The 60,948-nt window shown below is 38.1% G+C and overlaps 2 protein-coding genes across 3 annotated transcripts; one reads left to right on the top strand and one right to left on the bottom strand.

Annotated features, from left to right (window-relative positions):
* The first annotated feature begins 1,021 nt into the window (after positions 1 to 1,021).
* Positions 1,022 to 46,057, top strand: gfm1 (G elongation factor, mitochondrial 1). Of its 2 annotated transcripts, XM_072572739.1 has the most exons (18): positions 1,022 to 1,158; positions 3,738 to 3,890; positions 7,556 to 7,688; positions 11,264 to 11,468; positions 12,710 to 12,826; positions 14,594 to 14,744; positions 15,094 to 15,248; positions 15,928 to 16,012; positions 17,601 to 17,738; positions 19,071 to 19,172; positions 22,951 to 23,007; positions 23,762 to 23,899; positions 25,571 to 25,653; positions 36,248 to 36,410; positions 38,603 to 38,747; positions 39,777 to 39,937; positions 43,531 to 43,584; positions 43,852 to 46,057. In XM_072572739.1, the coding sequence occupies exons 1-18, from the start codon at positions 1,096 to 1,098 to the stop codon at positions 43,981 to 43,983; spliced, it is 2,235 nt and encodes a 744-aa protein (XP_072428840.1). In that variant the 5' UTR covers positions 1,022 to 1,095; the 3' UTR covers positions 43,984 to 46,057. The 2 variants fall into 2 exon arrangements, with proteins under 2 accessions (XP_072428840.1, XP_072428841.1); XM_072572740.1 differs by lacking the exon at positions 22,951 to 23,007.
* lxn (latexin) lies at positions 24,888 to 32,324 on the bottom strand. Its single transcript, XM_072572741.1, has 6 exons — positions 32,030 to 32,324; positions 29,275 to 29,343; positions 28,840 to 29,005; positions 28,565 to 28,701; positions 28,429 to 28,491; positions 24,888 to 28,304 (listed from the first exon to the last, which is right to left on the bottom strand). Exons 1-6 carry the CDS (start codon positions 32,249 to 32,251, stop codon positions 27,660 to 27,662), a joined length of 1,302 nt encoding a protein of 433 aa, XP_072428842.1. The 5' UTR covers positions 32,252 to 32,324; the 3' UTR covers positions 24,888 to 27,659.
* Positions 46,058 to 60,948: the final 14,891 nt, after the last annotated feature.

Here is a 60,948-nt window from a genome sequence, read left to right as displayed (position 1 = left end):
GTAAGAGAGTAGAGATTTAAAAAAGACATGAGTTTTTTTTATACAGAGGGTGGTTTCCATGTGGAATGTACCTCCTGAGGAAGTTGTGGATGCCGGTACAATTACAACATTTAAAAAATATTTCAATAGATACATAAATAGGAAAGGTTTGGTGGGATATGGGCCAGGACCAGGGAGGTGGGACTAGTTGGTTTGAGATTATGTTGGGCATGGACTAGTTGGATTGAAGGATCTGTTTCCATGCTGTATGACTCCATGACTGAATGTCATAAACACAGTTATGGAAAGTTGTATTGTCAGAACAAATGTTATTAAGATGGAAAAACTGGGAGAATGGAATTGAGGGCCGAAAGTAACCAAAATGGTCGAAGAAATAGTGAATTTTGATTAATTTGCAATCAAACTAGAAATTGTAACAGAGAAGATCAGGGAAGGGAAACTAAGAATCGGTAAAGGTGAGAGAAAGTTCAAAATTGGAAGCAAAGTTGGCGTCAATCTCTCGGTTCTGGATTAGTGGTGCTGGAAGAGCACAGCAGTTCAGGCAGCATCCAAGTAGTTTCGAAATCGACGTTTCGGGCAAAAGTCCTCTTGGTTGCAGTAAAGGAAGAAACAGTCATCAGGGCTGTGGAAGAAATGATGAGAAAAGGGGTGCTCTGTATACAAACGGCTTTTGCCCGAAACGTCGATTTTCCTGCTCCTCAGATGCTGCCTGACCTGCTGTGCTATTCCAGCACCACTCTAATCTAGACTCTGATTTCCAGCATCTGCAGTCCTCACTTTTGCCTATACAAACAGGACAGTCGTCTGGTCACCAGGGGGCGTGCACGGGCAGAGAATTGAGTAGGGAGAGAGTAGTCCTCCGGACACCAGGCGGCGGTCAGTGCGGTCAGGGAGGTTAGTCCTCCGGCCGCTAGGAGGCGGACAGGGGGGAGTTTTCCGGCCACTAGAAGGTGGGTAGTGCGGAGAGTGAAATTAGTCCTCCGGTCAGTAGAGGGCGGATAGTGGGGAGTCTCTGGGCGTTCGGACCCGGTGGTGGTCGATCTTCACGGTGTCGCTGTCCTTTTCCCCGGGAGCCGGCGAGTGTGAGCGCGAGCGATGTCCCTGATCCAGGCGGCTGTGAGACTACGGCGGAGGCCGGGATCCTGTGGTGTCCGGCAGGTGAGCCGTACTTCCCGGAGCACGGAGGCGGTCAGAGTGGGGAGATATGAGCTGTCCTTCACCGAGAGGTTCATCAATAAATCACCTACGCCCCCCCCCCCCCCCCCGGCTCCTAACTCCAACCTTCGATCTTGGCCAGTTTTATTCCTTGTGCTTGCAGCATCCCACCCTTGCTCAGGATAAGCTGATTCTTTCCGATACAGCTTGTCTTCGTATTGTTACGGTGCAAAAAAAGTTGCCCTTCGGCCCATCGCGTCGCTGCCAGCTCTCCAAAACAGCATCTTTGTTTAGTGTCATTCTCCTCCCCACCCATTTCCCTCCCCCAATCCCCCTTCCAGCAAGTCCCCCCCCCCCAACTTCCTCCAAGCCCCTTCCCTCCCCCAAGTCCCCTCCTCCCCAATCCCCCCTTCCACCAAGCTTCCCCTCCACTTCCCCCCGCCCCCCCCCCCCCCAGGCTCACCCCCACTCTGCACTTTGTGTTTCTATTTAAGTAATCACCCTCTTGAATGCCCCAACCCAAAAAAGCACTTACGTCACCCACGGACTGGTGAGTCTGTGGAATTCTCTGCCACAGAAAACCGTTCAGGCCAAAACCTTGAATGCTTTCAAAAAGGAGTTGGACACAATTCTTAGGGATAAGAGAATTAAACACTGTGGGATGAAAGTGGGAACAGGGTACTGAGCAAACAGATCAATGATTATGTTGAATGATGGAGCAGGCTTGATGGACTGAAATACTTATTCTGACCCCCATTTTCAATGATCTTGCGTCAATGCTTCCAAGTCGTGTATCTAAACCATAACTACTTGCTGTGTATGAATAAGTTTGTTTTTTTCTCACTTTACGTTTGCTGCTTTTGCAAAACAAAACTGTTCCTTCCTGGTTCTCGATTCTTTTACATACAGGAACAGTTTCTCTCTATCAACTCTATCTTGGCCCACCTTGATTTAGAAAACAAATCAAGTTTTAACTTAGCCTTCTATGCTTCAAGAAGAACAGTCCCATGTTCTCCAATCTATCTTCATAACTGATGTTTCTCATCCCCAGAACCACTGTTGTAAAGTGCACTTTTGCCAATGCACTCTCATCCTTCCAAAAGTGTGACACCCAGAAACGTACACAACGGTCCAGCTGAGGTTGGACTATTAGGTGAATTCATCATAGCTATCAAATTTCCTCCCTAAACTTCACTACTGCTCCATTAGTTTGAGGTGCTCCTTAAAAATTTTGATCACGTCCCTGAATATCATATCTGTTGTGATGCCCAGAGCTGCTCACAGTAAGTGTTATAAATTTAATGATGTTCTTTGGTGCAGACTATTTTATGCATGTATATTTTTTGAGAATACTTTTTGTTGATAAGTTCGATTGGTGAAATCACTGCTGGCCTGCAGTTTGATCGTTGCACTGGTCATAATTTGAGGATCATTGATCCATCTCAAGAAGACCCACTTGGTTCAGGCACTTTTTGAAAATAATCTTGAGAAGTATCAGTTTGTTGTGTATGGTTGTTTTTATGTTAACTAGCTTTTAGTCAAATAATACTTTGTTTCTCTTGACATTTCTTTTGGCTTTCTCAATTCAAAATGGGATTGCATAACCTTAACTTTTTTGAAACAGAAGTGAATGGTACAAACTCCATGGGTACTGCCTGACTCTGCTGGAATCATAATGGTTGTCCTGTGCAATGGTTTGTAGAATAACTGGCATTCACTTTCAACTTCAATTTCACTAAGTACTACTTTGGGTAACAAAATGAGATCTGTACATCAATGTTCAAATGAAAAGATCCTGGAGGATGTATTTTAACAGTTAAATCTCAGGTGCTTAACATAAATTATTTAGATTGGATTCCCTACAGTGTGGAACAGGCCCTTCAGCCCAACTAGTCCAATAGAAATCTGACTAATGCACCTAACTCTATGGGCAATTTAGCATGGCCAATCCACCTGACCCGCACACCTTTGGGCTGTGGGAGGAAACCAGAGCACCCAAAGGAAACCTATGCAGACATGGGGAGAACATGCCAGCTCCACACAGACAGTCAGCCGAGGCTGGAATCGAACCTGGGACCCTGGTGCTGTGAGGCAGCAGTGCTAACCACTGGGCCACCTTGCCCTAGAGACTTACAGCCCGGAAGTAGGTCCTTCGGCTCCACTTATCCCACGCCAACTACATTTCCTAAACTGAGGCTCATCCCATTCGCCTATGTTTGGGCCATATCCCTTTACATCTTTTCTATCCATGTATCTGTACCTCTTCTAAATGTTATAATTGTCCTTGCTTTTACCATTTCCTCTGGCAGAATGTTCCATATGTGCACCACCTTCTGTGTGAAAAAGTTGCCCCTCTAGTCTCTCAAATCTTTCCCCTCTCACCTTAAACCTATCCCTGCTAGTTATGGCGAATGTTTTAATTGCGAAGTTGGACTTGCCTATTGATCTATGAATTCCAAACTGTATTATCAGCTCATAAGGCAAAAACACTTGAACAGGGAAAAACAGAATCATTGAAAGAAAATGCAACATCAATCTTGCTGTTCAATAACAATCAATATTTCTCTAATATTTCCTTGCAGCTTATTATATACATCTGTCGACGATGTTCATCTGGAATATTACCGAACAAAATGATTCGGAATATAGGAATTTCTGCGCACATTGACTCTGGAAAAACAACACTAACGGAAAGAGTTCTATATTATACAGGAAGAATAGCAGAAATGCATGAGGTACTGTTAATTTTATTTGGAAGTTTTATGTAATAATAATCTGGTTCCAGAGATTTCAAGAATAAAGTTGCAATTAATTTGGCATGAATGTGAATATAGTGTATATGGAAGGTATTTTTAGAATTGCATATCTCCAGAAACAATATTACAAGCTTCACTTCAAACAAGCTGTAAGTTACAGATGTTTACTTAATTATAAAACCATAAATAAATACTGAAGTTTGCAACCTTTCCCTTCTGTGATCTGATTTTAGATATTTTTAACCAACCTGTTAAGAGATGATGTGAAACATCTCTGGGGCAGATGGGGTACGGACATCTGATCCATGATATCATGTCATTACTCTGTCCAAGATTACTGAATCTGTAATTCTCACAGCACCATTCAAATTTATCAATTAGAAGTGTTGACCTGAACCACCTCATTTTAAAAAAGACTTTAGATTATCATAAATGAAAAGAGAAAATGCTGGAAATATTTAGCAGACAGGCAGAATCTACAGAGCGAGAAACAAATTAAGATTTCAGGTTGATGACCTTTCCTCAAAACCAAAAAAAAGTTAGAGGGTAAGAACATTGACCTGAAATGCCAACTCTGTATCTCTCCTAACCTGCAGAGTATTTCAGCATTGTGTTTTTGTGTAATACTTTCCGGATCTACTGTGTTTTTCTCTTTAATTTTTTTAAATAATTGCTAACAAGCTGTCAAGTGCAAGAGGTCAGAAACATGGTATGAACTGAATAAAAAGATGTCAGGTTTTGCTGTATAATGTACAGAAAAGTTTTAAACTGACTGGGAGATCATGGTCATATGCATTTGTTACGAAGTGGTCAGTGACAAACAGTAACAGGTGATTTTGTAGTGGTTGAGTCGGTTTCCAAACAATATTATTCATTGTGAAGCAAACTGTAAAATTGCAGATTATCGTTCTTCAGAAGTTTCTTAGGTGCTAGCCTGATGTTTGACCAAAGAACCAAATTTACTCCACATCCATTTTTATAATAATCCACATGAGAAGGGTACCAGGATAACAGTAGTTCACACTCCATTTGGAAACCAACCAAATGCCTGATTTTATCCTGCTTCAACTCCATTTACAAGGGCTGTTGTGGTGTCGTGGTAGTATCCTTGCTACACAGTCATGACATATAGGCTTGGTGCAGGAAAAAGAAAATGCTGTTGTTATGGCCTTGTCATTATTTAGATTTGTTTCTGTTTACTAAATTCCCTGTTATAGTACCCTTCGTATGTAGCCACAGTCTATTAATTTGCCATAGGAACAAAGACGATGAGAGAAAAAGTCTTTTCATATAGCAAGTAGTTAGGCTATGGAATGCACCACTTAAAATTATGTTGGAGGCAGTGTAATTGAAGAGAGTTTCTTGGTCAGATTGTCCGATGGGCTGAGAAGTGGCAGATGGAGTTTAATTTAGATAAATGAGAGGTGCTGCATTTTGGGAAAGCAAATCTTAGCAGGACTTATACACTTAATGGTAAGGTCCTGGGAGTGTTGCTGAACATAGACCTTGGAATGCAGGTTCATAGCTCCTTGAAAGTGGAGTCGCAGGTAGATAGGATAGTGAAGAAGGCGTTTGGTATGCTTTCCTTTATTGGTCAGAGTATTGAGTATAGGAGTTGGGAGGTGATGTTGCGGCTGTACAAGACATTGGTTAGGCTACTTTTGGAATATAGTGTGCAAATCTGGTCTCCTTCCTGTCGGAAAGATGTTGTGAAACTTGAAAGGGTTCAGAAAAGGTTTACAAGGATTTTGCCAGGGTTGGAGGATTTAAGCTATAGGAAAAGGTTGAATTGGCTGGGCTGTTTTCCCATGGAGCGTCGGACTAGACAAAGTCTCTTCCCTGGGGTGGGGAAGTCCAGAACTAGACAGCATAGGTTTAGGGTGAGAGGGGAAAGATATAAAAGAGACCTGAGGGGCAATTTTTTCATGCAGAGAGTGGTACGTGTATGGAATGAGCTGCCAGAGGAAGTGATGGAGGCCAGTACGATTGCAACATTTAAAAGGCATATGGATGGGTATATGAATAGGAAAGGTTTGGAAGGATATGGGCCAGGTGCTAGCAGGTGGGACTAGATTGGTTTGAGATGTCTGGTCGGCATGGATGAAGGGTCTGTTTCCATGCTGTACATCTCTACGACTCTATTAGATGAATATCTGGATAGAAATAATACACGAGGTAAAAGTACGAAATTGTTACTAGTAATGATGTTCACTAGTAATGATGTTCTTCGAAGAGCCAGCATAGACATGATGTGCCAAATAGCCTCCTTCTGCATCCTTCTGTATAAAATGATCAGGAATGCATATTTTTTCCAGTGTAACGCAAACTTCACAAGTACCTTGGATAAAGTCACTAACTTATAATTGACACAGTAGTACCTAATCTTTTTTTTGGAAACAGTAAGACAATTAAACCAGAAAGTAGCTTTGCCCCAAGTGTGTAAGATTTGTGAATAGCTTTATTTTTGCTCCTTGGAATTTTTGCTTTCTGCCCAATCTGTTCTGGATAATGAGAAAAAATTGGTAGTTCAATTCAAGACTTCTTTTTTTGGAGAAGCAAAACTGCAGATTAATCCCCATTTATTTACAGGTGCACAAATCTCTGTTACATAACTGCTCAACCTCTAGCGAGTTTTGAGAAGATTTGTAGCTCAGGTTGATGTAGGTTTGCTCGCTGAGCTAGAAGGTTCATTTTCAGACGTTTCATCACCATACTAGGTAACATTATCAGTGAGCATCCAGTTGAAGCACTGGTGGCATGGCCCGCTTTCTATTTATGTGCTTAGGTTTCCTTGGGTTGGTGACATCATTTCCTGTTATTTTTCTCAGGGGGTGCTAAATGGGATCCAAGTCAATGTGTTTGTTGATAGAGTTCTAGTTGGAATGCCATACTTCTAGGAATTCTTGTGTGTCTCTCTGTTTGGCTTGTCCTAGGATGGATGTGTTGTCCCAGTTGTAGTGGTGCCCTTCCTAATCTGCATGTATGGATAATAATGAGAGTGGGTCGTCTCTTTTTGTGGCTAGTTGGTGTTATGTATCCTGGTGGCTAGTTTTCTGCCTGTTTGTCCAATGTAGTGTTTGTTACAGTTCTTGCACGGTATTTTGTAAATGACATTAGTTTTGCTCGTTGTCTGTATAGGGTCTTGCAAATTCATTAGCTGCTGTTTTAGTATGTTGGTGGGTTTGTGGGCTACCACAATGCCAAGGGGTCTGCGTAGTCTGGCAGTCATTTCCGAGATGTCTTTGATGTCCAACCACTGCCTCACAACAAATCGACTCAAGTGGTCAGGAGAATGCTGTACATAGGCTTGCCTTAGTGAAAAGTTCCCTGTCAGCTGGTGAATTGTGATTACCTTGATGTGGAAGAGTACACCTACTTTCTTGAAACATTTAATGAGCGCTGCACGAGTTTTTTTTAAAATAAGTATCCATGATAACTAATCAATCTCTTTGCTTGCTAAAACCACACTTCATTCTGAGGAAATCTCAGGAGTTCAGTGTCAGAGTGGAACTGAACTTAAATCATTAGGTTGTTGGTGCAGCCAAAATCTAATCATTAGTTTGGAATGAAGATCATTTAGGTTGCATTCTTTAATTCACTAACTTTTCTTCGTGAAAAAGATGTATGCTACTTTTAATTGACAGGTGAAAGGAAAAGACGGTGTGGGTGCCATAATGGATTCTATGGAATTAGAACGACAGCGAGGAATCACTATCCAGTCAGCAGCTACGTACACTGTATGGAATAAAAGGAATATCAATATAATTGATACACCAGGTAACGTGTGAGGCAAAGATTGATAGCCTTCAAATGATGAAATTGGAGCAGATTTGAATAAATTGGAAAGAGGGACAAAAAGCAGTTGTTAACAGGTGGCACATTGGTTAGCACTGCTCCCTTCCAGTACCAGAGACCCATGTTCAAATCCAATCTTGGGTGACTGTCTGTGTAGAGTTTGCACGTTCTTCCCGTGTCGGTGTCCACTGAGTGCTCTGGTTTCCTCCCACAGTCCAAAGATGTGCAGACTAGATGGATTGACCATGCTAAATTTGCCCCATAGTGTCCAGGGATGTGTTGGCTAGGTGGATTAGCCATAGTAAGCACAGGGTCAAGTTTGCTGAAGCTTTAGGCTTTAAGTCTATTTCATAAAATGTTTCCTATTATCCTTCCATGTTATTGTTGTTTCTCCCTCAGAGTGTATATGTGGAGAAATCCAGGGAGCGAAGACTGTTGGCAGGGAGGAACAGACAAGAGAATGATTGGACCTTAGTGAACGAGGGGATAGTAGGATGAAAGGGGAAGGTGAGTGGGGGTTGAGCGAAGAGATAATGTGGGTGAGTGTAGTAGGGGAGTAGTTGGGAAGATGATTACGTATTTTGGGGAGAAACGTGCTGCTTATACTGTATATGTTTGGATGAAGGGGAGTAGATTTCTCCGTCTTTATCATGATAATATGCTGATAGTTTAGCTGAGAACTACCAGTCTACATAAAATCAGACATATTTACAAAGTACTTTAAAATACAGTTTCTATATTTATGGTGGCTTATTTTATGTTGATATATAATATGCAAGGTTTAATAATATACCAATTATTCCTATACTGTTGCAGATGGATTTTAGTTTAGATAAATGCAAAGTTGTGCATTTTGTTAAAACAAACAAGGGCAAGACTAATACAGTTTATGGTCAGGTCCTGGACATGTTGTCAAACAAAAATACCGAAAGGTTCAAGTACATAGTTCCTTGAAAATTATGTCACAGTTAGACAGTGATGAAGAAGGCATTTGGTACACATGTCTTCATTGGTCAGACCATTGAGTATAGGAGTTGAGATGTCATGTTGCAACTGTACTGGGTGTTGCTGAGGCCACTTTTGGAGTCCTGTGTACAGTTCTGCTCACCCTGAAATAGGAAGGATATTACTAAATTGGAGGGGGTGCATAAAAGATTTACAAGGATGTTACCACATCTGGAGAGTTTGACTTGTATGGAGAGGCTGGAACATTTTTACTTGGAGGATAGGAGATTGAGGACTCACTTAATCGAGGTTTATAAAATCATGAGGGGCATAGATGAGGTGAAGAGTAAAGTCCTTTTCCCAAGCATAGGGGGAGTTCAAAACTAGAGGGTATAATTTCAAGGTAAGAGCAGGAAGATTTAAAAGGGACAGGAGGGGCAACTTTTTCACACAGGTTGGTTCATATGTGGAATGAACTGTCAGAGAAAGTGGCATTTGCAGGTCCAGTCACAACATTTTAAACACAGATTTTGGAGAAGATTTGTTGCTCATGTTATTGATCAGGATGTAAGTTTGATGTCTGAGCTGGTAGATTTGTTCTCAGATGTTTCATCACCATGCGAGGTAACATCATCAGTGAGTCTCCGGTGAAACGTTGGTGTTCTGCACCATTGTTATTTATCTGTTTTGGTTTGTTGTAGTTGATATCATTTCCAGTTCTGTTTCTGAGAGGTTAGTAAATGGAATCCAAATCTAAATGTTTGTTAATGGAGTCCAGGTTTAAATGCCAGGTCTCTAGGAATTCCTGTCCGTGTCTTTGTTTAGCCTGTCCCAGGATGGATGTATTGTCCCAGTCGAACTGGTGTCCTCCTTAGTCTATGTGTGAGAATACTTGTCTCTTTTGGTAGCTAGTTTCCTGCCTCTCTGTCCCCAGTGTAATGTTTGTTGCAGTGAAGAAACATTGCATTGGACAAACGGGCAGGAAACAAGACACCAGGATATATGAGCACCAACTATCACTGGTATCCTTGCACACAGATGAAGAGGGACACCAGTTCGACTGGGACAGCACATCCATCCTGGGACAGGCTAAACAAAGACATGCATTGGAATTCCTAAAGACCTGGCATTTGGGTCTCCATTAACAAACATTTAGATTTGGACCCCATTCACCAACCTCTCAGAAACAGAACTGGGAATGATATCACCTACAACAAACAGAGACAGATAAATAGCAAGTGGTGCAGAACACCAACATTTCACCTGAAACTCTCTGATGATGTTACCTAGCACGGTGATGAACAAATCTACCAGATCAGCGAGCACATTTACAACCTGATTTAAAAGACCTTTGAACAGGTACATGAATAGGAAAGATTTAGAGGAATATTGGCCAAATGCAGACAAATAGATCTAGTTTGGCTTGGGAAACCCGGTCGGTATGGATGAGTCGGACCGAAAAGTCTGATTCCGTGCTGTATGATTCTATGAGTTTCTCTTCCACATTCCCCCAATCTAAACTGGAGCATCATTCATGGTATTGTCCACTAGAATGTCAGTGGTGCATTCTGGAAATAGTGCTCTGCAATCTTACTGAAGTCCTCTTGTTAGCCATATCAACAATGCATGCCCTGAAATACTGCAGGGTTGAATCCCAGGTTATAAGGAGCCAGGCTAGGAGAAGAGAAGAATTGGAGAAATTTCAAGCTCATGGTTGCTTGTCGATTATATCAAGTGGTAATGTTAGAGATCATTGCTTTTAGTTTTGTATATTTGTATTACTAAGAACATAGCTGCTCTATTTCCATTTGTTTCAAGAAATAGAAAATGTTCTCAAAATATGATTAGTTTTTTTTGTGGATACAAGCCAGTCAAAAAGGTGTGTGGGGTCATTGTGATGTATGTTTTGCACATATGATATGTGTGGATGTGCACTAGATGACAGATTTATTTTATGGATGTATTATTATATGAAGAAAAGTAAGTGATGTACTTTTAAATCTATGCACACATTATGTAAATATATGCCTGAATTTTATGTATGAGCCTATATATTGCTGTGTGAAATTAGTTATCATATCACCATGCTTCCTGTAATTGATTGTTGAAGCAGTCAGTTCTTAGTTTGCGACTGCATTAACGAGAGGACTTTTGTTCCTTAAAGTTATATGATTTTGTTTTGTCTGCAGTACTTTCCAACGTAGGTTTAAATTAGAGTGCAAGTCATTGATCATAAAGCACTTTAATACATCGTGAAGATGTATTCAGGTGCTATATATATGTTCACTTGTGCTTCAAATTTATATGCGCGTTAGAAAATGAATTACTAGCTGTCAGGAAAAGCTTAATGGTTTTTGGATAGCGAATCTCTTCTACCAGTTGCAACACTTGCAACATAACTAATTTATTGTACCCCAACTCTTGTTGAATGTCTTTTTTTTCCAAGTAAGTATTTTAATAAATTGATTCTTGAATTTCTATATTTGATTTTTGTAAGTTATATATCAATTTACTTCCAGCATCATACAGAATGTTAAAAATGATGTACTCCAGGAAACAAAGTTAATGTTCTTGTCTATTAATCACACTATTGTTTGCTGCTTTTTTTACAGGGCATGTTGACTTTACAATTGAGGTGGAGCGTGCACTAAGAGTCTTAGATGGAGCTGTTTTGGTTTTGTGTTCTGTCGGTGGAGTTCAGTGCCAGACAATGACTGTGAATAGACAGATGAAACGTTACAATGTTCCATTTCTTACATTCATAAATAAACTGGATAGGTTGGGTGCTAATCCTAATCGAGCTATTCAGCAATTAAGGTTTGTTTTATGACATCAAACAAAAATTGACAAACTGACTATTTTGATTTGTTACATTGTGATTTTTTTTTCATGTGCACACTAATATTTTCTACATCCTGCTTCGATAGTAATTCTTAGGTTTTCAAGCAATAATTTGGGCATCAAGAAGCGCAGGTGTTGTGTTCTGGGGTTTATGGGCAAAAGAAATTCTTCATTGTAGTGTGCTATCTCATGCACAAGCTTAGGCTGTAGGTTTGAGAACTCTGTTTTTAACACATCATTTCACTATTTTCCAAATAAAGATACAGTCCCAGAGGACCATAGATCTGATTTCTCATTAGAGAAAGAGACAGACAACTGATGGTAAGTATAACTTGAGGATCACCATACCTTGTACAAAGTTGAGACCTCCATGGTAAACTCAGCCAGTGCAGTTGCTTCATGCTGGATCACAAACCAGTCGACTGAGCTAGCTGACTCCTGAGATGGCAGGAGTGGTGTAGTTAGTTGTACTGCTGGAAAGAGAGCTGAACTACACAGATTCTGTTTAGGTCACTGAGGATTTGGGAGCAGCTGGATAATTCTGTAGTGTTAGAACTCAGGAATGCATAGACAGTTAAGTTCCTTTATTCCAGAACAATGAAGCTTTGCTCCATTTCAATTCCACTTATTGAGAAACAACTGGAATATTGTACGCAGTTCTGATACCCATATTTAAGGAAGGAACTATTTGCCTGAGAAGTGGTACAGCAGAAGTACAGTAGATTGGTTCCGAGGATGAGAAAGGCTGAATGAGTTGAACCTATACTCTGGACTTTAGAAGAGTAAGATGTGATCTCATTGAAATATAAAAGATTGTGAAAGGTCTTGACAGGGTGAATACAGATCATTTGTCCTGGCTGTGGAATCTAGAACAAAGACATAGCCTCAGCACAGGGTCCGATTCATTCAAGACTGACATGAGAAAATTTCATTTTGAAGATTGAGAATCTTTGCAGTTCTCTATCTGAGTGTGCTGTGGATTCATTTTCATATATGCTCAAGGCAGGGCTAAATTGCTTTTTTAAATATCTCACAAAATCATGGAATATGGGGAGTGGATGAGAAAGTAGAGTTGATGTATAAGATCAGTAGTCACCATCATCATATTGAATAGTGGAGCAGAATCGAGTTCCATCTTGTCTATTCCTGTGCTAATTTCTCACATTAATTGTTAACAAGATTGCAAAAATGAAAATAAATTTATTTTTGAATTGCAGATCAAAACTCAATCATAATACAGCCTTTATTCAAATTCCGATCGGCCTCGAAGGAAACCTTAAGGGAATTATTGATCTCCTAGAGGAGCGTGCAATTTACTTTGAAGGCCAATTTGGGTAAGAGCATTTTACAAATATGCAAGAGAATCCTTATGTTACATATGTAACCACTAGAGATTTATACTAACATAAAATTCTGTATAAATACAGGAACAGAAGAAATAATATGTTTCATAAAATTACGTTTCCTGAATAAACTGCCTTTATTTTTTCGGGCCATTAGATATTTAGCAGCCTTCTTCACTTCATTGGGCAAATGGTGTTTTTTTTTAACCTCAGCGTGAGGTTTATTATTCCTTGAAGAAACTTAAATTAAGATTCAAATGCTTATCCAAAATTAAATGATGTGGACCAGGCTAACTATCGAGTACTGCCTAACATATTTGCAATAACCCCTTTGCTTTTGTATGTTTCTTATTTTAAAAATCAAGAATCCCAAAAATATAATAACTTTTCTACTCTCTTTAAAATTATACCATAAATGGTAGACTTTTTATTTGAATACTTATTCCTCTGGGTTCAACTTCAGTGGTCCCTCCCATGCAGATTTTGAATCTCATATTGTTAGAACTTCACACTTACTCTTCAAATTGTGATAATTTATTTGCATGTTATGGGATGATAATGAAAATTCCTTGATATGTGTACTAGCTAATGTAAGTTTTAATACATTAGGCACTTTTCCTACATTCTGAAAGGTTGATGGATGAACCTTGTGCTGGAATATAAATCAATTTTATACATTTTTCATATGAAAATGAATAAAGTGCCAATTGGTGTTTTACAACTTTCTTTTAAGTCAACAAAAAAAGCCAAGGGTGTCTCTCAATTCCTATTGTCTTGCTCTTTTAATTTAGTATGCTTTATAATTGAGGCTTCTTTTAGTGAGAAATTTTAGTAAGAGGCCCCCTTAAGAAATTTTGTAGATTGATCCCAGACTCTGTGGGCACTTGTTCCTTAAATGCAAAGGAAAGCTGGTCTTCTTACAGCTTTGAATACTAAAGTGTGCTGTCAATGAAGATTGTTGCAGCCTTTCTAGGTGTTTATAACAAATCAATAGTTGTGTGTTTATGAGAGAAATCTGGTTGATGGATCTTTTCAGTCAAAGTCAATATGATGAAAAAATATGATTGACTTTATTGCAAGCTTTTGTAGTATTCCATATAGTCAAGTCCAAATCGTTCATGCAGAAAAAAAAGAATAATGAAATAATCCTAACATTGATCACCAGGAGATGCACTGTTTGCATCCCTCTATTCTGGAAAAACATCTATTGATATAACTTTTTGTTCTTTAGCTAACACCTTGGTTCTCCTGGAACGTTTTCTCCTTAAGGCTATGTCTAATTTTTTGGACAGATTTTTTTATTTTATACTTTACCAGACAACTTTTGAAAATTCTCATAGTAACCTCTGCATTCACTTTATCAAAGCAGTCAATCATTTCCTCAATACATTGTCAAACATGGCTTGTTTTTTTACAAGTCTGTGATGACCATTAGTGAGTACTAATGTTTTTTTGTATTTTATGCCTTGTAGATCCTTGCACACTACTTTAGTCACCCTGTTCCTCCTCCTTAACCATAGTTGTTATTTCTTAACTCTCCAGTTCTAGGATATAACATCTAAATTGGAGACAATTTGAAGGATAACAATCCAATCATGTGCTATTTCTGAACTGTGTATTGATGTGATAGGTTAACATTTTGTTTGGAAGCTTTAATTTAAATTTTAAATTCAAACTATTTACTAAATGTTTTCAACTGAAAATGACATACATTTGTTTTATTTTGATTCTAAATGAGCATCTTCCTTGTTTGTACAGCCAGAATGTGAAATATGATGACATTCCTGCTGAACATCGTGCGGAAGCTGCAGATCAACGTCAGGAACTGATTGAGTGTGTAGCCAATGTAGATGAACTGTTGGGTGAAATGTTTCTGGAAGAGAAAATCCCTACAGTTCTGGATTTAAAGGTGAGTTTTTAATATTAAAAAGGCAAATTTCAAGGAATGCAAACATTTGCTTTTTAGAGATTACTTATTACTGGTACAACATAAGTATTTAAGAAGGAAATGGGAAAATAATTCTGATGCTAAAGCATTTCACATTTGAAACATTTAATTATCTTATTTTTCAGCAAATTTATATGTTTGTTTGTTAGGAAAGATATGGAGCTAAGATATTGAAAACAAAGCAACTTTTAAAAAAATACTAAATGTGTTCTGATTCTACTTTAAAAGAATATTTTGATGGAAAATTTTATTTGCCGGTGGCTGTATTTTTTGGTGTGAATACTTATTTTTCTTCCCACACCCTTTTTAGGCTGCTATCAGGAGAGCAACTATCAGCAGATTATTCTCACCTGTACTAGTAGGAAGTGCTCTGAAAAATAAAGGTGTACAACCACTGTTGGATGCTATTCTAGACTATCTACCAGACCCAAGTGAGGTCTCAAATTATGCTATTGTTAATCAAGAGTAAGTCCTTTCGATTCAGTGTTTATTGATTTTGAATTCACTGTACATTCATGTAACTTATGAATAAGTGGTCATGTTTTTATTGTTATTTTGTCCTTAACTATTGGTAAAGGCAGATGTCAGCAGGTCTTAAGTATCATAGAACATCCATTGAATAGGAATCTATAATTCAGTTGACCCAGCAAGCAGTGGTGTTCGCAGAAAGCAAGGCTTCCTCTGAGTTTCAAGTTTGGACTCCTAAACATAAATTTCAGTTTATTGTTAGGATTGATAAAAACAGCTTGAGGACAACTTTGAAAAGGTATTAAAATATTTTAGTATCAATTTGCACGTTTGTAACATTTTCAGCACAGAAAATTATCCCAAACGTTTCATGGCATGATGATCAAAATATTACTGGTGAAGGCGGTATGTAGGAGAGGTGTACAGTGAAGGCTACGAAATTGGGGAGGAACTAGGAAGGAATTTAAATACAGATTTGAATCTTAAACTTAATGCATTGTAGGTACTAAAAACAAATGTAGATCAATAAGGACAGCAAAATTGATTCATCAAGTTTGGATCAGGGATCTCATGTGAGCAGCTAAAGTTTTGGGTGCACTGATGTTTACATCAATTTATTCGCTAGTAAGTCTGAAATCAAAATGACAGATTTTATTTGCTGCTTTGTTTTCTTCAGGAATTCTGAGGACAAAACTAAAGTTCTAATGGACCCCAAAAGAGATGCCTCTCAACCATTTGTTGGCTTGGCCTTTAAACTGGAGGTATTTCTAGAATTTACAGTTCATTAAACATTCAAGTCCAGAAGGTGTTACAAGTTTAATGCTCTTGTTATTACTCAAACTAACAAGGTGCAGAAAAGCACTTTTTGAAAATCATATAAATTTAGCAGACAGTGATAACCATATTGACAATAATTGTGTGTAATTAATAGACCTACTGCAACACTTTGTAAGCTCACTTAAAGAACTGAAAATATCGTATAGTTCTTGGAATTGAGGATTTTTATAAGCTGATAAGGCCTCATTATTCCTTAGCTATCTCTGCTAATTCCCATTAATTTATTTAAGTCGTGCCTTGTGAGAATCCACAACTTTATCAAAAGTTAGTTGTTATCCCAAATCAAAACTGTTTTTGTCAAGAATAATACCAAAAATTTGTTCACCTTTATTGAAAATGTTATTTAATTCATTCAATTAGGGATGTTGCAAAGTGATTACTGAACACGTTTGCAGACACTAGTTATCCAAACTGTCCAAAAACTGTACATGCTCACTGCTGACTATTTCTCAAAGTGCATGCTGCAATGAATTATAAAAATGAATATAGAAGTCCTAATTATAAAACTTAATTTTTCTTAGACAATATAGTCTTCCATTCATTTTCTTTTCCTTTTTAGATATTTGATACGTATTTTAATTCTTTGTTGAAATAAATTTGAGAGTTGGCATGCTCGTTTGCCTGCTCCTGGGTGTCAACAAGCATAGCGTTGCTGAACAAAGTTTACCTTCAGCAATGTCACCGCTGAACCTCATTCCAAACAAGATATGCCCTTGAAAGAGTTAGTATTAAATTATAACTTGAATTCATGTCAAACATCTGTCCTGATGGCATATTAAATTGCCATAAAGATGTTCAGTTTGCCTGAATGTTTGATAAATGTGTGGTAGTTCTCAAGAATGAACAAGGCAACCTGTTGCTGAACCTCTTTCAGCTAAATGTCTGATAGAATTTTAATTCCCACTAATCAGCATTCATTCACAATAAAGCCAACCTATATTCCGTTTTCATTCTATTAACAGAAGCTTACTTAACCGGCAAGCACTAAAGGTTTATATATGTTGTGAATATTTAAAGGAACTGAAGGGAGCACAGTTATGATGAAAGTGAGAAATGTAATTGACTGCAATGCAACACAAAGAATTGCAGACATCAGTGAGGAAAAGGGGCTAGCATTTGCAAAAGTCAGAAAATAATTTTGCATTTATTAGGCATGTTCATATGAATTATCTGAAGTTTAGAAATATGAATGGATGAAATTTTAACTCAATCAACATCCATTGATTTGTACAGAATTAAAATTCCGCCTTCTGTGAGAGAAATTACTGAATTATCAACATTGAAAAGATTATAATTTCAGCTTCTGAAATAATGAAAACTGTAACCGAAACACACACACTCTATAAAGCTAGCTTAAACTTGAATGAAGGTATTTTTAACTCCCGACCTTTACGAACAGCATAATTTCAAATTAATAATCTCAATACTGCATACAGTATGTTGCATTAGAGAGTGATACTAATGAAAAGGTGGGCTAAAGTCAACTTAATTAGCTTTCCTTTAACTTTGCAGGCTGGCCGATATGGGCAGTTGACTTATATTCGAGTTTATCAAGGTATGCTAAAGAAGAGTGAAAACATTTATAATACACGAACAGGCAAGAAGATTAGAGTACAGCGTTTAGTCCGAATGCATGCTGATCAGATGGAGGTAAGGTTTTTAACCTGATACATTTTATTTTGTCTCCTCTTCCCATCTATCCTGATATAAGCAATGTGAGTGGATATTCTGATATCCAGTGTCTGTCTGTTTGTCTGTACGAATTATTTTGTGTTAAAAATAATAATAGGATGTTAGAAATCGGATATGTTCTGCAGGCTGATGGCTAAGCCAGTCTTCCCAGGTATGTAGCAATAGGGGCATTGTTTGGAAAGTTGGGAAAATCATGTTAGATCAGCAGTAAGGAGATTCCAGATGTCGAGAGCAAGAAGTCCCATTTTCCAGCCTAATGCTAAACAGTCACATGGGAATTCTTGCTCGTGAGCAACGAAGAGGCCTATTTGCAATTAATAACAGATATTCACATCTTTATATTATCTTGTGTTATTAATGTATAGTTTCCCAATCTCTCATTCACCAATAGAAAATGGATGGCAACAATTCCTGACATGAAAGTCAGGTAGTAACTTGGTGACTCTAGTTTGCTGCTTACTCTTCCGGATGTCCAACAGTCACCAGAATCTCATGGCATACTTAACAGATATTAATGATAGGTTCTGTCCTCCTCCCTCCCCCAAATCCTCTGGGACCTTCTGGTCCCTGATCACAAAGTGGAGTGCCGATTGTCCTCCTATCCAACTTGTTGGAAACAATGAGGAAACTGACAGGAACCCATGTTTGTTCTTGAGGTTTAAACTATTGTGGATATATAGTGCCTACTATATTATATATTGCGTGTGTATATGTGAATTTAGGTGCTTTTCTTAAAGTAAGGGTTGATAATGATAGATTACATTTGAGTTTAAGCTCATCTTATAACCATGTGACAAATTAAATAGTGATGGCTGATTCATTGTTCAGCTAGGAAACTGAACTAAAGTCAGTTAATCATCATATGTTCACTACAGTGCATTGCTAGTGGATTGCTTTCATTGATTTGGAGATAATGATTAAAAACTGTACAGTCATTAAAGTTAGTTGGATTTTGTTTCTGCATGCAAATGCTAATAATATTTACAAGTTCTTGTATTAGGATAGATACTACAAAGCTAAAAAAAGTTGGAACTGTTTCATAAGTAATGTTTCCAGCAATGCAGCTTTCTCCTGTTGTGACAAAATTTAGTTGAAATTGCATGCATATACCCATTGTGGGCTTTAATCCCGCAACTTTCCAAATCAGCCAAACTTAGTGTGTTACGGACATTGTACTTAAAATGGATGAGTAGTTAGCTATTTCACTAAACTTTATTTGAGGCAAAGAGACTTTGGTGAGTACTTTTTAAGAATGCCAATTTGCATGATTATTTTATTTGTCTTCCATAGGACGTTGAGGAGGTTTATGCTGGTGACATTTGTGCTCTATTTGGCATTGATTGTGCCAGTGGTGATACATTCACGGCAAGAACAAGCTGTAACCTTTCAATGGTAGGGAAGAAACTTAAAATTTTCAAGCATTGATAGTTTCTTCTACAGTTCCTCTAGAGAATATCTCTTGTCTCTGAAATCCTATTACAACTGAGCAACATAAATGTTCGTGTGAAAATGTGGGACCTTGAGTCATTTATGAGATCTAATACCTTTCATCATGGATCACTCTGTGGTTGGATCTATATTACCTATTAGGGTCCCTATTGGCTGACATGGATCAGTGCTTGGCAATAATTCCAAAGAGGATTGGATGGTACATGGAGGTTCTTCTCATTTACCAGGAGCACTGTCCTGTCCTGTGTTCAGTCTACCTTCCTTTTTTTCAGTTACTCCCTCATAAAGATTGCCTGTGTCTCATCAATCTCCTTTCAGATTTTCTCAGTATCCTTCTTGGTGATTCATTTGTTTTGAGTTCATTCTGTTGGTTTGAGAACTCATATTGACCTAAGTCTGCAGAGGTTATGTCACCCATGTAATCTTCTTTTGTGAATGCTTTCACAAAATATTATTTTCAGTTTTCTATCCATCCTCAATTTGAACCTTGTTTGCACTATTTATGGTTCTCTGATTTTCTGTGACAAACCTTTTGTTGAAGTATTAGAATTCACGCCTATCCATTTTATGATAGAGTTTCTTCCCTTCAAATCTGCTGGAGCTCACGTTTCGCTGTTTTTGCAATTTAGAGTTTCTTGTTTAGAGTTTCTTAACCACTCATCTGGTTGATGATCTTATGCCTCTGTTAAATCTTTCTGGGACCTGGTTCCCTTCTTGCACCTACCATATCCAGTTTGTGCTTTCCAGTTGTTAACTCAGTGTTCCATAAAATTTGCCTTTGTTCCTGTATGGTTTTGGTGCAGCCTTTCCTCCTGTGTCAGTCATTTTTCCACTGAATTTATTCCCAGTTTAAAATGAAAGCTTTATTACGTATGCCATTAATATCAATGGAAGTAATGTTTTTGCTACTATTGGTCTGTTTGTTTGTAAATACAGAGGAACTTTGATTATCGGAACAAGATGGGCGGGCAGTATTTCATTCACATAATTGATTATTCGGTTAATTGATTCAATGCCTCTCCTCTGGGGCTCGGGGTTTTGTGAAGTTTCCTTTTTCCTCACTCTGCCTGCCTTGTTCCCTCTCTCTGTCTCAGGGTTTGTTTCTGAGCAGAAACCCACTTGTGTGTAAGAGCCCTGCAGCATTGCTGAAGCCTCCTGCATCCCCCCCCAATCATTTCAGTGGGATCAACACAGTGAGTACTTGCTAAGTCTACTCCCCGTTCAGGAGACTAGGCAACAGCACACTGCGTGTGAGCCCCTGCCCCTAACCCGGCCCCCATCTGCCATTCAATCCAGTCCCGCCCCTCTGCCCCACCCCTAATTCACCCCAACCCCACTCACCCCAACCACTCTGTCTGCCCCTGCCCATCCCCAACCCCTTCCAGCTCTGCCCCCAACTCCACCTGCCCGCCTACCCCGTCCAACCTCACACCCCCCCCCCCCCCCCCCCCCCCCCCCCACCCCACCATCGGTCCCCCTTACCCATCCAACCCCAACCCTTGTCTGCCCCCACCCCGCCCCTCATATGCCCCCAGCTGACTCCCTTCCCTGACCGTCAGACTCCCGACCCACCTCCAGGGCAGCCGGACTGGACACCAACTCTAAGACTGCAGTTGCGTTTGGGGGCAAGGAGGTGGTGAGTCTCAAAGTAGCACATGTGAGAATGTGCACACACAGACACACAAAACGTTTTGTGACAACATTTTGACAAGTTCTACCTTTGCCTTCAGGCCAATCTTGGAAAGATTATCTGAGGAAGTGGGGTGTAGGGTATACCCCTGTGTAGAACACCATGGAAAGTGTGGAGGGAGAGAAAGAGAGAGGGCGGGTGATCAGTCATTTGGAGACGGTGGCTGGCTGGCCTCCCATTGATGTCCAGGACTGTTTTCTGCAGCATTTCAGTAAGCTGAGTTCACTTTTAATCATTGTAAACAAAAGATACGATCAGTGTTGGAAACACCTCTTTGATGCAATGTTTCTATCAGGACCTTGAGAGCATCTTCAGATAATCCAAAATTCGGATAATTGATATTTGGATAATCAAGGTTCCTCTGTAATACATTTCAAAAACTAATGGACAGATTTCAACAATATTTGGTAGATGGGGTAGGGTCCAAAGGAGAACTGACTAGTTTTAGTCAAAGATATAGATTGGAATCCTGGAGTTTTTAAACTGATCAATCCGCTACTGTTGGGAGAGAGGGTAACTCAATTTTTTTCCCTTTGGAATGTTGTGATTTGTCATTATTCTGGCCCAATTTGTCATAGCTGTCAAAATATGAATAGTATTTTCAGATGTGTAGACAATTAATATACCCTAAACAGGTAAAGAAAATGATTGAAAAGGTTAATGGAATATATCTTTATATCTAAAGGACTGGAGTATTCGGACAAAAGTTATGCTGCAGCTATACAAAACCCTGGTTAGATCCTACCTGGAGTACTGTGAACAGATCTGAGCACCACACTTTAGGAAAGGTATATTAGCCTTGAGGGAATATTATATAGATTTGTCAGAATGAGACCTGGACTTCAGGAGTTAGATTATAAGGAGCGATTATACAAATTAGACCTCTTTTCTCCAGAATTTAGAAGGTTAAGGGTAACCTGATTGAATCGTCAAGATATGAACTGGAAAATACAGGATAGACAAAAGTAAACTATTTCCACTGGTTGGAAATTCTAGAATTAGGAAGCATTGTCTAAAAATTAGGACCGGATTGTACAAGAGAGATGTAAGGAAGCACTTCTACACACAATGGGTGGTAGAGGTTTCAAATTTCCACAAACATTAGTTGGTGCTCGTTCAGTTATTATTTTTCTGACATAGATAATTTTTTCTTAATTGGTGTTAAGAGATGTAGGCCAAAGGCAGGTATATGTAATTAGGCCACAGGTCAGCCATGATTTTATTGAATGGTAGAACAGACTTGAGGGCCTAACTGGTTTCCCACTGGTCCTATGTTTGAGCTGGTTATTGGATGCGGATTGACATGAAATTTCTGCAGTGAGATAGAAGTGCTTAATAAGCTTTCTCTTTTCAGCTTTGGAGCTAGAGTATCAAGTAGGCAGGGTAAAATGTGAAGGAAGAACTGCACAGTTGTAATAATGTAGAGGTTACATAGTGTGACAAAGGTATGACTTTAGTGAGTGTCTTTGTCAAATGTTTGTTGAACTAGCAAGTTGGAGCACATTAATTCTGTTTCAATTCAAAGCTTCAGTTGGGGAAGTTTGAAAGAATTACGTTACATAAATGTTAATTTGTGATAATTTTAGCATCAAACAATTTCCGCACATGTATTTGAAAAGTACATTTCTACAATTCATTTACTAATTTGGAATTTGGAAAAATCACCGGATGGTTTACAAAATATGGTGGGAAAAAGAAAATAAATGTAGTTACTGTCTCCCACATTCTTCTAGTAAGCTAGCCCTACAGCAGACAAATTGAACAAGTATACTTTTATCAACAAGGGAACCCAGTACTATATTGCACAGTAGATTTCATATTCTCCTGAACTTGAAGACTGTATGATATATCTGGAAGGGCTTCACCAATGATCAGTGGGCACAAAACTAAGTTTGATATTTTTAAGTCATGCTATTTTAAAATGATAACTCTTAAGTATAGTAATGTAATTGAATAATACAGAACTATAAGAATCTGATATCTGAATAGTTTATATTAATAGTAATTATTCTATTTTTAAATGTTACACAGGAATCTATTCATGTCCCTGAACCTGTAATATCGGTGGCAATAAAACCTGTCAACAAGGTCTGTAAAATTGGGAGAAAGGAATTGTGCTATTTAAACTTTGTAGGTTCGATCTTTCTTAAAGAATATGCTTGATGTAAATTGGAAATTCAGGCTTGAGTCTCTACCCTGCATAATGTTTGTATTCTGATTCTAAATGAAAGGTGATTTATTTTTCTCTCACTGTGCTTTTATTGAAGCATGCGTTTTTTTCCAGGGTTAGTTACATACTATAAAATGAAAGTCAGATGTAGCAGAAATAAATCAAAATATGCAGAAAATGTAGAAGAGCTTGAAATCAGATACAAGTGCTAACATATTGTGAAATTAGAGCTATGATATGAAAATTCAGGAATGAAAATGTGAATTTGTGACCTATTTTCTTTATATGAATGAAATAATGATTTAATTTGAAGTACTCTTGCAGTTATTGGATCCAGTTGTTGTGATGAAATAAATATACTTATTTAAATATTTAGGTCTGTCAAATGTATTTAGTATCCGAAAGATCATTACAATTAATATTTGTACATATTCTTCTTTTGTACTGTGATTTTTAATTCTTAGATACTTTCCTAAGGTTAAAAACTTCCCAAACTCAAAGTCTCAATATTTTGCTGCAACTTAATGCAAATGTTGCAGCTTTGTTCAGGAATAGAAGGATCTAATTTTCCTTTCCAGGTTTTGTAACTATATTGAAAGTACAAATACATTGTTTTCACTAAACAGAGAATCACTAAGACAGTAAAAAAAAATATAAAATGTTCTGTTTCAGAATGATTTGGATAAATTTTCCAAAGGAATTGGCAGATTTACACGAGAGGACCCCACTTTTAGAGTTACTTATGACCCTGAGAGCAGAGAAACAATTGTATCTGGAATGGGAGAATTACATTTGGAAATATATGCACAGGTATTTCACCTATTGTAATTTATATACTTTTAATTTTGGCATAGTCATTAGGTGTTTTGTGAAAATTGGGTTTCTAACTGAATGCATTTCAGATGTCCACAGTACTTCGAGATTAAACACAAATGTTTATTATGTCGTTTGAGTGGTTCTGTCAACACTTAAATTAATTGCATTCAGGTGATATGTTGAAGGAAAACTCTAGATTTAAGCTTTTTTTTCCACAGTATTCCCAATAACTGAAGGGTGCTGTATCATTTAAAAAGGAGATAGACAAATTTTTAATTAACAATTAGTTGAAAGGGGATGGGCAGGAAAGGGGAGTTGAGGCAGAGATAAGTTCATGATTGTACTGAATAGTGGAATAGGCACATGGGCTGAATTGATTACTCCTGCTCCTAGTTCTTAAGTTTGTATAATGAATGGCTTATATTTGGTCACCTTAAAATTCTGTTAGTATATAAATTCTATTTAAAACTTGATATAGCTGCTAATTTCATTGCAATTTGAGCATCGTTTGCTTTTTTTTTCCTATTCTGCCCAACCATTGTCAGTTAAGTGGAAATCTGAATGCTGTCATTCATGTTATCACTACATATATAATATAAAATCCTATGCATTTTTTAAGGTACTAGATATTGTGATGTTCAGATTTTAATATCCACTGTATTATTTATACTTGCATGATAATGTATGGTGCACTTTATGGACTGGTAAAATTTATCTTGCACCGAACCAGCCTGAGTATAAAACAAGCAAGTGCAATCTCCATAATTGTAAAATCATTATACTGAAATTCTCAGTTATTTTCAAAGACTAGGATGGAAAACAAAACAAAAACTGAGTTTTAGAGTCGGACCAAGATTACTGAAGGCTATGCCAGCAAGTCTGAGTCCCTGGGTGAGAGGAAAGTGGATAGTGAAATTTCAAAATTTAACTTCCTAATCTGAATTAAATGTACTGAAAATAATTGAGTCATACAGGTTCAGGAATAAATATTTAGGCTATTTTATCTTACTGACAGCAAGTAAACATACAGAATAAGAATTAAGGCACTTAACTACAAATTGATTTTCTGATGCATAAAAATATATCAGCTGTGCTGCCTTAGCACCTCTCCATTAGCAGAGTAACTAATAGTATAATTAACATTTAACAATAAAACTGGTTAATGCTTGCATGAGGTCAGTCAGAAGTATCAGTTCGTAATGCCTACAATTTGAGATCAATAGCATGATAACCCATGTAAATATTGAACAGAAAAAGATCAAATGCTGTTATCAAAAGGCTATTTCATAATAACCAGTAGCAATTATGTAAATTAAGACCTGCAGCCACGCTAAGACTTCTTACAAACAATGCAGATGGGTTTTGGTTTATTTCCCTTGCCCACCTTTCTCATATCGCATCATTGAAACAAATATTAAAATTCCAATAAGATACATATAATTTTATAAGTTAAAGTCATATTGAGCTGTTGAGTCTGTCTCCAGGATAAATGGTCTAACTGAAGTCATGTAAGTGCTCGGAATTAATTAATGAGCAACAGTCTCCCAAAATCACAGCTAGAACGCTAGTGTAAGTTAGGCTAGTAAGTACTTGTGGTGATCCCTTTGTATTGCTTTGAATGAATCCATAAATAGTATTTAATTATTTTATATTCTCAATATTTAGAGACTAGAGAGAGAATACAATTGTCCCTGTGTAATGGGAAAGCCTAAAGTTGCCTTCAGAGAAACAATCTCTACCTGTGTTCCGTAAGTAGTTCACAACTGTCACTTGACTGGACTTAATTTTCATTAACTACTTTGTAGTTAAAAATTGTATTACAATATTAGTTTAACTGAAGTTCAAGAGATTATTTTCTATGTCTTGCCTGAGTTCTGTATTCTGTGCCTGATATATTTCCTTGGAATCCTTATTCACTGAGAGAAATTTGCGTTTTATAATCCATATCTTCCCTAACTTTCCCAGGGCAGTGAAAAGTTAAACAACGTAACAGAAGTGAGCCATTTAGTTCTTTAGGCCACTTTTTCCATTTTTAAGTAAGGTAGTTCTCTATCGGTATTCAACTTGATCCATGGCTCCATACCATTTAGTACCTTTGGCTAAAGGCAGCCTGTTGATCTCAGATTTAAAATTGTTAATTGATCTAGCATCCGCTGATTTGTACAAGAGTTCTCTACACTTTTATCACCCTTTTCAAGATGAAATATTTACCAGCTTCTCTTTTTGAATAACCTTGTTCTGATTTTAAGGCAATGTTTCCTTGCTAAGCTCGCCCAAGGACAGAAATCATTTCTATCAATCCAGTGAAATGCTTTTAAAATCTGGAAAGCCTCATTCAAATTATTCCTCAACATTGTCTTCCAGGAGTACAAACCTAGTTTATGTAATCTATTGGCCCAATCTTAGTGTATTGGTATCATTCTGGTGAATCTGCTGCACGGGGGGCTAGACTAGAGTGGTGCTGGAAAAGCACAGCAGTTCAGGCAGCATCTGAGGAGCAGTAAAATCGACGTTTCGGGCAAAAGGCCCTTCATGAGGAATACCTGATGAATCTGCTGCACTCCTACTAAGGCATTCTGAGGTGCACTGTCTGGAAAGAAGTATAGATTTGTTCATTTGGTGTTAAAGAAAGGACCATAATGCTGGTGAATATGTAGATTAATGATGTCAATGACCTATTTAATTTGTAAGAAGATTAAGATAAGTGGCACTACAGTGGCATTATGCATTCTAACACCAACACATATACTGAACCTCTGTCGTGAGAAATCCATTGTTGGTGCATTTGCAACGATTCACATTGCACCGTTTGAAGCTGTTGATTCAATTGTGAACTCTAAACTGCTTTCCCAGCCATATGAGTAAAAACATCCTAACACTATTCCAATTTATACTTGAGGAAAACTGTTAAATATCAGTCTTGAATTCTGACTTTGACCATCTTTCAGGTATATGCTCACTCTCACTGAAAAGCTTAGAGATGATTTCCTGTTGTGTTATTATCCTGGTCTGTCATAACTGTAGTAAATTAAGGAATCATAAATTGGGAAAAATAATGTGGCTATTGAATGGAAGAAAGTTTTCAGAAGTGTCAATTCAACACAACGTATCTTGATTCATTGAAAGGAATTCGTTCTCAAATCATTCACAAATTATGATGGTGTAAATTCTCAAAGTTAGAACAATTCGAATTTCCAGTTTGTGTATAATTTCATAAATTGGTTCAGTGTTGTTCACTGACCGTTCTTTATTTTGAGATATCAGTGCATTTTCTACTGATGAGAATAATCGTGGTTTCATTAAAGTAGCATTAAGTTAAAAATTACACAGTATCAGGTTATAGACCAACAGGTGTATTTAGAAGTACAAGCTTTTGGAGCGCTGCTCCTTTGTCAGGTAGCTCGTGCTCCAAAAGCTTGTACCTGCAACTAAACCTGTTGGACTATATCCTGGTGTTATGTGATTTTTAACTTTGTCCACCCCAGTCCACCACCAGCACTTCCACATCATAGCATTAAGTTAGCACACAAGCTTGACCGCAGCTTCAGTATCTTGTACTTTTAAATATGTTATTTAAAAGAATAATAGAAAATGTAATTTGAGGACAACATTTGAGTAGCAGTGTTAAACTCATTGGTGGTTATAAATATTAGTTAAATTAGTTCACATGCAATGTTCGTAATATTCTCTTTCTTGAACTACAAGTGCAATGGAAAATAATCACTTTAGGTAAATGTGTGCGAGTGGTTTGAGCTTAGTTTATGAGAAGACCTTCCATAGCTGACCCTTCAATTCTTTCTGATCCCGACTTTTCAAATTTTTCTGATCCCAACCCTTTAGTCCTTTCCAGTCCCGATCCTTCGAATCTTTCCAGTCCCGATCCTTCGAATCTTTCAGGTCCCGATCCTTCGAATTTTTCCGGTCCTGATCCTTCGGTCCTTTCCAATCTTTCCAGTCCCAATCCTTTGAATCTTTGCAATCCCGACTCTTCGGTCCTTTCCAATCCCGATCCTTCGAATCTTTCCAATCCCGATCCTTCAGTCCTTTCCAATCCCGATCCTTCAAATCTTTCCAATCCCAATCCTTCGGTCCTTTCCAATCCCGATCCTTCGAATCTTTCCAATCCCGACCCTTCGAATCTTTCCAATCCCGACCCTTCGAATCTTTCCAATCCCGACCCTTCGAATCTTTCCAATCCCGACCCTTCGAATCTTTCCAGTCCCGACCCTTCGAATCTTTCCAGTCCCGACCCTTCGAATCTTTCAAGTCCTGACCCTTCAAATCTCTCTGATTCCAATGCGTTAAAAGAGCTTTCAGATAGAGATGGCAAGCAAAAGTATTTCACAGTCACGGATTTTTTGGGGTGCCACTTCACCCACATAAAACAAGTGACAGTCTCCTGTTGAGGGCAGAGAACATAACGTTATTTAACATGTAATTATTGTGCAGGCAATGATCATTGAGAAAGGGATTTCAGTAGTCTCTGTAGCAATTAGTTTTTTTAAAATTGTTGATTAATTTACCTGAGTTGGCAACTCATGGAGAAGAATTGTGTAAATAAATCGAAGAAATTTGTCTTTCCTTATCTGGGAAAAAAATTTTAATTAATTAAAGTATTGATAAAAATGCCACGATGTTCAGATTATTTCAATTTCTTACCTGTTGATTAACTTTCTGTATTTGAACCATGTTATACTTCATAACTTCAGTGGATTTTTTCCAGATGATATAACTGGCACTAACTTTTGCCAGAAGCCAGATTGGCATCATATCAGGATGTATAAATCCATAATTATCTAATATCCAGAGAGAAAAATGAAAGTTTTGAAACATATAACATTTATAATTGGAGTTAAATATTCTTGAATACTTTCTCATTCTAAAAATTGTCATGATGACTAATTAAGTGACAACGGTCACTGAAAACTTCATACCTGGGATACTGTAGCCTACCACAAGATGCTTCTGTTGCAAATTAAGGTATAATTTATTATCTTTTTCAAAGCTGCCTTTCATATCATCTTTCATATTGCATTTTAAAGCTGTGTTTGAATTTTTTTTCTTTTGGAAGAGTACATTAGCTGCACAGTTGATAGTAACCTGTGGTGAGAAACAATTATTATAATCATCGGTTTTGTTTTGTTAGTCATACTATTAGCATTTGTATTTGTTGCATCGTGAGGCAAAGATAGCCACTCATTTAGTTTGGTTCCCTCTGTTTAAGTGGATTGTGAAAGATAGAAAGCCCCTGTCACTTAACCCCAATGCCAAAAGCATATTATCAAAATATTTTTTAAAAGTTACTGAGAGTCACTTTGACAGTGGAAATTGGAAAAAAGGCAAAACTATGCTATTAGTAGTCTACTTACATGTGAAGGGCCTTCTTGATTTTTCACTTCGAATTCTAAGTGGTACTTGTGTCCAGTGTTCAAAATTACCTGGATAAAAAAACAGTTTATATTGAGTCAGTTTTGATAGTAACAATGGCATCCACAATTCAGTGTACTTTACACACAAAGCATTTTTGTGCATGTGTCAATTTGTGCAAAAATCAGAATGTATCGGATTAGATCCTGTTGATGTGTCAGGAAGCATAGTCCTTTAACAATTGGTGAAATAAAATTCATTGTTATTAATTATTGCTTTCCAATTGAAATCCCTCCACGACTTTATTGTGGTGGGTTGCCATCAACATATACATACGAAAGACAACTGGAAATGATCGTTCAAAATCAAAACTTTCTCCATGACCTTCAATTAAATATTAGAAATGGTGCATGACACTAGTGAGTTGAAATTACATCAAAGCAATCTAGCTTTTCCTTTCATGGTTTATAATACCCTACATTTTGTAATACAATCTACTGATTGCAGTTATAAATGTTGTCATTAGCTTTTTTCAGCTGAAAGAGGAAGACAGTCAACTTATAGACTAAACCTTGCAGCGAATCTGAGATTTTAGAGGCAGAAAAAACACTCAGAAGAACTCTCTATAATGTGGTTTATATAGCCCATTACAGTATACCTCCCAAGATTTTTGACAGGGCAGTTATAAAGCAGAGTTTGACACTGAGATAAGGATATTGCGGCTGATGCAAAAACATTTGGTCAGACTTAGATTTTAAGCAGTGTCTGTAAGAAATTTAGAGTCCTTTAGGAACTTGAGCAGCTGAAGGCACAGTGACAAATGGTAGAGCAATTAAAATCAGAGGTACTTTAAATTTTGTTTTCAACAGTAGTTACTCAAACAAATGGCAGGCAACAGAAATGATCAAGTGCATCAAAATCATCAATCATTAAGTTTAAAATAAGAATCTAGCAATGTATAATGAGCAACAGCTACAACATAAATGAATCAGTTCAAATTAGTTCATAAAATCTTTTTACTCCATTTCGCACTTCTCAATTAAATTGAAAGTTTGCTGCTAAAAACATGGTATGAGTGTTTAAAATGACAACATTTTCATTTGAAATGAAATAACAAACATACCTACACAATATAGTGTTCTGTAGTAGAAATGCCTCTAAAAAGGTTAATGTGCCATTTGAGAAGCTGTGAATCTCTAATTCAAGAGGACAACCCTTTAAAAATATGAAACTGGGCAGGCAACACTGACTCACATGCAACTCTCTGATGGCAAGATTGGTCGTTCTTCACCTAGTAGCTAATGTTTGTCTCTTAATTGGACAAAACTGGGAAGATAATAATGGGGAACACACTCAATCAGTATTTTGCTTCAATTTTCAAGGTGGAGGACTGTGAAACAATTCCCTACAGTAATAGGTAATACAGAGATGTATAGAAAGGAGAAACAATTTCCACCCCCAAGCAAAATGTACTAAGCAAACTATTAGGATTAAAGGCAAAGAAGTTCCCAGGATCTCATTTTCTAACTTTCTGGTTCAAACTTTTTGGCAAAGCTCTTTCATGTATTAGCAGGGAGTTCGCATTTATTTTTAAAAGTTAATGGGCATCCTTGAGATCATCATGATCACAAACTTTACCACCTAGGAAATGCTCATGGGTACATAGAAACAATAGAAACACCATTACCTCCAAACATCCCCCCCCCCCCCCCCCCACAAGTCCCATACTACCTGCTGTTCCTTCATTGTCGCTGGATTTAAAATCCAGGGACTGAGTGATTACTTTGGCTACGCAAACTGCATAGTTTAAGAAGGTTGATCAGCATGAACCTCAAGGGCATTGGATGATAAATAGTAGTTCTTGTCAATGAAGCACACATTCAGTGAATTAATTTAAATTAAAAATTTGTTCCAGTGTCCTGGCTCTAGTCGATTGTGTGAATTGTATTAATCTGACTCTTCAAGATTTGCTGAAAATCTTTAGTTAAATTTGGGCAATGTTTGAGTCATTGGTTAAACATTTGATTTCATTATTTAGATTTCTAGGAGAGCATAAGTAAGAAAAGAACTTAAAACAGTAGGTGCCGATGGGTTGCAAATGTGAGAAAGTTCTTAGTTGCTAAGTGCATGGATTAGAATGCAGTTTTGTTTTGTACAGTTAAGTCGCCTAACCCAGCCTGCTGTGATCTTTTCAGGATTGAGGAGTTTTGGGTTTTCCTGAGTTACTCATATCTGGAAATTTGTTCATATAAAGCTAGATTCTTTTCAAACTGATTCCATTCTAAAACAATAATATACAATCAAAACAGTTAAAATTTGAAGGCAGTATATTGTTCTAAATTTACAATATCCTTCATGAACTTAGTGAAACTATGGAATTTAATATTAACAGCAAATGGTATAAGCTAAAGTCACTGATCTAACCTAACAACCATATTGTTAACTTCTTGTGCTCAAAATTTATTATTGAAAATTAGATATGGCCTTCTGCTGAGTTCCCACATTATTAAAATGAATGTGTCTAGCTTTCTTGAGCACAGGTTCCAATTCAGCAACTTTCCAATGAACAAAGGCATTTGCCATTTCCCTGTTCATGTGCTTTGCATTTTAATTCTAACTCTTTAACCAGGACATGTTGTGTGAAAAAGACAGAAAAAACAATTAAGAACACTAAGATCTGTTACAATTTGTTCAGAAAGCAAGTTATTTAAATTTCTGTTACTTATACTGTATCTGTTTCTTTTAAAAGAACCTTACCTCAATATAGGCTTTCTTCACTTTATGTAGTTCATATACTCTGGTTGGGGATCCATGGTGATAGTTTAAATAGTGGACTGCTACACTTGCAGCTTGTTGAGCAAGACGGGCTTCTGCAGGAATTTCGCGAGCAGTAATTGGAAGGTTGAAATGATTTGTTATTTTTGGCATTCCATACAGTGATGGTAAAAAACAAATGACGAAAGATAGAGCTAGGTACATTTTTCAGCTAACCCGATGGTGAGCTAAACTGAGCCCTCGCTGGTGGACGATACAGCTTCAACAGTTGCGTCAGGATCACAGTACATTCACAACCTTAGTGGTTTTATATTCAAGTAATAAATGCTCATGTGTCATGGACTTTGTTACAGTCTATAATGTCAGCTTCCAACACATTTGTACTTTGCCTTTAATCTGGACTTAATTTATTGTGGCTAATATACTCCGGAATGTTCTGCTGACTTCATTCTGCTAATCTTGCTTTTAACCAAAAATTAATTTCCTCTTATGTTTGAACTTAAGCCAAAACTCATTTTAAGTCTAAATGTTAGGAGTGCTTTTCCACATTTATCATTATTTTGTGATTTGTGTTAATATTCATAGCTTTTAGGTTATTAATTACAAAATTAAGCATACCAATTGTAATTTAGCTTTGGCTCATTCACATTTGGTTATATATGCTCAATGTTGAGAGTAAGGAGTGCCATTTTAAAACTCTTGTTAAAACTCTTGGGGGTTTAGCTACTATTTCAAGAAATTGATGAAGTTTACACATATATGTCCAAAACTCAGTGCTCATTCAGAAATTCAAATGCGAATCATCAAGTATTTTAATTTATTAATTCAAAACCATGTAGATTTAGTCAGAAATAGGGGTAAATATTTAACTTGCTTTGATAATACGTAATCTGAAACCTGAAGTTTGTGGGTAAGCTCAGCTTTGTATGAGTCAGTTAAACTACTGACTGTATTTTTGAGGGGATATTCACAGTATGTTGTGCCCAATATTTTGAATGACAGACATCCATACTGAAAAGTTAAGTTTTATTTCATTCCGTATTGACCAAGAAGTTTGCAGTCGATTATTGTACAATTTGTTAGAAAGTGATTCTTTAAATTGTTGATCAGCTAAATAAAAATACATAGAGATTAACTAATGGTAAGAGTTAGAGGTACATTGTTGGACTGGAGCTCTTGAGTTTTGAAGTAGAAAGCAAGAGCCCAATGTTAGCACATAAATATGCCACTGGACATGTGCAATGCTTTTGGAGTTCTGAACTTGATTGGTCGCATTGGAGCCTTTTTGCAAATATTTGCTCATCTGAGCTAGTTGCATTGCTGAGAAGGAAATGGGAAAAACCTATCTAGAACTTACTTTAGTGACTGACTGGTTTACTTCATAATGAACATTTTCAGATTTTGTACTAACCTGGATTCCAAATCAGCCAGAACATAACATTTTTTAGTTGTTTTCCTCTTCAGCAACTTGCCATTTCCTTTCTCCCATTCTTTACTTTATTTGCATGATGTGTTGGGCATGGTCTTATCTGAGGAAAGAAATTTATTTTCATGAAGCTGCAGGTTAGCAAGAAATTGAAATGAAGACAACAACTTTGCGAAGCATAGCTCACAATGATTGAAATCTGCTGCTTCGTAGTATTTCATCCTTCTCTTCAAATCACTGACTCTTGATGAGTTCTGTTCCATGCAGCTGCTGACTCTCAAAAACCTTGTAGAATTGACAATTTGTCTTGCACCAACCCAGTTTATTTAACTACGATTGTTGTCAACATTTACTAGACGAGAAGTTGACTTTATCCATTCAGAACTGCATAACAGTGTCTCAAGCACATTAATTATAAAATGGAAATAGCCAAAAAATTGTTTCTGACATAACAATTTGGAAATTGTTGGAGTGTGCACAGTTCCCAGTGTTGGAAAATAGTCTGCTGCATGTTAAACCATCAATCCTCCATCATTTGTTGATAATAATTTGTAGCAGTGCTTCTCAATCCTATTTCTTCTGACCCTATTTCTAGGCTCGAAAATTATTGTGACCCTTGAGTGAGAGCTGTTAGATTGGGAGGACAGCTGTACAGTGTCAGAGTTTCATAGCAGCAGTTGTTGCCTCAGAGCATGCGACCAAAATTGGGATCCTGAGCACTTGTTTGGAATGCCCTGATTTACAGAAAATGCACCTGAGATTCTCACACCATTTTCCCCAAAGATCGAGGAGTACTTAGCTTTTCTTTTACTATGTGTAGCTGAAAGTATAAAGCGTGCTAGAAATTATACTCATTGCTCAAACCTTTTAATCCAGTGTCAAACCATGAAATTCCATTGGCCCTTTTGAAAACTAAGACAAAAATGCCTGGTCAATAATTCTTGCTTTTTCTGATATTACAAAAAAAATCTGTTGAAGCTCATTATTGATTGATAGGTGCAGTGCAGAGTACCCTGTTTTTAGGCTAGTCAACTGAGAAGAGATGTTGTTTGCCAGGTTTTTCGCGATAGCAAAGGTTTTGGTCATGAAACAATGTCAAAAATGTATCTAGTGTGCAAGTGTTCTCCACAGTGACTTTATTATGCAACATTATGTTGGGGTTATCTTCTGAGGACAGGTTAAGCAGGTTAGGCTACACTCAATTTAGAAGAATATAAAGTGCTCTTACTGAAACATAAGATTTTGACAGGACTTAAGACGTGGATTCTTCCCAATATTTCCCTTTGCAAGGGTATAGTGCCAGCAAGGGAGGTGAGATTTATGGGTGACAGGCAGATAAGAGGAGTTAGGCCACACTTTGATCAGCTGTTAAAAATCGCACAACACCAGGTTTGAGTCCAACAGGTTTACTTGGAAGCACTAGCTTTTGGAGCATCGCTCCTTCATCAGGTGGTTGTGGTGGACACCATTGTAAGACACAGAATTTATAGCAAAAGTTTACAGTGCGATGTAAATGAAATTATATATTGAAAAATACCTTGATTGTTTGTTTGAGTCTCTTATCTGTTCGGGTACCCTGTAAAACTCTGTTATATCACTTTTTAAGATTAGAATCTGTCTAAACATTATGGCGCAGACAGAGAACACAGGGGGCTAACACCTTCAACATATTGTCTGGCTAACGCCAATTGCTACAGTTAACCTGAGAATGTAACTTTTAAAAAAAGGTTTTGTGATTTACACATGAAAGAAGTGAAATTATCATTGTATTCGAACAGACGAAAGACTCAACAAATAATCAAGGTATTTTTCAATGTATAATTTCAGTTACATCACACTGTAAACTTTTGCTATAAATTCTGTGCCTTACAATTGTGTCCTCCGAAACCACCTGATGAAGGAGCAGCGCTTCCAAAGTTTGTGCTTCCAAACAAACTTATTGGACTATAACCTGGTGTTATATGATCTTTAACTTTGTACACACCAGTCCAACACCAGCATCTCCAAATCTTGATCAGCTGTGATCTTATTGAATGGTGGTGCATTCTCAAGCAGCCAAGTAATCATCTCCAATTTCTTATGACACGTGGATTCTGTGCATACCATACTAAATAGTATGTCACAGCTCTATAGAATACTTAGACTTATAGCAAGAGTGTGCTGTCAAGACAAGGCTCCAAGAACCATTTGTACTTTATTTGTTTTAAATGCAGGAGATTTCTTCTCAGGCAGTACCTCAGGAATGAGGATAACTTCCACTTTAGTGTTGCGAATCCTGAGGTGATTAGACAATTCAATACTGGATCCACTATCACTGCCATAGATGGTGTGTATCAAAGTGGGTGTGTGGGATGCTCAGATTTCTGCAAACTTTTTCTGTTGTTTATGCTTGTCCTCCATTGGGAGGGTCAGAGATGCTCAAGTGGTTTTCCTTCATGGATGCTTCTTTTAAAATTGAGTGGTCTTGGACTCGAGATTCCTATATGTGAAGAAACTGCATTTTTTCAAGGAGGATTTGACACCTTGGCAGTATGGGAAGTATAGCTCTCTGAGGCTCTCAGGGCTTGATTTGCAGGGTAAAAATAATCAAATGCACATCTTCCTTAAGGCTCAAATATTATTACTGTATGATATCACATCAAAAACATGTCCTGTATTTACACTTCTCTCATATTGAATAACCTAACCATGTGTTTTATTGAAAAGCATAACTTTACTTTTACAGATAATGTACAGAACTGTTATTCAAATTATCTGTTCGATTATTTTTCCAGCTTTGAATTTACTCACAAAAAGCAGTCTGGTGGTGCAGGCCAGTATGGCAAAGTTATTGGTGTGCTTGAACCACTGGACCCCGAAAACTACACCAAGTTAGAATTTGCTGACAGAACTATTGGAACAAATGTGCCAAAGCAGTTTATACCAGCTATTGAGAAGGTAATGAATCTGAGTACATCCTTCCCTCACTCCTTTCTCCATCTAAAACTGACTTTAGTTTTTCTTACTTTACTTCTAGTAATATTACCTTGTCTTTTAGTGGAAGCAAGTTGTGAATTACAGTTTCTAATGTTGCCAATAGATATTTAATTGGAATAATTGCAACCCATATGGCAGTCTTGCAAAACTAAATTTGAGGTTTGCTGATGAGATTTTGAGGAAAGCTGTCAATTACATTACACTTCAGAGGAAATTAGGGTGGGCCTTGGGAGGGTGGGGGGAAGGTAGCTGGGAATGTGATAGGTAGATAAAGGTGGGGGGAGGTAATAGGTCGGAGAGGAGGGTGGAGTGGATAGTTGGGAAGGAAGTTGGACAGGTAAAGAGGGTGGTGCCGAGTTGGAGGCTTGGGAGGGGAAGTGAGGAAACTGGTGAAATCCACATTGATACCGTGTGGTTTCAGGGTCTCAAGGCGAAAGATAAGGCATTCTTCCTCCAGGCATTGGATGGTTAGAGTTTGGTGATAGAGGAGACCCAGGACCTACATGTCCTTGGTGGAGTGGGAGGGGGAGTTAAAGTGTTCGGCCACTGGGTGGTGGGGTTAGTTGGTGCGGGTGTTCCAGAGGTGCTCTCTAAAATGATCCGCAAGTTGGCGTCCTGTCTCCCCGATGTAGAGGAGACCACATGGGATGCAACAGATACAGTTGATGACGTGTGGAAGTATAAGTAAATTTCTATCAGATGTGGAAGGATCCTTTGGGGCCTTGGACAGAGGTGAGGGGGCAGGTGTGGGCGCAGGTTTTGCACTTCCTGCACTGGCAGGCCCGAAACGTCGATTGTCCTGCTCCTTGGATGCTAACTGACCTGCTGTGCTTTTCCAGCACCACACTCTTGACTCTGATCTCCAGCATCTGCAGTCCTCACAATTTCCTACGTGCAGTCAATCATCAACCTCTTCTTTTCTGACTGAATGTTTAAAATCCGTCCATATTAATGAGTTGAGAACCATCTGCATAAGTCATCTATAAGGACATTGAATAGATGAATGTGGGCAATGCCAAGCTAATTTTGAACGAAAACACAAAGCAAAGCTTTTCATTTATCATTATGTTGGCATTGTTGTCCAGAAAAGATGACTGCTATGCGAAATAGGAAAAATAAATTGTACCATGTAGGTTGATTGCTTGGTACTGTTTTTTTTAAAGGATTGTTACATTGATGACACATTTTGGAGGGAACTTGACCTTTCAGCTAATCTGTCTGCAGTGAGTCAATTCCTAGTACAAAGAACTAAAAGTGAAAGAGTCTCCGACTCCTAAGTAATTGTTCTTTTCTGGCAATCCTTCATTTTTTATGGAGTTCAAAAAATAAAATGTGCAAAATCCTTTATATGAGTATTTAACCCAAAAATCCATTTCATTTTGAAAATAATAGTAGTTCAGTAATTTGGGTGCCCATAACCCAACATACTACTTGGCATCATCAGCCTGTCATTAACCCAGAATGTCACCATGCGCTCACAGCCATTGGATCTCATTCATCTCAGAAAGTCGGAAATAATTATATTAAGTAAATAAATCAATGAGTTGAAACTCATTTCAGGCTATCATCTATTTTGGACATGAGATGACATCCCCAAATCCCTGGAGCTTTTTTTAAAATTTACTGCATTATCTCGACTTTTGATTTATTGCAGTATTTTACCCATAATAAGTCATTAAGATTGTTATACAGATAGTATAATGCAGTTTTTTATATATTAAAATTATAAAAGAAATAGTGTACTAAAGAAATAGTGAGAGTCTGTGTTCTAGAAATTTGTAGCTTTGTATACAATTGGCTGGAAAATGATTACTATTTTGTCATTATTATTATTTTGGACCTGTATTAATTATAATACTTCAGTTGAATTGTTTTTGTATAATTTCTTTTCCTTATCTTCCCACCTTTAACATTTTGCTATTTTTACAATGTGTTACTGAAGTGAATTGCAAAACCTCCATACTGAAATCCATTATTTCAGTGTAGAAAATGGATTGGGACCTTCTTTCTTGATCTGATGAGCAGAAAGGGTATTATTGAAAGTTCAGTGCCTTGTTTAAATGTGCAGTATTCGTTCAAATCAGTGTTGTGAAATATTTCATTGTTAAACCATTGTAAATGTCATTACAAAATGTTATGCATTGCTTCGGTAGGGATTTCTTGAAGCTTGTGAAAAGGGTCCTCTTACAGCTCATAAAATCTCTGGAGTACGATTTGTACTGGAAGATGGTGCTCATCACATGGTGGATTCCAATGAAATATCTTTCATCAGAGCTGGCGAGGGTGCTGTCAAACAAGGTTTGTAAAGCTAATACAGATAGTTCATAGAAATATGAAGTATTAACAATAAGTGGTCTCATTGCTTACTAATCTTCTTAAAAAGGAAGTTGGTTGAGTTTTTCCTCAAAACATTTACCTTGGCATCTTTGATCAAATCTGCTAAAACCTATTTTTCTGAACAATTAATCTGTTGACACAAATATGCAAGTGGTTCTTTTAAAGAGAGGCTGATTTAACAGAGTTTCACGTTTAATTGTATGTATTTATGTCTGTAAATGGATGATAAGCATCCTGATGACTTCAAAACTGTACATTGGATATTGTTTCTAATGAATGTCACAGGTATCTTTTCCAAATTCTGTTCGCAATGAAAACAGTGTGCACTTCTAGATGCAAGGTTGTTTTGCAAGAAAATGGTAATTTAGTTACACCTGTCATTTTGTGTGATTTACGATTTGATATTGTGTTTTTTATATTGTTTTCTGTCCAATTTGATGTTTATAATGTTTATGTAGAAGTCTGGGGGAATCATGAAAATAGTGTGTTACTGCATCGTATTTCCTGTGTTCAGTTTTCATAATTATTCCAAAGGCATCTAATAGTGTCATAGGATGCTGCCTTTTATGGAAATCAGTGTTCAAAAATCTTGATTATACCTAACTTCGTCAGCATTTACTTTTACCAAATGGTTGTAAAATAGTGAACATATTCTCATTGCTTCAGACAGCCAGTCAGCTCATGATCTAAACATAACAAAGTAGTTATTTGCAGATGAATTAATCCAGTTAAGTATCAAGAGCATATCTCATGTTACACTTAGTAGAAATACAGGAAATAAAGATGAATTGTGAATGTGTGAACATAGAAAGTTGATGGGGCAGGAAAAGAGCAACTAGCCCTCCAAATTTAGCTGCATGTCGTTTGTTGATAATATCTTGAGTAGAACCTTCCAAATCCCTGCAGTTATATAATTTCTTGGGAGGTGGAAAATACCTTGCCTCACATGTGAAATAATTACTTGCTTCCTGGTTTTTTTCTATTCTTCAGCAATGGAGAAGACCAGTGTGGTTATTCTGGAACCCATTATGTCAGTGGAGATTGTAGCACCAAATGAGTTTCAGGGAATTGTCATAGCTGGAGTTAATCGTCGACATGGTGTTATCACTGGCCAGGATGGAGCAGAGGGATACTTTACACTTTATGCTGATGTACGTATAATGCATTGCCAAGCTTTATTTTATAGAAAATTGCTGATAACATTATTGGATAGCAATGGTCACATGTTGCCTTATATAGATACTTAACTGTTTTGTAAAACAATTCACTGTATACTATTGATTGGCTACAAATGGTTTCAAAAGGATTATGGTTCAGTAGAACACTGCAAAGGATAAAAGAAATTTTGTGTTGTGCAATGGAACATTCCTTTTTTTTAATTGCAACATTTGCACTGGATTATGTGATATCTTAAGATACATAGAGGTTTGCAGCATAGGAAGCGGCTGTTTGGTCCATGTCTGCATCAGTCAACAAAACTTTGGCAACACTTACCCTATTTTCCATCTTTTGGCCTATGGCCTTGGAGTTTATGTTAACACAATTGAAATCTGAATTCTCAAAGAACAAAGAAAATCACGGCACAGGAAGAGGCCCTTCGGCCCTCCAAGCCTGCGCTGATCCAGATTCTCTATCTTAACCTGTCACCGATTTTCTAAGGATCTGTATCCCTCTACTCCCTGCCCATTCATGTATCTGTCCAGATACATCTTAAATTACGCTATCATGCCCGCCTCTAGCACCTTCATTGGCAATGCGTTCCAGGCATCCACCACCCTCTGCATAACTTTCCATGCATATCTCCCTTAAAACTTTTCCCCCTCTCACCTTGAATTCATGACCCTTAGTCATTGAGTCCCCCACTCGAGGGGAAAACCTTCTTATTATCCACCTGTCTATACCTCTCACGATTTTGTAGACCTCAATCAGATCCCCCCTCAAACTCTATCTTTCAAATGAAAACAATCCTAATGTACTCAACCTCTCTTCATAACTAGCGCGCTCCATACCAGGCAACATCCTGGTGAACCTCCTCCAAATCATCCACATCTGGTCATATGCAGTATTCCAAATGTGGTCGAACCAAGATCCTGTACAACTGTAACAAGACCTGCTGACTCTTGTACTCAATACCCCATCCGATGAAAGAAGCACCCTGTATGCCATCTTGACCACTCTATCGACCTGCATTGCCACTTTCAGGGTACAATGGACCTGGACACTCAAATCTCTCTGTACATCAGTGTTCCCCAGGGCTTTTCCATTTACTGTATAGTTTGCTGTTAAACTGGATCTTCCAAAATGCATCACCTTGCATTTGCTCAGATTGAACTTCATCTGCCATTTCTGTGACCAACTCTTCAATCTATCTATATTCTGCTCCATTCTCTGACAGTCCCCTTCACTGTCTGCTACTCCACTAATCTTAGTGTCATTTCCAAACTTGCAAATCGGATCACCTACACCTTTATCCAGATCATTTAATGTATATCACAAACATCAGTGGTCCCAACACTGATCCCTGTGGAATACTACTGGTCATAGTTATCCATTTTGAGAAACTCTCTTCCACTACTACTCTTTGTCTCCTGTTGCCCAGCCAAATCTCTATCCATCTCACTAGTATATCCTGGACTCCATGCAACTTCACTTTCTCCATCAGCCTACCATGGGGAACCTTAAAAACGCCTTACTGGAGTCCATGTAAATGACATCTACAGCCCTTCCCTCTTCAATCAACTTTGTCACTTTCTCAAAGAATTCTATTAATTGGTAAGACATGACCTTCCCTGCACAAACCATGTTGCCTATCACTGATAAGCCCATTTTCTTCCAAATGGGAATAGATCCTATCCCTCCAGCAGCTTCCCTACCACTGATGTCACACTCACTGGTCTACAATTACCTGGATTATCCCTGCTACCCTTTAAACAAGGGGACAACATTAACAATTCTCCAGTCCTTCAGGACCTCATCCATGTTCAAGGATGCTGCAAAGATTTCTGTTAAGGCCTCAGCTATTTCCTCTCTCGCTTTCCTCAGTAACCTGGGATCGATCCTATCCGGACCCGCAGACTTGTCCACCTTAATGCCTTTTAGAATACCCAACACTTCCTCCTTCCTAATGCTGACTTGACCTCGAGTAACCAAACATCTATCTTTAACCTCAACATCCATCATGTTCCAGTTCTCAGTGAATACTGACACAAAGTACTCATTAAGAATCTCACCCATTTTTTTTTTGACTCCACACATAACTTTCCTCCTTTGTTCTTGAGTGAGCCAACCCTTGCTCCTTATATACGAATAAAAGGCTTTGGGATTTTCCTTAACCCTATTTGCTAAAGATACTTCATGACCCCTTTTAACCTTCTTAATTCCTTGTTTCAGATTGGTCGTACTTTCCCGATGTCCTTCCAAAGCTTTGTCTGATTTCAGTTGCCTAGTCCTTATATATATGCGTCCTTTTTCCTCTTAGCTTGTCTCTCAACTTCACCTGTTATCCATGTTACCCTAATTTTGCCATTTCTATCCCTCATTTTCACGGGGACATGTCTGTCCTACACTTTAATCAACCTCTCTTTAAAAGCCTCCCAAATGGGATTTTTACCTTCAAACAGCTGCTCCCAATCCACATTCCCCAACTCCTGCCAAATTTTGCTAAATTAGCCTTACCCCAATTTAGCTCTCTTCCTTTAGGACTATTCTTGTCTTTGTCCATGAGTACTTTTTAAATGTTGAGAGAATTTCTGACCCATCAACTGTTTCAGACAGTGCGGTCCAGCAAACTTCCACCAACTTAATGAGTGAAAAGCTTTGCTCATCTCTCCTTTTAACCTTAGTTTAAATCTATGCACCCTAGTTATTGATTCCTCAACTGATAGAAAAAAATGTGTTCCTGTCCACCCAATCTCTACCTACCTCTATTAAGTTTCCTCGCAACCTTCACTGAGCCAAGGAAAACAATGCAGCCTATCCAGTCTTTTCTCATATTACTTTGACCTTCCAACGCAGGTAAATCTCCTGTACACTGTGTAGTGCAATCACATTTTTCCTGCTGTTGATGACTAGAACTGCATACAGTGCTCCAGTTGTGACCGAACCAGCATTTTACCATTTCTGCATCATCTCCTTTCTCTTGTGTGCTGTGCCTTGGCGACTAAAGGCAAATATTTCATAAGCCTCCTTAAACATCTTAAGCACCTACTCTGCTATCTTTAGGGATCTGTGGATGTGCATACCAGTGCCTGATTGTCAGTACTTCCCATTGTTCATAGTTTAATCCCTTACCTTGTTAGGTCTCTTCAAATCATTCTCACTTTTCAGATTTAGTTTCATTTGCAACTGCTCTGTCCAACTGATCAGTCCATTGATATCCTCTCTATTTAGCACCCTACCAATTCTTGTGTCATTCACAGATGTCTTGATCAGACCTCCTGCATTGAAATCCAAATCGTCAATATGCGTCACATTCAATAAAGACCCCAGTAGTGAGCCTTGCAGACGTCCAGTCCTCTACCATTACCTTCTCCCTGACTTCCAGCCAGTTTTGAACCAATATGCCACTTTGCCTTGGATCATATTGGCTCTTACTTTCTTGGTCAATCTGCTGTGCTTTTTTTTTGTTACTTTTTAATCTTCTAAAGTGTTTAACTCAATGAATGAAATCGACATTAACATGAAGAATTTATTCCTGCCAATATTCTCATTATTCAAGAGTTGAAAAATGGCTCCTGTTTTACAGATACCACTGAATGACATGTTTGGATATGCCACAGAACTGCGATCATCGACAGAGGTATATATTCAAGCATGTAAAAATATCTGATTTGCATGATTTCCAATTTAATCTCTTCCTCCCCTGAGGCGGTTTGTTTTTTTTCTTATTAACTTAAAAAAGTGTTTGACATAGCATTAAGAACATAGGGGCATGAAGGTTTGTTATTTACTATAAATACAGCTTTAATTTTTACTTGATTAATTCTTACTTGTTCATTATATGAAATGTGGATGAACATTTAAAAGTTATTTTTCTTTTCATAACCTTGTTAACTGTCTTTTCCAGGGTAAAGGTGAATACACTATGGACTACAGCAGATACCAGCCATGTCTGCCCAGTGTACAGGAAGAGCTGATCAATAAATACCTGGAAGCAACTGGTCAATTACCAGTTAAAAAGGGAAAAGCCAAGAACTAAATATAATTATAGGTTGATTTTTCACCTCGGCGCGTGCACAGTTTAATAACTGTTTTAAGAATATAAATATACTGGCATTGTTGTTGGAAACATTTTCACTGGTGACACTTAACCATAAGGATTCCTTAAAGTTGTTTCTTTGACAAGACTTGCAGCAATCGATACATCTCGAACTAACAGTTGCCAATTTTTGAAGGAAATTGATTGATTATTAGGTGGTTACATGCTGACATGTATTCCTTCATGTTGCTGCTTTGAAAGTGAAAATTAGTTGATACCTTTTTGAAAAGGATGTTATCTGTGATTTCAAGAATGGTTGAACCACAGAGAATTATTGTTTTTTTTAATTGCTTATCACTTTAAAAAATTAAATTGTCCCTATTGATTCCAGCAGCAAATTTTTTGTGGCCCAGATATCATTTTTCTGAAATATGAGATCCCTATCCAAAGCATAAAATATCCCTCAATTATCATTCTAATATTTTGAGTATAGCAATTTTTGTCAGTTAAATTTAACTTGCATTGCTTTCAGAAATATATCAATTTTCTTTTTATGTTTCTGTTAATTTAAAGGAGTACTATATTATTCAAAAATGTTTTGGCCAACTAATTTTTTATAGAAGAGTCTTGTTTCAGCATGTTGTTGTGCCATTTGCACTGTTATTTATTATTTAGATTATTTACTATGTTCTGTTTTAATCTACAAAAAAAATCCCTTGTAAGTGTTTAACAAATCTTGTGTCCTTTTAAAAATGCTGTTCTGTACATGAAGGATATTTTTATCTGGAGCTGTTAACTCAGGCTTCACGAAGTTGTGTTCTGATGCTTTTGTCCGAAAGAAACAGATGGATTGTTTTTCATATTTTGGATTCGCAGGCAATATAGATCCAACCATGAAACTCAAAGGAAGAATGATATACATTGTGAACTTGGTTAAATGAAAATGTTTGTGATTTTTCCCTTTTGGTTGCCTGAAGATGTTTATTTCTTGCAAGCTGTTCATTTTCTCTCGTGCTACATAGCTTCACTATCTTGTACTTTACTGGATTTAAGTCTCCTGCCACTACTATTCTATACCTGTTCCTGGGAAATATGTGAAAGTGGTCTTTTGCCCCTAGCTGTCCACTTTTTCTTTTACTCCCTTTGGCACTGCTTCCAAAATTAATTTCCAATCTGACCCATTTTAACACTTGAAATGTCATTTGATTACTGAAATCAAAAATAAAACAGCAATAAAGCAGTAAAACACAATATATTTTTTTTAAAGATTGTATATATGGATCAACATGCAATGTTTCATATAAATGTGGCAATCTCTTTTAAAACTACATTGTAAAAGATGGTATTTTTGTATTCACTTGTCCATTAAATCATCTGAGTTCCTCTAGAAGGAGTGGAAACAAGTTTTGGGTGTTGAGCTGGCTGATGTTGGAACTCCTATTGTTCTGCAGCGCCAGCATCTAGGGGCTGGGCTCAGACAAATCACAGCTTGGTAGTGGAGACATTGCTGCTGGGCCTGTGGTTGAGGTGAGGAATTCAAGACTCAGCCATAGATAGGAACCCATGACATATGAGAGATACACCACATAGATTAAGGCAGCGTCAGCTATCATTATGGTCTTTTTACTGATGTGGGGTGCAGTCTCTGGAGGAGGGGATGCCTCAGCCTGGGCCTCAAGTCTGCACTGTTCAATCACATTGGCGCAAACTGCCTAGTTTCAGGTTTTAACTTCTTCTTGAAAATACATTTTCAGTTTGAATTCTTACGTATGTAAAATTGTAACACCATCTGCTCTCAATGACAATAAGGACATTCTTGCCATTCCAAGGAACATTCGACCTGTGTTATCCAGGCTGAAACTAGTCATTCAATATGGAAGAAAATACTAGTGTAACATTGGCGCATCAGGACATACTGCATTATGTCCTAATGGCCTCAACAGCTTAGTAAATTATAGCTGCAGACATTTATTCCTTTACATTTGTAGAGTTGAATTCTATAAATGAGAACATAAAAGATCAAAGTTGAGATTTGTTTGAGATAAAACGGCAAAAATAAAACCTTTTTTTCTTATTTTTGTATCAAGGGTTTGTTTCTATACTGAAATATTTAATGTTTAGCATATTAAGTGAGCAGTGCTTAACTTGAACACAGCTTTGCTTTTATTAGATTGTAATCTAATTCCCTTTCATATTTACTGCATTTGGCTTTTTATATTTAAAGCTGAATAGTATTTACAGAAAGTTATCAGTAGGTACTTTATTATTCATTTGTCATTCGTATTAAAATCTTCATTTTAAAAAAATCTACACTATTGAGCATTACTGTTGAATAACAACATTTAACGCTGGTAGACTTTCTTTTCAATTTATTGGCTAAAAATAGGGGCCCAATTTTGGCAGGTGTTTGTGGGGTGGTAATGTGGTGCATTAGTGGGTAGTGAAATAGCAGAACTGCACTAAATTTAAAAAATTGTACACATGCAACATTTCTGATTTTGTTTATTTTAAGGTTGTCTATCCATTGTACCTGTGGTTTCCAAATGCATGAAAATATTCCAAGATTGTGCATACAAGTAATAGTCTTTGTTTCTGACCCTCCTGTCCTGTAGTGATTCTAGCTATCATATTCAATTCCACGAGATAAAATTTAAAGTTCCATAACTGAGAGAACTGAGAATATTTACAATGTGATCTGAAATTGTGTTGTGTAAGGTTCCAAAAGTACAAGAGTAAAAACTGACAAATTACCATTAAATATAATCCTGCCAATTATTTAGGATACTGCATTACAAAGCAGGAAGTTTTCATTAATGGTTAAACTAAATAATGTTAAGCTCTAAAACAGTGTTTATCTGTCTTGAGTGCATAGAATCATTTGAAACCTGATTCAGTAAAGAAGGAGCAAATTTGCTTTTATGTAGTCTTTTACCAAGTTTTGAGAATATCTCAAAACATTGACAGTCAATGAATACATTTTGAAGAAAAGGCAATGATATGTGAAAAGAAAAATGTGGCAGCCAGCATGTGCACAGCAGCATGCCAATAAACAAATGAGAAAAGGTCCCAGTGTTTGCTGAGGCTGTCTGCTTCTGGAAAATGCTGATTTGGACATGGATATTTAATATTCAGAAAAGCAGACAGGGTGTTGGTGTAAAGTTGCATCAAGGTCAATAATACAGTGTTGTTTCTGGACTGCATTGAATCTTAAAATCCTTTGCCTTCAATAGCGTCCAGTTAAAAGCTTAACAATAGCAAACATCTTTTCCAAAGTTTAGAGCCATGTTATTGTGTGGCTATTAATCAAGTTGATCTACACTACTGAAGATCTTTTAAATCTGATTGCTTCACTGAACTGTTAACAATAAAATAAATTCTCATTTAGACATACACTGCAATTGAATGGTATTTTGATGTCATTCAAATTGTTCACTATACATTCACAGTTACTGGCGTGGCTAAGGATAAAAATTATAAAATCATTTTGACAGGATCATGTAATTATAGCACTTTTTATAGGGACATAGGAGTGGGCTATTTACTGGAGTCTGCAATGCCATTCAAGATTTTGACTGATCATCTACCACAGCATCATAGTCCCACACTATTCCCATTTATCTTGCTGTCATCAATAATTAGAAATCCATCGATCTCTGTCTTGAACTTGATGACAGCTTCAACAGGCTCTGGGGTGAATATTTCAAGTAATTCATCAACTTCTGAGTATTAAAATTCCTCCTTGTCTCAGACCTAAGTGGTTTGCCTGTTATTCTAACATTGTCCCCTGCTTTTAGACCCCATAGCTAAGGGCAATAACATTTACGCATTTACCAGCCTTTTCTGTTAAATTCATGTATCACTGGACGTCGGAGTGCATATGGGATAATTAAAAAGCAGTGAAATTCACAACTGATCTTGGAGGAACCTGTCTGGGAGAGGTCATAGCACATAAACATATAAGTGGATTTTAAGCGTGGCCTTCAAATAAGTCTGCAGTAGTGAGTGGAGTGGGTTTTTTCTCGATTATATGGTTTATTAAGCTATGTCTCTTGATTAAACTTAAAATATAAGCCATACGTATTAATTTAACCTGGAGCAGTGTTTTGTAGAGGAATAAGTTAGTGCTATTTTCTGGGACTGTAGATTGAAAGAAGCAAAAATGGCCCTTAGTAGAGTCCTATGGTCTTGTCGGATCTGCGAGTTCAGGGAGAGTTTACGGGTTACTGAGGATTATATCTGCAATAAATGCCATTGGTTGTGAATCCTATTGGATCAAATGGATTGGTTGGAGATGCAGTTAGAGGCAATGAGGAATTTACAAGAGCAAGTGAATGTGATGGATGGTAGTTATAGGAAGGGGAGAAAGTCTCAGATACAGTCATATAGATGGGTTAACTCCAGGAAAGGTAAGAGAGGTAGGCAGGTAGTGCAGGAGCCTTCTGTGGCTATCCCCATTTCAAACAAGTATGCTGTTTTGGAAAATGTAGGGGGTGATGGATTTTCCAGAATGTAGCACAAACAGCTAAGTTTCTGGTATTGAGACTGACTCAAATGTGTTGAGAGTTACGTTGGGTACCAAGCAATCGATTGTGTTAGGGGACTCTCTAGTTCATGGTACAGACAGATGTTTCTGTGGCCATTCGTGAAAAATGAGAATGGTGTGTTGCTTCCCTGGTGCCAGGATGCAGGTGTCTCAGAGAGAATGCAGAATGTTTTCAAGGGGGAGAGGGGACAGTAGGAGGTCATTGTACACATTAGAACAAACAACATTGGAAGGGAAAAGGTTGAGATTTTGAAGGGTGATTACAGAGAGTTGGGCAGGAATTTAAAAAGGAGATTCTCGAGAGTAGTAATATCTGGATTATTCCTGGTTCTATGAGCCAGTGAGGACAGGAATAAGAAGATAAAGCAGATTAATGCATGACTGAGGAGAACAATTCATATTTTTGGATCATTGGAAACTGTTTTGGGGTAAAAGTGACCTGTACAAGAAGGATGGATTGCATCTAAATTAGAAGGGCACTGATATACTGGCAGGAAGATTTGCTAGAGCTGCTCGGAAGGATTTGAACTAGTAAGGTGGGGGAGTGGGACCCAGGGAGATAGTGAGGAAAGATTTCAATCTGAGACTGGTACAGTTGAAAGCAAAGGTGAGTCAAACAGTCGGGGCACACAGAGACAAAGCCGAGAACAAGGTAGGACTGATAAATTAAACTGTATTTGTTTTAATGTAAGAGACTTAACAGGGGAGGCAGATGAACTCCAGAGCATGGTTAGGAACATGGGACTGGGATATCATAGCAGTTACTGAAACATGGCTCAGGGATGGACAGGATACAACTGCTACAGGAAGGATAGAAAGAAGCAAGAGTGTGGTGTTTTTGATAAGGGATAGCATTACAACTGTACTAAGGAAGGATATTCCTGGAAATACATCCAGGGAAGTTATTTGGGTGAAACTGAGAAATAAGAAAGGGATGATCACCTTATTGGAATTGTATTATAGACCGCCTAATAGAGGGAAATTGAGAAACAAATTTGTAAGGAGATCTCAGTTATCTGTAGGAATAATAGGGTGGTTATGGTAGGGGATTTTAACTTTACAAACATAGACAGGGATTGCCATAATATTAAAGATTTAGATGGAGAGGAATTTGTTAAGTGCGTACAAGACAATTTTCTGATTCAGTATGTGGATATACCTACAAGAGAAGTTTATTGGGAAATAAGGCAGGGCAGGTGACTGAGGTGTCAGTGGGGGAGCACTTTGGGGCCAGCAACCATAATTCTATTAGTTTTAAGATAGTGATGGAAAAGGATTGACCAGATCTAAAAGGTGAAATTCTAAATTGGAGGAAGGCCAATTTTGACAGTATTAGGCAAGAACTTTCAAAAACTGATTGGGGTCAGATGCTCACAGGTAAAAGGACAGCTGGAAAATGGGAAGCCTTCAGAAATGAGATTACGAGAGTCCAGAGAAAGTATATTCCTGTCGGGGTAAAAGGAAAGGCTGGTAGGTACAGGAAATGCTGGATGACTAAAGAAATTGAGGTTTTGGTTAAAAAGAAGGAAGCATATGTCAGGTATAGACAGGATAGATTGGTTTAATCCTTAGTAGAATCCTTGGGGTGGCACAGTGGCTCAATGGTTAACACTGCTGTCTCACAGCACCAGGGTCCTAGGTTCAATTCCAGCCTTGGGCTATTGTCTGTGTGGAGTTTGCACATTCTCCCCGTGTCTGCGTGGGTTTCCTCTGGGTGCTCTGGTTTCCTCCCACAGTCCAAAGATGTGCAGGTCAGGTGAATTGGCCATGTTAAATTGCCCGTAGTGCTAGGTGCATTAGTCAGAGGGAAATTGGTCTGGGTGGGTTACTCTTTGGAGGGTTGATGTGGACTTGTTGGGCCAAAGGGCCTGTTTCCACAGTGTAGGGAATCTACTCTAATAATAGTAGGAGGAGTATACTTCAGAGAGAAATCAGGAGGACAAAAAGGGGACATGAGCTTTGGCAAATAGAATTAAGGAGAATCCAAGTAGTTTTTACAAATACATTAAGGACAAAAGGGTAACTAGGGAGAAAATAGGGCCTCTCAAATACCAGCAAGGTGGTCTTTGTGTGGAACCGTAGGAGATTGGGCAGATACTAAATGAGTATTTTGCATCAGTATTTACTGTGAAAAAGGACATAGAAGATATAGATGGTGACATCTTGAAAAATGTCCATATTACAGAGGAGGAAGTGTTGGATGTCTTGAAACACATAAAGTGGATAAATCACCAGGACCTGATCAGGTGTACCTGAGAACTCTGTGGGAAGCTAGGGAAGTGATTGCTGGGCCTCTTGCTGAGATATTTGTATCATCGATAGTCACAGGTGATGTGCCGGAAGACTGGAGGTTGGCTAACATGGTGCCACTGGCCTGTGACCAGTGGAGTGCCACAAGGATCGCTGCTGGGTCCTCTATGTTTTGTCATTTATATAAATGATTTGGATGTGAGCATAAGAGGATTAGTTAGTACTGATGACACCAGAATTGGAGGTGTAGTGGACAGCAAAGAAGGTAACCACAGATTACAACGGGTTCCTGATCAGATAGGCCAATGGGCTGAGAAGTGGCAGATGGAGTTTGATTTAGATAAATGTGAGGTGCTGCATTTTGGGAAAGCGAATCTTAGCAGGACTTATACACTTAATGTTAAGGTCCTAGGGAATGTTGCTGAACAATGAGACCTCGGAGTGCATTTTCATAGCTCCTTGAAAGTGGAGTTGCAGGTAGATAGGATAGTGAAGGTGTTTGGTCTGCTTTTCTTTATTGGTCAGAATAATTGAGTACAGGAGTTGGGAAGTCATGTAGTGGCTGTACAGGACATTGGTTAGGCCACTGTTGGAATATTGCGTGCAATTCTGGTCTTCTTCCTATCGGAAAGTTCTTGTGAAACTTGAAAGGGTTTAGAAAAGATTTACAAGGATGTTGCCAGGGTTGGAGGATTTGAGCTATAGGGAGAGGTTGAATAGGCTAGGGATGTTTTCCCTGGAGTGTCAGAGGCTAAGGGGTGACCTTATAGAGGTTTACAAAATTATGAGGGGCATGGATAGGGTAAATAGGCAAAGTCTTTTCCCTGGGGTTGGGGAGTCCAGAACTAGAGGGCATAGGTTTAGGGTGAGAGGGGAAAGGTATAAAAGAGACCTAACGGGCAATGTTTTCACTCAGAGGGTGGTATATGTATGGAATGAGCTGCCAGAGGAAGTGGTGGAGGCTGTTACAATTACAACATTTAAAAGACATTTGGATGGGTATATGAACAGGAAGGGTTTGGAGGGATGTAGGCCAGGTGCTGGCTGGTGGGACTAGATTGGGTTGGGATATCTGGTCTGCATTGACGGGTTGGACCGAAGGGTCTGTTTTCGTGCTGTATATCTCTGTGACTCTATGACTCTATCTACCTGAAGGAGTTTTGTATACATCTAGGAAATCACTTCTAATTCTTCTAAACTCCAGAGAACACACAGAGTTTCCTCAGCCTCTGTTTCTCGGATAGTTCTGCCATGCCAGGAATCCTGGTGAACATACTCTGCACTCTGCATATGGCAAATCTATCCTTCCTTCAGCAAGGGGACTAGAATTGCACACAATACTCAAAATACAGTCTCACCAATATTTTATGCACTTTATTCAAGTCATTTAGCTCCTTTATTCAAATCTTCTTGCTATCGAGGTGAACTTATCATTTGCCTTTTATATTGCTTGCTGCACATTGATGCTTTTTCTCAGTGACTCATGAACCCCTTTGGACATTAACACTTCACAATCTCTCATGATCCAATAAATACTTTGCAGCTTCATTCCCCCTACTCAACTAGATAACCTCACACTTATCCACATTATGTTCCATTGTTGCACTCTTGCCCAATTAGTTTAAATTCCCTTGGAGTTTCTTTGCATTCTCCTTACCGCATTCCCAGAAAGTTTTGTCTTTTGCAAACTTTAAAATATTACATTTGGTGCCTAGGTCAAAATCATTGATATCAATTCTGTCCAGTAACATTTTGAAAGATTTTTCAGGTTTGTCAATCCATGCTCAATTAGACAATTATTTTCCTAAGTATCCAGTAACTTCAATCCTTTAATATAGATTCTATTGTTTTTCCTACCACCGATGTCAGACTAACAAGTCTGCAGTTACTATTTTCACTCTCCAAATGTAACCTCATTTGCAACCTTCCAATTTGCAAGCACCATTTGCTGAATTCATCACATTTAGAAAGATAATCAATGTATCTCCAGTATCTCTTCAGCCATCCTGTTCAACACTTAACATAAATGTTATCAACTCCTGGGGGTTGTCATCTTTCACTACCATTAATTTCTCCAATGCAGTTGGAGAATTTCTCTAATTCAGTTCCATTCACTCACTAGACCATTGGTTCTTATTTCAGGGAAATGACTTGTATTTTGCTCTGAGAAGATAAAACCACACCAGTACTTATTTAGCTTCTCTGCCATTTCTCAGTTCTTTATAGAGCTCTAATTTGGATATGTACTTGAGGATTCATTAGAAGTACTTTGTACCCACTGATTGCCACCCTTTGATCCATAAGTTCCACAATATGGAACATAATGCACTAGTCAAAAGAGCTTCATCTCAATTGGCCAAGGGACACAATCCTAAGAATTTGAAGGCTCTGTGTTACAGCTGACACATTCTAACAAACAACAGTAAGCCTGTTATGGCTTTACTACTCTAGTGGAATTGCTTTTTGTCATTTATATAAGTGATTTAGATGTGAATATAGGAGGTATGGTTAGTAAGTTTGTAGATGACAGTGAAGATTATCTCAGAGTACAACAGGACATGAAGTTTAATTTAGATAATTGTGAAGTGTTGCACTTTGGTAAGGCAAACTAGGGCAGGACTTATTCACTTAATGGTAGGGCTTTGGGAGCAGTATATCAGGCAGTATATCTCACCTGAGCCATGGTAGATAGAATCCACCCAATCTGCCATTCTTTAAATACAAATAGAAAAGTCCTGCCCATATCATTTACTCTTTGCTCTGTAATCTTATACATGGTAAAAATTCTTTTGTTTTAAACCATGTAATCTAATAGCTTCATTTTCTTGAACTGATATTTCAGATTTTGCCAGCTTAACACAAAATAGGCCATAACTAAATTTGTGGATCCAGTTTTAAATTGTAAACTGTGATATATATACCTACCAAATTTGCCAGTAAAAGTTAGGACTAGTCTATTTTAATACTCAATCTTATTTTAATACACCTGTCTGTCACTGAAAAATAACTTTTACAATGGGAGTCATACTCCAGTGGAGTTTTTCTTTAAATTTAAAAGCATTTACTTAATCTCTCTATTACTCATCTCTCACCTATTTTTTCTTTTTAGTTTTCTTTTTGTTTCTGATTGGCCATTGAATGTCTTGGTTCAGTTGACAGTTTCAGAATCAGATTCTGCACTGCTCATGAAAGGTTCTTCACTTGAATTACTTTCCCTGTTCACATAGACCCTAGATTCCTTTTAGATGTGCTGAACTCTTGGCTTTATAATTTACAATAGTTTCAGCAGAAAGAAATCATTTTTAATTACTTCTGATTCAGTAGGATGACAGAGAAAGGAGAGTGAGATTCCTTGCTATAGTTCCCAAGATTTAAGCTGGTAAATTCTTTGCTGTTTTGTGTCATTTTAGTTTTAGCTTCATGGAAATTATATCCACATAAACCTCCCTTTGTCTTAATGAGGTTCTTTATTCAACTCATAATGCCATGGTCCACTGTGCTGAAATTGTCAAGCGAGTGATTTAAAATGTCTTTCTTGGAAGACAGCATTATTGGTAACATTAGTTTGTTCAAAGGAATAATGAGCTGTAAGGTGTAGTTGTAGACCAGTTAACCTTATAGTTTTATTTGGAGCAAGAGATTGTACACTTATTTTGTCTAGCTCCATTGTAATTAGATAGGGACCACAGGTTTTATGGGGTTAATGTGCCCTGTGTGCTTGGTTTTAATGTTCATTCAATGCACTTTTATTTTAGGACATTATTTTAGATAATGTGGTGATGAAGTGGAATCGAGCAAAGCGGGTAATGAAGTATATTTTCTATTGTACCATTTAGCAGGTACATGGTCGAGATATCAAAGTCCACTAATGCCTGACCTTCCCTTAAGTTTTCATTGATAGTGTCTGCATGCAGCCACACTGAATGCTTCATATCTTTTGCTTATTTGATCATAGGACCCAGAGCACATGGAAACAGCAGGTAAGTTTGCACTGAAAGTCCCAAATGCCTGGATAAATACAATGATGTCACTTATCAACTGAGGAAAAGACCTCCCCCCTCCCCAGCCCGTTAGTAGTATTGAGAGAATTGGTGAGGAGCTGTTCCTCCATTCACAAGCGGGTGCTTTCATGTACATCCTGTTGATAGGTTGACTAGGAAATGTAGAAGACTAGCTGGTAATTGGTGGAACAACAATTAGCTAAGAAAGTAAGTGGTGGCAACAAGGGAGCGATTGGGACAGGGCCAGAGGAGGGGCAGCAGTTGACTTTTCAGAACTTTTTGCCAGGTTTTGATGGTAAGGGGGTAGCATTTGGGCAGGGTGAGGGATTGTATTGCACCAAGGCAGCCAGTGGGGACCTTCTGCAGGGTCTGGGACAGTTCCTTTTAGAAGATGATCTGTTGACAGGGCCAGGGTGGCCTTTCTACTGGGATGGTTGTTTGATGAGGTCAGTGGTGGGAACTTTTGCTAGATGTGGGAGTCTTCCATCTACTGGTGAAGGAGAGTTGTCCGCTGAGGGTAAGGAGGTAAATACAAGAAGGATAGGAAGGAAGGAGATTCAAAGAGAGTGAAGGGGAGTGGTGAAGCAGATTGCAAAAGGGGTGAGTGGCAGGAAAGGAAGAGGCTCCAAGAATGAGGGGGAAGAAGAAGGCTTCATATGATAGGGTAGGATAGAAGATGGCTGAAGGAGGGATGGGGAATGGATTCTGCAAATGAGAGAAAAACAATTTAACAAGGGAATGTTTAGCTAACTGATAGCTAGAAAATATCTTCAATTACTAAAGTAATGAACTCCTTGAAAATTAATATGGAATCTCTTGTTTAAGTTTGCATAATTTAGAAGCTATAGTACAAGAAATGTAAAGACAGTGAATAAAAGAATACTAACTGCCTGGTTGAAATATTCCAGCATTCAGCAATTGCAATGTAAACATAGAAGCTGTGCCCTCATCAGTCCGTGGAAATGATGTTTCAGGTGCTGGTGACTGTCTGATTGTCGTTTTGGCTTCAGTGGAAACAAAAAACTTGAGTTGCTCACTGCAGTGAATACTTCTGGTAGTGATGCTAGCCGCTTGTCACACAGGTAATCCCCTTCCTCATGATGTGCCACTAGCGGGCAAAGGAAATTTCAAGGGGACAATTTAAAATGGTATTAAAACCATCTGCTGCTCTCAATCTTATCCCAATAAGATATGGATATACAACATGATATGGATATTCTCCACACTTAATCAGTGAGAGTCCATAAGGAAAGACTCCCTCTGAATCACATATTTGGGTATAGGGAAGTCCTTTGCCTCATTGTTATTGCCCATGATGCCTGTCTTCTTAAACAGTTTGCTATCATGTTGGTTTAATACAAATCAAATTTAAATTTCCATTTGAGCATTGTTTTGCTGGCTATCATTCTGATGAAAGATTCGGACCCGAAACGTCGACTCCCCTGCTCATCCAATGCTGCTTGACCTGCTGTGCGTTTTCCAGCTCCACACTTTATCAACTCAACCATTTTAGAAGTCAACAAGCTTGTTCTAGGTATTGGCTGTAATTCATGAATAAATACCAATTGAGTTGAGACAATTATTCTGACAATTCAAAAGTTCTTCCTTTTAAATTGGGGTTACAACTTAATTAGGTAAAAACAATGACTGCAGATGCTGAAAACCAAATACTGGATTAGTGGTGCTGGAAGAGCACAGCATTTCAGGCAGCATCCAACGAGCAGCGAAATCGACGTTTCGGGCAAAAGCCCTTCATGGGCTTTTGCCCGAAACGTCGATTTCGCTGCTCGTTGGATGCTGCCTGAACTGCTGTGCTCTTCCAGCACCACTAATCCAGTTACAACTTAATTGCTGACTCTGGTAGCTCAGTGCGGTTATGTAGCTAGGCGAATGTGCTCATGTATCCTTAATGGAGATGAGTAGCTTCTCTCATTTAGGCTACAAACACGGAACAGATCACCACAAAATGTGAACTTTCAGTCACAATTGTCACCACCACAAATGGAAGAAGGTGCTGGTAATCAAGCCCCACTTTCCCATGAGGTATCATAAATGTATAAACAACCATCTGAATCACCAAGATGGCTAATTTGCCTAAATTGTACGCTATCTAGGACAAATAAACTCACATCAGTTTAATAGTTTAATAAGTGACAAATGATTATTATCTACTACTATGCAAACTTGAACACACTCCCTTTGAACCCGAACACGTCCATTCATTTACAAAAGGATGGACAGCTCCAGAAATACCAAAAATGGAAAACAAAGGCCAAAAGGAAGTTTCTGTGGATCAAACCTCCGAACCTCGAGAGTGGACTCGGTAATTTTCACACAGCTGCTTAGATTTTGGTGATGATATCATGTTGTTGGCTGTAGAGTGATTAAACATCCTTAATTCAGTAACTAATCAGTTGAACCAAGATCTTTGCTTGATTTAGATTTTCTTATTTACAGTCTGTAAATGTTGTATTTTCACTCAGAGGGTGAGAAAGAGAGATCTGACTTTACGCATCGGCTTTCTAGAAGTCTGACCTCAACTGTCCCTTCTGAGGTCTATGCTTACCTCCAACTTAAAAATCCAAAGGCTGGTGTTGATAGTTTTTCAATCCAAAGGCAATCATGTATCCAATAAATGAACACCATGAAACTTCACTTTTGCCATTTGGGTTGACAAACATTTTTTAGAAAAATAATGTCTGGTACATTCTCTGAATACAGTAATGTTCAAACTTCCATTTTTTTCCAGGTTATGTTGGCAACATACTTCCACCTTGAAGAGATGGTCTAAATACCTCACAAGGTAAACTTGACATATTTACAATGAAACACAAGAAAATTACATTCATTCACCCTCACTCACTCTTTTTGCAGGATTTATACTATTTCCTGACTTTTTATCCTGTCAAATTATCAAGCTATTACAAATTCTATTATTACATTCTTGATAATGACTCCACAACTGCATGATGTTTCCCAATGATATGACAATTATTACATTATAAATTGAATTAACAATGGAATAATCTCACAATTGAATTTTTACATTTCTAAAAAGTTAGAGGGATTATTGTCCATGTGTATAAATGTTTCTTTGTCTTTAACACACTCTAGTAACACACTCTAATGGGAAATTCCTCCTAACCAATATAGCCACTCCCCTACTTCTGGTGTTAAAACATTAAAAGTAAACCCAATCAAAGCCAAGAGTGTGGTGCTGGAAAAGCACAGCAGGTCAGGCAGCATCCAAGGAGCAGGAAAATCGATGTTTCAGACAAAAGCCCTTCATCAGGGCTGATTCCTGATGAAGGACTTCTGCTCGAAACGTTGATTTTCATGCTCCTTGGATGCTGCCTGACCTGCTGTGCTTTTCCAGCACCACACTCTTGACTCTAATCTCCAGCATTTGCAGTACTCACTTTTGCCCGATCAAAGCCATTCCGCTGTAGTTTCAAATGCTCCCTATCATCCAAGTGTGTCTCCTGTAGCAAAGCAATATTCACCTTCTCCTTTCTAAGACTCAAAAGTACCTTCTTCCTCTTAATTGTGAGTGACTTCCCTTGATATTACAATTTAATCAAGTCATTAGCCATAACCTTCTGCAGTAACATTTAAATTCCAGAGCGGAGGAACTCGAACCACAAATTGCTGAGCCTTAGTGTCACATGATCCATCGAACATAAAAACTACGTAAACTAAAACCACTACATTTAACAAACCTACAAAACTATCAAAGATTATATACAACAAAAACCAAAAACAAAAACAAACCAACATATAAAGCACCAACGGCGCTGAATAGGGAAACTTACCCCCTGCAACTACCCATCCCAAAACCCAATTTCCCATCCCGCTGCCAAGACTGCAGCCTGGGCATTTAAATACCTGAACCCGGTATAAACTGCCCGTAAGTAGGCATCTAGTCATCCCAACCATTCTCCCTCCTCCTAGCTGGAGTTGTACTGCAAACACAAGCAGAAAAGAAAGAAAATACACCATGGAATAGCAATGTGAATAAGGAAAATTTTCATTTAAAGAAAAAAGGGGTAAATACCCCACCTATCCTTTGGTATAACTTGACTTAGAAATTGAAAGTACACATCTCAACTGCCACCAAGCATTGTTTAAACCAAATTATTACCGATAAAAAAAAATAGAAAAGAAAGCCACAACCAGACTTCCTCTATTTTTAAGGAGAAAAATAAAGCGATACCCAAACAAGTTTGTACATACTAAATTGTCCAGACTAGGTTAATTGTTCCACAAAGTCTCTTGTCTTTTCTGACGTGTCAAAGAGATGTACGGATCCGTCTAAACTGAACCGAAGCACCGCTGGATACATAGAACATAGAACATAGAACAATACAGCACAGAACAGGCCCTTCAGCCCACGATGTTGTGCCGAACTTCTATCCTAGATTAAGCACCCATCCATGTACCTATCCAAATGCTGCTTAAAGGTCGCCAATGATTCTGACTCTACCACTCCCACGGGCAGCGCATTCCATGCCCCCACCACTCTCTGGGTAAAGAACCTACCCCTGTCATCCCCCCTATACCTTCCACCTTTCACCTTAAATTTATGTCCCCTTGTAACACTCTGCTGTACCTGGGGAAAAAGTTTCTGACTGTCTACTCTATCTATTCCTCTGATCATCTTATAAACCTCTATCAAGTCACCCCTCATCCTTCGCCGTTCCAATGAGAAAAGGCCGAGAACTCTCAACCTATCCTTGTACGACCTATTCTCCATTCCAGGCAACATCCTGGTAAATCTTCTCTGTACCCTCTCCAAAGCTTCCACATCTTTTCTAAAGTGAGGCGACCAGAACTGCACACAGTACTCCAAATGTGGCCTAACCAAAGTCCTGTACAGCTGCAACATCACTTCACGACTCTTGAATTCAATCCCTCTGCTAATGAACGATAATACACCATAGGCCTTCTTACAAACTCTATCCACCTGAGTGGCAACTTTCAAAGATCTATGTACATAGACGCCAAGATCCCTCTGTTCCTCCACCTGACTAAGAACCCTACCATTAACCCTGTATTCCGCATTCTTACTTGTTCTTCCAAAATGGACAACCTCACACTTGGCAGGGTTGAACTCCATCTGCCACTCCTCAGCCCAGCTCTGCATCATATCTAAGTCCCTTTGCAAACGACAAATGCCCTCCTCACTGTCCACAACTCCACCTATCTTCGTATCATCTGCAAATTTACTGACCCACCCTTCGACTCCCTCATCCAAGTCATTAATAAAAATTACAAACAGCAGAGGACCCAGAACTGATCCCTGTGGAACTCCACTTGTAACTGGGCTCCAGGCTGAATATTTACCATCTACCACCACTCTCTGACTTCGACCGGTTAGCCAGTTTTCTATCCAATTGGCCAAATTTCCCTCTATCCCATGCCTCCTGACTTTCCGCATAAGCCTACCATGGGGAACCTTATCAAATGCCTTACTAAAATCCATGTACACTACATCCACTGCTCTACCCTCATCCACATGTTTGGTCACCTCCTCGAAGAATTCAATAAGACTTGTAAGACAAGAACTACCCTTCACAAATCCGTGCTGGCTGTCCCTAATCAAGCAGTGTCTTTCTAGATACTCATAAATCCTATCCCTCAGTAACCTTTCCAAGAGGAAAAAAAGATGAGAAAAGAGGAGAAAACAGGAGAAAAGAGGAGAGAAGAGGAGAAAAGAGGAGAAAAGATGCAAAAAGAGGATAAAAGAGGAGAAAACAGGAGAAAAGAGGAGAAAGGAGGAGAAAAAAGGAGAAAAGAGGAGAAAAGTGGAGAAAAGAGGAGAAAAGGGGAGAAAAGAGGAGAAAAGAGGAGAAAAGAGGATAAAACATGAGAAAAGAGTAGAAAAGAGTAGAAAAGAGGAGAAAAGATGAGAAAAGAGGAGAAAAGAGGAGAAAGGAAGAGAAAAGAGAGAAGGGAAGAAAACAGGAGAAAACGGGAGAAAAGAGGAGACAACAGGAGAAAACAGGAGAAAAGAGGAGAAAACAGGAGAAAGAGGAGAAAAGAGGAGAAAAAAGGAGAAAAGAGAAGAAAAGAGGAGAACAGCGGAGAAAACAGGAGAAAAGAGGAGAAAAGGGGAGAAAAGAGGAGAAAAGAGGAGAAAACATGAGAAAAGAGGAAAAAAGAGAAGAAAAG

This window comes from Chiloscyllium punctatum, chromosome 6, assembly GCF_047496795.1.
Source record: "Chiloscyllium punctatum isolate Juve2018m chromosome 6, sChiPun1.3, whole genome shotgun sequence".
Taxonomy (NCBI): domain Eukaryota; kingdom Metazoa; phylum Chordata; class Chondrichthyes; order Orectolobiformes; family Hemiscylliidae; genus Chiloscyllium; species Chiloscyllium punctatum.
The sequence above is the reverse complement of the archived record's forward strand: the minus strand, read 5'-3'. Positions and strand labels throughout refer to the sequence as shown.

What these genes read in the sequence shown, in the direction of transcription:
- gfm1 (XM_072572739.1), top strand. Translation starts at nt 1,096, where the DNA reads ATGTCCCTGATCCAGGCGGCTGTGAGACTACGGCGGAGGCCGGGATCC. An exon ending in CAAGCTGTAACCTTTCAATG is followed by an intron (nt 19,173 to 22,950) that starts GTAGGGAAGAAA and finishes AATGTTACACAG; the next exon opens with GAATCTATTCATGTCCCTGA. An exon ending in ACTTTACACTTTATGCTGAT is followed by an intron (nt 39,938 to 43,530) that starts GTACGTATAATG and finishes CCTGTTTTACAG; the next exon opens with ATACCACTGAATGACATGTT.
- lxn (XM_072572741.1), bottom strand. Translation starts at nt 32,251, where the DNA reads ATGTACCTAGCTCTATCTTTCGTCATTTGTTTTTTACCATCACTGTAT. An exon ending in TGAAGAAAGCCTATATTGAG is followed by an intron (nt 29,344 to 32,029) that starts GTAAGGTTCTTT and finishes TTTTTTATCCAG; the next exon opens with GTAATTTTGAACACTGGACA. An exon ending in TACAGAAAGTTAATCAACAG is followed by an intron (nt 28,492 to 28,564) that starts GTAAGAAATTGA and finishes TTTTTTTCCCAG; the next exon opens with ATAAGGAAAGACAAATTTCT.